Source organism: Lactuca virosa, chromosome 1 (genome assembly GCF_052849685.1).
Source record: "Lactuca virosa cultivar CGN04683 chromosome 1, Lactuca_virosa_CGN04683_v6, whole genome shotgun sequence".
NCBI lineage: Eukaryota > Viridiplantae > Streptophyta > Magnoliopsida > Asterales > Asteraceae > Lactuca > Lactuca virosa.
Genome location: NC_136426.1, coordinates 182,030,422 through 182,102,510, shown reverse-complemented (window position 1 = coordinate 182,102,510; position 72,089 = coordinate 182,030,422). Strand labels below are relative to the sequence as shown.

The following is a 72,089-nucleotide window of genomic DNA, read 5'->3' as shown; positions in this document are numbered from 1 at the left end:
AGATGAAAACTTGAAGAATCTTGAGGGGATTTCGAGTTCTAGAGTGTAGAGAGTGAGAAAAGAGTGTAAGGTTGGCCTTCGGTTCTTTATATAGGCTGGAGTGTGAGGCTGGAGGGTGTGTACGGCTGGATGTGCGGCTAGCTGGCCGCACACACGGGTGTGCGGCCGCACACACCTCATTTGGTGTGTTTGGCCCGATTACTTGATGCTACACACTTATATACCCTTCCTAAGACTCATTCCTAGGTTATACTAGGCTTTAGGCACTCCTATAGACCCAAAAACTTCGTTAAAAGATGGCAAAACGAGGCTAACCTTGATAAAAATGATGAATGTACAAGTTTGAAATATCGGGTTGTCACATCATCCCCCCGTTAGAGGGAATTTCGTCCCGAAATTCGAGTTTAAGCGACTAAGTTATTACAAATAACTAAATGAAAAGATGAGGATATTTAAGTTTCATTTGATCCTCGCGCTCCCAAGTGAATTCGGGTCCTCGCTTGGCATTCCAGCGAACCTTCACTATAGGAATACGGCTTTGCTTTGTTCGCTTGACCTCTCGGTCCATGATCTCTACGGGTTCTTCCACGAATTTGAGGCTCTCGTTGATCTCGATCTCGTCAAGAGGGATTACAAGAGTCTCATCGGATAGGCACTTTTTCAAGTTTGAGACGTGGAAAGTAGGATGCACGTTGCTAAGTTCAAGAGGTAGGTTGAGCTTGTAAGCTACAGGGCCGATTCTAGCAATGATCTCGAAAGGCCCTATGTACCTTGGGTTTAGCTTTCCCCGCTTTCCGAAGCGTATCAAGCCCTTCCAGGGTGAGACTTTCAATAATACTCGGTCTCCCACCTGGAATTCCAAAGGTTTTCTTCTTTTGTCTGCGTAGCTTTTCTGCTGGTCTCTAGAGGCTTTCAATCGCTCACGAATCTGAACGATCTTCTCTGTCGTTTCCCGAATAATTTCTGGACCGGTGAGAGTGCTGTCAGGAATTCGTCCTTTAGCTAACTGCGTATCGCCGACTTCTGTCCAGCACAATGGTGATCTGCACTTTCGGCCATAGAGGGCTTCAAATGGAGCAGCCTTTATGCTCGTGTGATAACTGTTATTGTAGGAAAACTCGACTAGGGGTAGGTGAGCATCCCATGCTTTTCCAAAGTTGATCACACAGCCTCGCAGCATATCCCCTAAGGTTTGGATAGTTCTCTGACTCTGTCCGTCGATCTGTGGATGGTAGACGGTACTCATGTCCAGCCTAGTTCCTAGGGAACTTTGTAGCGACTGCCAGAATCTTGAAGTGAATCTACTATCTCTATCGGAGATAATAGATATAGGAATACCATGCAGTCGTACGATTTCTCTGATGTATGTTCTGGTTTGCTTCTCCATCTTGTCTGTCTCTTTGATGGGCAGGAAGTGTGCGGACTTGGTCAACCTATCAATTATCACCCATATGGTATCGAGACCACCCGTTGTCTTGGGTAATTTGGTTATGAAGTCCATCGTGATCCACTCCCACTTCCATTCTGGGATCTCTGGTTGTTGTAGTAAGCCTGAGGGCTTCTGGTATTCGACCTTAACCTTTGCGCAAGTAAGACATTTACCCACGAAGGTAGCAATCTCAGTTTTCATGTTAGGCCACCAATACAGTTTCTTTAAGTCAAGATACATCTTATCCGAACCTGGGTGAACGGAATATCGAGTGTTGTGCGCCTCGGTCATGACCAAGTCTCTGTAGCCCCCGAGTTTTGGGGTCCAGATTCGGTCTATGAGGTATAAGGCTCCGTCACCCTTAACTTCCAAGTTTTTATCCATTCCTCTTAGGGATTCACCCGCCACATTTTCAGGTTTCAAGGCTTCAAGCTGAACCTCCTTAATTTGACTGGACAGGTGCGAATGGATAGTCATAGTCAATGACTTGGCTCTGCGACCTGTGTATTCTTTCCGACTTAGGGCGTCAGCTACTACATTGGCTTTATCGGGATGATAATGAATTTCGCATTCGTAGTCATTGAGTAGCTCGACCCACCGTCTTTGTCGCATGTTGAGTTCTTTCTGATTGAATATATGTTGCAGGCTTTTGTGGTCGGTGTAGATAGTTCTCTTTGTGCCATACAGGTAGTGTCTCCAGATTTTCAGGGCAAACACAACTGCTCCCAACTTAAGATCGTGTGTGGTGTAGTTGACCTCGTGCGTCTTCAACTACAAAGTCTTCTATCCCTTCTGGGAGGGATAGTATCGGTGCGCTGCATAAGGCTCGCTTCAAGGTGTGAAAGGCCTTCTCTTGTTTCTCTTCCCAGTCAAAGGCCACACCTTTCTGGGTCAGCGTTGTAATCGGCTTCACAATCTTAGAGAAATTCTGAATGAACCTACGATAGTAGCCAGTGAGACCTAGAAATTGACGAATTTCAGTAGGCGTCTTCGGAGCTGACCAATTCTCAATGGCTTTGATTTTGGAAGGGTCAACGTAGATTCCCTCTTTACTGACCACGTGACCTAAGAATTCAACTCTGCGGATCCAAAATTCACATTTAGAGAACTTCGCATATAATTTCTCTGATCGTAACATTTCCAAGACCTGACGCAGGTGCTGACTATGTACTTCCTCACTACGAGAGTAGATAAGTATGTCATCAATGAAGACAATGACGAACTGGTCCAAGTAAGGACAACATACTCTATTCATTAAGTCCATGAACACTGCGGGTGCATTGGTCAATCCGAACAGCATCACTACAAACTCGTAGTGTCCATAACGAGTTCGAAAGGCTATTTTCGGAACATCCTCCTCTAACACTCGTAATTGGTGATACCCGAATCTCAGGTCTATCTTTGAAAAGTAACTCGCTCCTTGTAGTTGATCGAACAAATCGTCGATGCGAGGAAGAGGGTATCGATTCTTGATGGTTAGCTTGTTGAGTTCCCTATAGTCGATGCACATACGGAACGATCCGTCTTTCTTCTTCACGAATAAGACCGGTGCTCCCCAGGGCGAGAAGCTTGGTCTAATAAAGCCCTTGCTGAGCAGTTCGTTTAGTTGACCGGACAGTTCCTGCATCTCAGCTGGAGCTAGACGATAAGGTGATTTGGCTACGGGGGTTGCTCCAGGAATTAAGTCGATTCTGAACTCGACCTGGCGTTGCGGTGGTAATCCTGGGAGTTCTTCTGGAAAGATGTCAGGAAAATCGCACACTACTGGGAGGTTATTCAGGTTCTTGGTTTCTTGGGTCGTATCGACGATATGAGCAAGGAAAGCATGACATTCCTTGCGTAAGCACTTCTGGGCTTGAATACTCGAGATGATACGAAGATTCGTACCGGGTTTGTCGCCATAGATGATCAGGGTTTCGCTACTCGGTAGATTTAGGCGAACGGATTTCTTGAAGCACAGAATATCGGCACGATGAAGACTTAACCAGTCCATGCCAACGATGACGTCGAAACTTTTGATTGAGACGGGAATGAGATCGATCGGAAATGAATAGTTGCCTAACGACAATGTGCAACCTACGAAAATCTCCTTAGAGCTCTCGGTTTTCCCGTTAGCCATTTCAACGTCGAAGGTTTCTTTTAGTGCTTGCGGTGTTTGAGTTAATAAGTGTTTAAAACTTTGGTTCACGAAGCTCCTCTCCGCTCCACTATCAAATAGGATGCATGCATAAGAGTTATCGATGAGAAACGTACCCGTGACTACTATTGGATCTGCCACGGCTTCGTTATGACCGATAGCAAGCAACCTTCCTGCTCCGCCCGCATTTGCAGCTTTCGGGCAATCTCGCTTGTAGGGTCCCGTCTCGCCACAGCCATAACAGGCTTGGCTCACACCAGTACCCGGGACTTAACGGATTGGCTTTGGCAGAGATCTGCAGAATCGGATCGTGTGACCCTTCTTATCACAGTTAGTGCAGTGCATTTCCCGACAGAGGCCGTTGTGATGGAAATTACACTTGTTGCACTTGGGCAAACTTCCAGCATATTGTTTTGCTAGCACTGGGACGGTAGGGTCAGTCACAGCATGAGCAACTACGACTCGTGGTTTCTTCCCCTTCTTCTTCTCCCAAGTCTTCCTCTTGTTGCCGCTTGTTCTGGGAGGTAGTGATGAGGTGGTGATGGTGGTTATTGCAGGAGGGGTTTCATGGTCCATCAGCCTCTGTGCCAGCTCCTTGGCATTGTCGAACGTTGTGGGTTTCGAGGCCATAACGTTTCCTTGAACTGGAGGCACCAACCCCCAGATGTATATCTCTATCTTCTTTTCTTTGGACGGAACCATGCTTGGGCACATAGTAACCAAGTCGCTGAACCTGGTCGTATACGCCACAATATCGGAACCCTTCATCTTTAGGCTCCAAAGTTCTTCTTCCAGTTTCTGTACTTCACCTCTTGGGCAGTACTCCCAGGTCATAAGATCCTTGAGTGCGTCCCAACCCATAACATTAGCCACCACAAGGGTAAGTGACTTGACATGGCCGTTCCACCACGTCAGGGCTCTTTCGGTGAAGGTGCAAGCAGCGAATTTGACTCTGCTCTCCTCCGGGCACGAACAGACTTCAAAGATTGATTCTGTTCGCTCGAACCATTGCGAGAGGGCAATGATTCCTCCGGTTCCATTGAAGAATCCCGGTTTGCAGTTCATAAAGTCTTTGTAAGTGCAATCCTTTGCACGCGACTGACTGATGTCGCCTTGAGCAGAATTTGCACCAGTCCCGGCTCCACTAGAACCACCGGAGTTAATCTGAGACATTGCTGCGTTAACAGCTGCCGTTACTGCCGCTTGGAACATTGCGGCATCAAATTGCGGAGGAGGTGGTGCTGGAGTTTGGACTACTGGGGGATTAGTTGAAGGACGAGGACGAGGATTCTTGCGGGGCGGCATCTTTGACTAAAAGTTTACAAACACAAGATGATGATAAGAATTTAAATGAAGAGAACAATGACAAACAGTTGAGAGAAATTGAAAAAGAAATTCGCTACTAGATTGAATGTCTGTCGAAAATTGGCATTAATGATGTAAATATTTTTACGGAAAATTAGCCTTTTGAGAGGCCTTACATCAACCATAAAAGAAAATTTCGACAGGACATAGAACTTACTAACCTAACGAGTTCAAGGTCTTAACTTAGATAGGAAATTAAACTACAGCTTTTACAATACTCCTAATAATCAAAAGAGGAAGTAGAGAAGACTCTACTAACGACGGGAATGGTGCGGATGGGATCTGGTTCCAGCCAGGCGACGCTCCAGATCGCGCAGACGTCTTTCAGAGATGGTCTGGCGAGGTCGAAGTTCTCCGACTTCAGCTCGGGTTACATTTAGCTCCTCACGTAGAGCCGTGTTCTGGTTCTGAGTTATCCCATAAGCACTTTCTAGTTGACGAATGCGGACAGTGTTGACTCCTGCATTAGCATCAACCTCCATCACTCGGTTGATGGCTGCTCGACCCTGCTCGTCATTTCGAGCCACTCTTCGAACCAAGACAGGCAAAGGCCTGTCTGCTGAGCCCCCTTCGCTCAGGTTGTAGTAGCTCCTGTCTCCGTGGTAGGGTAGGGGTTGACCCTATTCGTGACTCCATCGATTCAAGTTTGTGGCCCATAAGGGAGTGGGTCCTTGAAATCCGGGACGAGCATTGGGACTCGGAATCGCAACTACCAGGGGTAGGTTGTTGACTTCCGGCTCGGAGTCAGAATCTTCCGAGAAGTCTTCAGCAGCTTCATCTTCCAAGGGAATCATTTGATTCTCTTCTGGGTCCTCTTCGAGCCATCCGACATTCCCTTGATTAGGAAAGTACGGGTCGCCGGGGAGATGAAATACAGCCATGTGATCTACGCGAGAAAGGGGAATAAAAGGATTAGGTAACGGGAGATCTATCTAAGGAAAATATTTTAATATGATCTTTATCAGTTACTTCAATAGTTGCATAGTGCATACCAGTCACATGTAACCAAGACAGGATAGTCCTTCGAATAAATGACCCTAACTCCAAATCCACAACCAAACAAGGAACAGGAAATGAAGCAAAGATTCATAAATTCTGAGACTATAACATCTCAGTCACATATAACCTTAGCGTATCCACTTAGCAGCCATTGACCTACTAATAAAGACCTATTTAGTTCTCAGATAAGTTGTTATAGTTACACAAAATACTCCTATAGTATTTTAAGTTGTTGATTGTTCTCATGTTCCCATTGTAGTAGTGTTGGTAAGTTTTTAGACTTGCTGCAACCTCACAACCATTCTCAAGCACATGCTAAGCAATCCTCGGAAAGATACAGTTGATCAGGCTCTATCAGTCCCAGCTTTGATTATATGTACTCAAGCCTACTTGTGATGTCCAACAATCATAATACTTCTGTTCTGTTCTTGTATTAGTTCTAGTATGCTTGTATGTATACTTCGTTAAATAATTTAATATTTAAAAGTATAAACTCTTTTTCAAAGTGTTTTATCCCATTGTGTTTATAGTTTGTATATCTTTTATGGGTTGATATACTCGATTCACTATAAACAATGCTCTGATACCAATCTGTCATACCCCCAAACCGAATTGACGGAAACATTCGGGGGCGTAGGACGTCATGTATAGTATCACAACAATGTAAAGTAGTAAACAAGCAACAACATCATCCATTGCATTAATATAATAATTTATACATGTGTTCTGTAGTATAAACAAGACACCAAAAGAATCAAAATAATGACGAGTCTTGGCTGTACTCCGTCTTCTCAAAAGTCTGGTCATCGGTACCTATCTACTATCGACCTGAGAATACAAGTTATTTTGAAAGAGGATCAGCATTTAAGCTGGTGAGTTCATAGGTTTTTAGTGTCATTGATGTTGAAAAATGTAAGTTAAAAGTGTTCAACCAAATGTTTATAGAAAAATGTTCATTTGCAAGTGTTCGCATCTCTTTGTTAAAATGTTCATATCTCTTTGTAAAATGTCTGTATCTCTTTGAAAGTACAATGTTGAAATCAAGATGTGAAAGTAGGAAGAAACTGAAAGTATAATTTTATAATAAACAAATAAATAGCCCTAAAAACTTTGTAACAAATATGACCCTAGGCAATACAACTGGAAGCATATGACTACAATTTCTCAAGGGAGTATTGTGAAGTGGTTTAACATATATGACATGGACCACTAGCAATCTCAAACTCATAACAATCAAAATGACTGAGATGCCCTCCACCATTTTGCATAGGTAGCCAACAATAGTGATAGAGAATATGATAAAGAAGGGTCTTATATAAAACAGGGGAAAAGTGGAGGGACCAAATTGTAATATTTATATTTTATGTTTTGCACCCAAACCCTAGGCTAGTATAAATAACTACAGTCTTAGGGCGTGTTTGTTGTGATGTAATTGGTTGCATTCCTTTGTAATTGGAATTGAATTCCAATTACAAAGTGTGTTTGGCTAGGTTTTTATAAGGAATTGAATTACTAAATGAAAAAAACATGCCCTTTTCTAGTGTAATCAGATTCCTTGGCTATGAGAGAAGATTTCAAATACAACGCGTGTTCCATATTTTATTGAGACAAAAATACCCCTTTCCTTTCAACAAAAAAGAACGCAACCCTAATTCCAGTTTATTGCTTGCTTTCTTTCCTTCCTTTCGTGTACGAGGACCTCCAATCCAGCGAACCAACTGCAGCGACCGAACTGATCCTTGCCATCTTCGTTCATCATACAGGTATGTTAATCTGATTTCTTCACCATTCTTTCTATTAATTTCTTTGTCATCTTCGTTCAATCTGATTCGCTAATTAGTTCCTTCCAATCGGTTCCTTCAAATCGTTCCAGTCTCTATCCGGTTGTAATAAAGAATAGAATCATAATGGCATGTTGTCTTCTTCATAATTATATAAGGCAAGAAATGGCAATTGATCCTTTTGAAGACAATGCTGTCACACCCCTAAACCGAATTGGCGGAAACATTCAGGGGCGTAGGACGTCATGTATAGTATCACAACAATGTAAAGTAGTAAACAAGCAACAACATCATCCATTGCATCAATATAATAATTTATACATGTGTTCTGTAGTATAAACAAGACACCAAAAGAATCAAAATAATGACGAGTCTTGGCTGTACTCCGTCTTCTCAAAAGTCTGGTCATCGGTACCTGTCTACTATCGACCTGAGAATACAAGTTATTTTGAAAGAGGATCAGCATTTAAGCTGGTGAGTTCATAGGTTTTTAGTGTCATTGATGTTGTAAAATGTAAGTTAAAAGTGTTCAACCAAATGCTTATAGAAAAATGTTCATTTGCAAGTGTTCGCATCTATTTGTTAAAATGTTTGTATCTCTTTGTAAAATGTCCGTATCTCTTTGTAAAATGTCCGTATCTCTTTGTAAAATGTTCGTATCTCCCTAGAAAATCCCATATTTTCTACTAAACTGTAGCCTTCTACCAAGACCCAAATGTTCTATGTGTTTGTTTGAGACAAAAGTACCCCTTTCCTTTCAACAAAAAAGAACGCAACCCTAATTCCAGTTTATTGCTTGCTTTCTTTCCTTCTTTTCGTGTACGAGGACCTCCAATCCAGCGAACCAACTGCAGCGACTAAACCGATCCTTGCCATCTTCGTTCATCATACAGGTATGTTAATCTGTTTTCTTCACCATTCTTTCTATTAATTGCTTTGTCATCTTCGTTCAATCTGATTCGCTAATTAGTTCCTTCCAATCGGTTCCTTCAAATCGTTCCAGTCTCTATCCGGTTGTAATAAAGAATAGAATCATAATGGCATGTTGTCTTCTTCATAATTATATAAGGCAAGAAATGGCAATTGATCCTTTTGAAGACAATGCTGTCACACCCCTAAACCGAATTGGCGGAAACATTCAGGGGCGTAGGACGTCATGTATAGTATCACAATAATGTAAAGTAGTAAACAAGCAACAACATCATCCATTGCATTAATATAATAATTTATACATGTGTTATGTAGTATAAACAAGACACCAAAAGAATCAAAATAATGACGAGTCTTGGCTGTACTCCGTCTTCTCAAAAGTCTGGTCATCGGTACCTGTCTACTATCGACCTGAGAATACAAGTTATTTTGAAAGAGGATCAACATTTAAGCTGGTGAGTTCATAGGTTTTTAGTGTCATTGATGTTGTAAAATGTAAGTTAAAAGTGTTCAACCAAATGTTTATAGAAAAATGTTCATTTGCAAGTGTTCGCATCTCTTTGTTAAAATGTTCGTATCTCTTTGTAAAATGTTCGTATCTCTTTGTAAAATGTCCGTATCTCTTTGTAAAATGTTCGTATCTCCCTAGAAAATCCCATATTTTCTACTAAACTGTAGCCTTCTACCAAGACCCAGATGTTCTATGTGTTTGTTTGTAAGAGTATGCATTTTCCCAAGTTTCACTATCATTATCAAAATATAGTTTGTACATTATCGTTCAATATCAAAAACGTTTCCAGTTAAATGTGTTAGGGAAAATATTATAATACCGTAGTTTTGTATGTATTAACTACCGTGGTACTAATTACCTTAAAGCCACGAATTATAAGGTAAATATGAAGATACTCGTAACCATACTGATTGACGGATGTAACACGACGATCTGTTGGCGTCGAAATAAATGTGACATTTGTCACCCCTTGGCTTGGTCGGCCGAGACTGTAGCTAGCAGTTAGGATGTGGGATGGTCTGTCCCGTATAGATCTATACACACAATGTCCGCTCTCCCTCTAGGAGACTCTGGTTACCAACGTGACAACGGTGAAATCCGCGTCATGTGGATGTATCTCATACTCTAAATGTAAGTTCGTATATGTTCCTTTTGTTTACTTGTAAATGTATATGTATAGGTAATTGTTCTCTTCTCTTTACTTGTATATGTATATGTATATGTTCCACATCATAGTATACCCTTGTAATAGTAAATTGTAATCTCCTAAACTATACCTATTATAGTTTACTTGAACTGTTATTTGTATGATTTAACGTGTTTGCATACCTTTGCTACCCTAAAGGCATGGAAATGAAATAAAAGCCTTTATATCTATACACATATACATAATATATAACTAAGATTTCAACGACCTTCGGACAAATAACCTGGTACTCTAAGTCTACAACCAAACAAGGAACAGGAAATAAAGTGAGCTATCAGTCCTAAGTCCTTCAAACCCTACTTATATAACTATATCTGTATAGATATGAGTTTAACAAAATATAAGTTAAAAGAAAGAGTTTGATAAAGATTTCAGTATTTTAAAAAGGTTTTGAAAAGAGTTTAAATATTTGCAAGTACGAAAACATGTTTGGAAAAATAGTTGTTATACAGTTTGAAAAGCATGAAAGTCTGTTTGATTTACAGTTAATAATCACATGCGATTGATCTAATAACTTAGTTATTCAACTTGTATTCTCCCCCTATAAAGCATTTAAAATCATTTCAAAGGTTGATTAAGGGGTATGAACTCACCTGAAGTGAGTAATTTGAACGAAAGGTAGATATCGGATCGCAGGGTGTCAAATGCAGTCGTGAGCATAATCGGATCCTAGTTAACAAGTAGTAACACATATATGAATATCTTTAGGGTATACAACCACTAAAAGACATAGGGACACACCTTAGGGACATAACATCACTTAGATTAAGTGCTTCAAACACCTATTGAAGTCCCTAAATGAGTGTAGGGCCTTAGATTTGGGTGTAAGGCCACTAAAACTCGGTTTATGTGTGTGTGCGGCCCTGTGTGCGGCTGTGTGTGCAGTCATGACTTGTGTGCGCCCAGGATTGTGCGGCCAGGCCTGTGTGCGGCCGTACACTCCCAAGAAATGTGTCCAAATTCGATTTCCAAGGCTTTGGGGTGATTCCAAGAAGGTGGTTTGGCCATTTCTAAGCTTAGATGAGGGTTTAAGTCCGTTTTAAGACCAATAATAGGTGTGTGCGGCTGGCTGGCCGTACACACATGAACATCATCAAGAATGATGATTTCATGGATCATAATCAAGAAGGATGTTTGCTATGAAGTTGCATCAAGGATCTAGGGTAGGATACTTACTTGTTTGGATGATTGAAGATGAAAACTTGAAGAATCTTGAGGGGATTTCGAGTTCTAGAGTGTAGAGAGTGAGAAAAGAGTGTAAGGTTGTCCTAGGGTCCTTTATATAGGCTGGAGTGTGAGGCTGGAGGGTGTGTGCGGCTGGGTGTGCGGCTGGCTGGCCGCACACACCTCATTTGGTGTGTTTGGCCCGATTACTTGATGCTACACACTTATATACCCTTCCTAAGACTCATTCCTAGGTTATACTAGGCTTTAGGCACTCCTATAGACCCAAAAACTTCGTTAAAAGATGGCAAAACGAGGCTAACCTTGATAAAAATGATGAATGTACAAGTTTGAAATATCGGGTTGTCACAAATGCTTCACCAGATGAGGGAACCGGTGACAATGGGGGTGGAAATGATGATAATGTCACAACCATCGGGACTTCAGACGAATGGACTATGTTTAGAGATAATTTAGCACAAACAATGTTTGATTCTTGGAATACAACAAACTGATGTTATTTGTAGTTTATTTGCACCTTATTACTCTGTTATTTGTATTTTATTTGTACGTTATTACTATTATATAGTTTATTTGAACCTTATCAATCTATTATTTGTATTGTATTTAGTTTACTCTGATGATGGTTTTTTTTTTGTATGGGACAAAAGTCTCATGATACTTGTTTTAGTAAGTTCGTGTTTTTTTTGGTTTTTTGTATATTATAATTGTAGTTTATTTGTAGATATGGCAGAAAAAAGTCGAAATTATAGGACGTGGACAACACATGAAGATGCTAAGCTTGTGGAGGCGATGTTAAATATGGTAAATGCGGGTGGGTTTAAAGCCGATGACGGTTTTAAATCTGGTTATTTACAACATTTGGGACAAGCATTGAAAGAATCACTCCCAAATGCGGGTATTTTGGCGAAACCTCATATTGAGTCACGAATCAGAACTATGAAGAAAGAGTGGCAGGTTGTTTATGACATGATCACCGGTAATAACACAAGTGGGTTTGGTTATGATAGTGTTAATCGATGTGGAACAGTTGAATCACCTGAGGTTTGGGATTCTTATGTAAAGGTATATTTAATATATATCTTTGATCTATTTTTATTCTTGTTCAAAATAGTAATTTGTTGTTGCATGTGATAGGTGCATAAAGGAGCTGAAAAATGGAGAAATAAATCACTTCCTCATTATGATGACTTGTGCATCATTTTTGGAAAAGATAGGGCTCAAGGGAATAGAGCCGAAGATTGTGAGGATATGTCACATAATGAAAATGTGGAAGAAGAATTATTGCAAATGGAAGATGATTTCAATGAACAAAGTGAGGAAATTTCACCCACAACAAATGGGCAAAGTGAGGAAACTTCAAGTGCTAGTACTAAGAAAAGGAAACGTAAATTTGATCCTTTCATTGAGGGAATATCTAAAGCCGCTACGCGTTACTTGGAAAAGATCTTCGGGAAGCATCAGCCACCATGTCTCAATCTTTAAATGCTGAAATGGAGTTACAAAAGAAAACTTCTATGGTGACTTCTGAAATTTTGAAGATTCCATCAATGGATCAAAGGGATAAGTTTAAAGCAAGTCGAAAGATAATGCGCGAGCCGGAAGCAGTGTTGACCTTTTGGAACTTGGAAGGTGAAGAACGTGAAACTTTTGTGAAGCTCATGTTGGAAGAATGATATGTACCACATAGTATGTCGGTGTATCATTTTGAGATACTTTGCTCATTTTTTGTAAGTTGTGATATCATGGATATCATCTGTGTTCCAAACTTATCTAACATGTATTTATTTTGGTTTATCATTTTGGAAGATATATGAAAAATGCTCTAGAATGGAAGTTATATTTGATTGTTAGGTAATATATGTTTATAATCAGTATTAAATTTGATTGTTGGTTTATTTAGAAGTATTTTTTTTATGTAAATTATAAAGCAATTTAAAAAAAAAAAATACAAGTAAAGGGTATTATTGTCATTTGACAGAATTCCATTCCAATTCCTTAAACAAATCATCAATCCAAACATAAATAGACATGGGAATGGATTTCTTAAAATTTGGCAGCCAAACGCGCAACAGAATTCAATTCTAGCAGAATTCAATTCCTTCATAATTCAATTACAACCTTCATTCAATTATATTCCTCAACATTACACCAATCCAAACAGCCCCTTAGGGTTATTGCACCCAAACCCTTTGCTTTTTAAGAATCACAATCACATGAAACTATTGAGTAATATCCTATTTTTTCCAGAATAATTAAGATGGTTTGCTTGTTGTCATCTCTAGTAACGATTTATCTTTTCGGTTTTTGTTTTAATAGTTGTATCTTTTATTGCCAAAAACAGGGGAAGAGAATATGAATGGTTTTTGAATTAATTAATACACATATAAGGAATATGGGAATATGATGTACGTCATAATGTTGTTTTAAATTACTTTATATATTTTGTTGATTTGGTTCATGTGATTGAGAGAAAAGACTGAAATATGATTGCTGAGTTGCCATGATTCTCACAGTTGAATATTTTGCTGCTACTTAATTCAATAAGTTGAAGTTCTAAGTGATAAAACTGAGAAAGTCAATTCTGTAGCCACAACTTTGTCCATTTCCTTACTGCTCTTTTGTATAATTACTCAATTTTAAAAAGTAATGTCATTCATCAGATAAACACCTAGAAAAGGTCTAAATTTGTAGTCAGCACAGCAACCAATTTGGATTGTGTCATTGTGGTATACAACTGATAGCCCTTTCTCTATATCTTAGCAATTAGCATAGCAATGTCATACATCCTTTGAACCCTTAGACGCTCTGTCTGTTAGCATTATCAATCCCTATCAGATGCGCCAAATCATATCAGTTAATGGTGGCAATTTATTCTTCAGATGTAAGATTGGAGAGTCTCCACTGAACAAATCTTGTATCCACTCATGTCTGATTCCGATTACACATCCTACTAGTCTCTGGCAAAAGAAGCCCTACAGAACTAGTAAGACAGATATTCCCAAAAAGCAAAGAGAGGAAGAACCAGGGAGAGAAGGAAAAGATCAAGAGGGGAGAGAAAATCGATGATGTGTATGATTTGTTTTCCAACTTCCCTCCAGCGATCTCCGGCGGTGTTGGTTGAATTAACAAAGTACTGGTTTCTCTTCCCCGGTAAGAATTCTGACGTCAACTACATATCCAGGTCTAAAAGAGTTTGATTTTTCTGTTTAAATTATTGGTAATCACAATAGAGTTCGCAACAGATCGGAATCAATGAGAATAAGTAAATAATTATTAATTAACCGATGAAGTTTCCGGCGGTTTACGGACGATTAATATCAAGGGATGTAAAGTTGATTTATGGATTAGTTTCGATGAGTATTTAGTTGTGTATGATTCACCTGAACTCCGGCGAGATGAGAAGGAATGAATGTTTGGAGGAGTTTCGGAATAGGCATTCTGACCAATTTCCGGCATAGACTTCGTTGACTTATTCCGATGAGTTTTGTTTACGTTTTCCTCCGGCGAACTATATGAGTCAAGTGACAGAGTTCGATCCAAATTTCAGTAGAAACCTGTGGTGGTTTATGAGAATGTGGTAAGACTCCGACGAGAGAGGCATGGTTTGGAAAGAAGAGATCATTTTTTTTTCAGGTAAACCACATAATAACCGGTGGTCGATTTCTTGCAGCCGCCGGAGCAGTGTACCTGAAAAGGGAGGAGGTGTGGGGTAGAGCGACATCTGGTAAATGAGGTAATGGGCTCACATTTTCATTTTTCGAAGGTTAGAAAACGTATTGAAACTCTTCTTGGGCTTAAGTTATTGGATTAAATAAAGAGGTTCTCAAACTAAATAATAGGTATGTTGGAGTCAATACAACTCAATGTAGGCTTAAAACTTTGGGTATTTATAAGTTTATAAGATTTTCTAAATTTTTTAACTAAAAAATATGAAGTCTATGTACTTTTAATTTAACTGATAAATGTTAAGTTTCCTAAATATATTCATACATAATTGAGTTGATGTCTAAGTAAGGTACCATTATCTATGTTCCATGTATAAGTTATATAATGAATCTAATTTAACCAATTTTTAATTACCATAATGAGAATATATAAAACAATAATATTTATATGGGATTATTAGCTTGATCATTTATTTAGTTGGCCGGTAGTTTTAAATAGATGGTAATTGTTAGTTGGAGCATATTTAGGTGGACCAATAGTTTAATTATTTAATAGACGTAAGTATTATTGAGCTAAATAACTAATTTAAGGTATAATAGAAATAATATTTATAATATGTATTTAAATCTATATGTTTGGTCTCATAGGAGGAATTGATGAAAAATGAGATAATGTATAGGTTTTGACATTTCAAGTCACCACGATGTAACAAGAAAGTAGTGTTGACTTTTCAGTTGACATCAGGTAGGTTTCTACCTATGGGTACACGTCTCTGAATATAATTTTGTGCTTGTAGTGAAAATTGTTTGCTTTCTATAAAACCTTGTGTGATATTTGTTATATTATATGTACTCCTTTATGCATTCATGAAAAAAAAAAAATGGTTTTTAAAAGTTTTTTGAGTTAATCTCGTAACTAGCTACACTTTCCTTTTGTTTTTGTGTGATGGTCTCATTTATCCCGTAGAGAGGAAGGGGCTATTAAAAATAGAGACTTGGGATTGAGAGATTATTACAACTACACTGGAAATGATTTGCTTCACTCAATGAAATCTATAGTCATTACTTCTATTTGCTCTATACCAATCTCGTTTCTCAACCACTATAAATGACAAGTAAGTCCTTTTGTTGTCAAGCATGAAGAGAAAGTTGTTGGAATTTGAAGAATAAATGCACAAAATTGCTAGCAGTTTTGACAAGTGGGTTCTTTTTTACTATTTATTAATTTTTTTTTACATTTTCATATAATTTTCAAAGAACTTTTTTAAGCGTTTATTAAGCGATTTTTAAACAAAAGTAACTTTTTAAACTTGTAACATCTAAATGTTTAAAAATAAAAGTGTTCTAAAGGTTTTATACTCGTAACATTTAGAAATATTTTCGTTTAAAAAAGTTGTATGAAAATATAAAAAGATTAAAAAGTATATAAAACAAGTTTAAAGACTTTTCTAATACAAAAGTATTTCTAAATGGTTAAAATTTATAACATTTGGAAATAATTTGGTTTTAAATAGTTGTATAAAAGTTTAAATATTTGTTAAATAAATTTATAACGTTGTATTGAAAAATTATAAAACAAATTTATATTTTTTTTAGAGAGAAAGTAATTATTTTTTTAAAAATGTTGTGAAACCTTTTATAAGAAGTAAGAAAAAAGCTTTAAAAACTTTTAAAATATTATAAAATAAGTCTAAATAATGTTATAAAAAATAAATTTGTAAAATAAAACTATATTAGATTTGGAGTGAATTTGTAAAATGAAAAAATATGAACAATATTAGTAATAGAATTTAAAATCTTAAAATAAATTTGTAATAAATTTTAAAACCTACCTGAAAGTGTAAAATATTTTTTGATATTGCATGTGGAAAAAACAAAAACATACAAATATAATTTGTTAGCTTTTTATAATATTTTTTTTGAGTTTATTAGCTATTTAAAAATAATTTTAACGAGTGGAATGGCTAGGTTTATTAATCATACATTTTCAACATCATTTATGTATTGGTTTCTTACATAATGTCAAATTTCGCAAACTTGTTGTTTTATATACAATTGTTTAGATTTAGTTACCAATTGTAACGCCCGTAAGTAAAGGCTAGATGTTTTAAGAGAATTTAGTTATAAGTTATTCATTTGATTGAATAATTAAATTATTCAATAGTATAATCATAGATGAACAAGAATGCTCTATACGCGATACAAGTTATATAAATGATATTTATATATTGCGTACATGTTTTATGAGCAAAGTATTATTAGATTGTAATATTTGTATAAGACATTATTATGAATTTAACAAATTATGGTAAATAAGTGTTTAAAAATAAAATAAAAAAAGTTATTTAGGATAATAGTTTTGATGAAAGTTGTAGCGGTTGTGATGACGATTTCGTGAGTGTAAAGAACGCCAAAATCTGACTTTGTATAAGGAAGTTATGATTTTTCTAAGTATCGCGTTCAGCCCGACACCACTATGTGTGTCATAAAAAGTGAAATAGAGATCGGTTGCTTTTTAGCTAAATCAACGTAAAGAATAATCGAAGTACTTGTAAATACGAATCTGTAGATATGGAGAACGTCGAGAACGTAGTTCATATGAAGAAGTTATGAATTTCTTAAAACCTTTTACAGTGTAACCCTCGTATACTGTAAAATTAAAAAAAAAAAAAAAAGGAATTAGCTAACGATGTCTAAAGGAAATTTGTAATACTCATCCATACGAAACTAGGTATATTTTATGCCAGTAGCCATCTATTAACAAAAGTAGGTAGGTCGTAAAATAATATCTATTATGTATGTATGATAAGATTTTATTATAAAGGGTATGTTGATTTTATTAGAAAATAGTTAACGGACAGTGTAATATGAAGGGTATATTGTGTTGAAGAAGAAAAAGACGAGGGACCATAATTGTAACTATAATTTAAATGAAATGGATAAGAACGAGAATTCTAACCATTTCAATTAATATAACAATTATTTTAGTGAATACGTGTTGTGTAAATATGTAATCGTACAACTTCATTTAATAAAGAGGTATGTGTTAGTTTTAGAAGATGACTAAGCGTTAAAATAGTACGACCACATTAAATATGTGATTCAAAACTTGATAATAAATAAAAGTGTTTTGTTCATTTTCAATCATACATTTCAATAGTAAATTTTATAAACTTTAGAGTTATTTGATAAGTTGGAAATCACTGTTAAGTTTGAAGCCACGACAATAGTTAGAGGGTCTTTGTTTTTTCTCTGCAGATCTGTGCGAGGTCTTCTGTCTGCGCGGCGCAGACCACGCGCAGACTTAGAGGTCTGTTGTGCATTTGTTTTTCTGAAGTGCGCAGACATAAAAACGTCTGTGCGAGGTCTTCACCACACAGACTTGGGCCAGCCTCTTCTAAGGTCTGCAAAGTAATTTTACCCTAAAAAAAACGTGTCTCTTTCTTTTTTGCGCCTCCATCGTCAAAAACATCCCACACTTCCCACCGATAGAACCTTCACCACTCCATCTTCAATCCAAAGTCCGACCAACCTCCGATTAGCACCGCCGGTCGCCGCCATCCTCAGGCGACACCTCCGACCAGGCCATCAGCGACCAGCAGCGATTTGCGACGAACAGGTTTGTTTCCTTCGTTTTTTGTTTTTTTCAATTCCAACATGAAATTGAGGATTACTATTGCTGGAAAACTCACTAATGCACTGATTTGTTGTTAATTGTTGATAAATTGTTGTTATTTGAGGATTACTCTTGCTTCAAATTAGTTCTTCAAATTGTTGGATTGTTGTTAATTGTTGATAAAGTTTGCTGAAAATTTTAGTGCTTCTATTTGTTGTTAATTGTTGTTAAATGTTGCTGAAATTTGTTTCAAATTGTTCAAATTGCTTCAATATGTTGTATGAAAATTGTTATTTGCTAAAATTGTTGTTTGATTGTTTTTTTTTTTTGCTGAAATGGTTATAAATGTTGCTGATATTGCTGTTAAAATGTGTTGAATATGCTAAAAATTGTTTCAAATTGTTGAAATAGGAGGCTGATTTTGTTTTGATGAAATAGGATGCTGAAAATACTTTAATATTGTTTCAAATTGTTGTTGAATGTGCTAAAAATTGTTGTTGAATTATGAAATAATGATGTGAATGTTGATTGGTTTTAGAAATATGAAATAATGATGTTAGTTGTTGACTGTTTATTGTGAATGCTATATTGGTTATTAGAAATGGGAGATAAACATCAATGGACCAATGAACAATTAAAATGCTTAATGGATACTTGTATTGAAGAAATAGAGAGTGTTGGTAGAAAAGGATTGAGTTTGCAGAAAGATTCATGGATAAGGCTTGGAAGAGTTCTTAAGGAAAAATTTGGCGTTGACTTGAGTCAAAAACAAATGAAAAATGCATATGACAATCTGAAAGCCAAATACACAGGATGGGTGTATTTAAAAAACAAAACTGGTAATATATACAATTCCCAAACAAACACTTTTAACTTAACAGTCGAGGAGTGGGATGATTTTAAGAAGGTACAATTCTCAAACAAAACACTTTTAAACATTTATGTTTGAAATTGACAAATATTCTTATATTATTTTTTGTTATATTTGGGTTTAGGGGCATCCGAAGGCTGCTTCGTTGAAAACAATGCCACTGCCTTTCCCAGATCTTTGTGCTCGTCTTTTTGATGGAAATAATGCCACTAGTAATTTTAGGAGTTACTCAACCCAATCATCTTCAGTATCTGGAGCATCCTCTTGTCGTCTTCCACCACTTCAGATTACCGCCACCCCTTTTCTTGCAATAGATGATGATGGTGATGACACTTCCCATCATGCTAGTGAGCCTTTTCATGAGCCACCACCTTCTGCTGCTTCACCTTCTGATGCATCACCTTCTGCTGCTTCACCATATACTGCTTCACCATCCGGTAACCCCAACAAAAGGGCTAAACCCTCAACTCCTAAAGCTCCTAGTACCTCACCGTCTGCTTCTTCACCCGATGGAACTTCTATTACTGCTGACGATTTAGCATTTGAAATGAAAAAAACTCTACAAAGTTTGACTAAAGGGTATACAATTCCTCAATGTTTAGAGAAATTAGAAGTGCTTCAGTTAGGCCCTACAGATCCTTTACGCTTTGTTGCATATCATATTTTTGGAGGGACCATGAACATGAGAGAGATGTGGATGCATTTGCCCGATGTTCCCGAGATATTACGAGGATGGCTTGAGATGACGGGTACAAGCTTAGGAGTTTTGAAGGATGGAAAGATTGTCCGATGATTTTTATTGTGTTGAAACTATTTATTAGGTCCTTTTGCCTCTGTTTGAACTATTTTGTTAGGTCTTTTTACCTTTGTTGAAACTATTTTTTGTTATTTTGCTACTTGGAATATGTTTTATCTAATGTGTTTTTGCTACTTGAAATATGATTTATGTAATGTTTTATTTTGCTACTTGGAATATGTTTTATCTAATGTGTTTTTGCTACTTGAAATATGATTTATGTAATGTTTTTTTGCTACTTGAAATATGATTAATGTGTTTTTGTTACTTCAAATATGATTTATGTAAAGTTCTACTTTGTTGATTTTAGGTTCATAATGGATCACGATCAAAAGTTACTTCTCGTAATTCTTATGTACCTTTACATCCGTTATTTTTGGAAGAGGGGTGTGAAACGATTGCAGGATAATGATTCGGAAATGACGGGTCATGAATACACATTGGAGTTATTACACCGTAATCGTTTACAATGTGTTGAAGTATTACGCATGTCCCGTGACTCATTTGTACGACTATGTGCTCATTTTAGAGCACATTACTCATTAAAGGACAACAAACATGTATCGGTTGAGGAAAAGATGGCTATGTTTTTTATGATGATCGGCCATAATCAACGTTACGTGATTATCAAGCGGAGATTTCAACACTCGAAGCAAACAGTTCATAAATTTTTTTATGAAGTGTTGGAAAAAATGATGCTTTTCGCACAAGATGTTATAGTACCAACTTCTTTTAATTCGAATCCAAACATTCCAGGGCATAATAGGAGGCTACGACGGGTTTTCAAAGGGGCGGTTGGTGCACTTGATGGCACTTTGATACATGTTGTTGTCCCTGCTAAGAAACAAGACTTATATAGAAGTAGGGGAAAGGGAGATTGCTACCAAAACGTATTGGCAATTTGTGACTTCAATATGATGTTTACATTTTTTGTGGCCGGGTGGGAAGGGGTGCGCATGACTCTAGAATATTATCAGAAGCAATAGCCGATCCACAAGCATCATTCCCGTTTCCACCACCAGGTAAGTTTTTGTTTTTTTAAATATTTTTATCTTACTTTGAAAATTGATTAGTGTTTTTCATTTTTTACACACAGATATTATCTTTGTGATGCCGCGTATGCACACACTCGAGGATTTATGGCCCCTTATCGTAATGTGAGGTATTGGCTTGGAGATTTTCGTCAACGACGTGCATTGACCAATAAAGAAAAATTTAACCACGGACATGCAAAACTTCGGAATGTCATTGAGCGTGCTTTTGGTGTTTTGAAAGCACGCTTCCCTATATTGAAGAGGATGGCACCATTTCCGTTTGTGACACAAAGAAACATTGCCATGGCATGTTTCGCGCTTCATATTTTTATAAGGAGAGAAGGACTGAGTGATGAGTATTTCGCACGATACGATCAACCCAATGTCTCGTTTCGAAATAACAATGTGTCCGTTGAGGATGATGAAGACGATATTCCAAGACATGGTACTGCAGCAGACCGTGAATATATGACTCAGTTAAGGGATGAAATTGCTGTGTTTTAAATGAAATTGTTATTGTAAAACCTAAATTTTATTATTGTATGACTAATTTAGTTGCATGAATTTTATTTTCAATGTTATAAGACTATTATTATTAAAATTTTGGTGTTGAAAAATCATTTTAAGTTTGTAAAATCATTTTATTTAAAATTCAGTTTATTTCAGCAGCCTGCAGACGTTAAAAAACAAACAGTCTTCTTATTGCAGACTGCAGACGTTTGGTCCACCTCTTCTGCTGCAGAGGCTTGCAGATGTGGTCCGCAGACTGCAGACATTTTGGCTTCAGAAAAACAAACAACACCTTAGTCTCCACTAACTAACCAAGTGAGTGTATATTTACTTTCTGCTAATACATAAATACAAGTATTTTAAATGCCTAAATGTTATGTGTGTTGTTTATGATGGGTTTAGGTAAAACAAATAAACTAGAAAACAATTCTAAGTTCACATGCAACCTACTTCGGATCTATGTTTTTACTATTGAATATATAACTTTGAATTGAAAAACAAGAACCCCAAGGGAAGATGCTATTTTCGAAAAATAACAAATTAGGGTTTTTTTAGAATCACACCTTTCAATTGTTAAAGTAAGAAATTGAAAATCCCTTTGCATCTTGATCTTCGTGGAAGCCTAGCACTACACTTGTCGTGCCTCTGATAGAATCACACCCAAGAGCTGGCAAGAAGGAAAATATATATATATATATATATATATATATATATATATATATATATATATAGAGAGAGAGAGAGAGATGGGGGGGTATGCAATTTCGGCTTAGGGTTTCTTCAGGAATAGTGGTGGCCGAAATTTGGAGCTAAGAGGCTCCTTAAATAGTTGTGGTAGTTAGGGTTTAAGGGATAACCCTAATGTTCCTTTACTTTAGGCCCGAGCTAATACAGAAGCCTTATCCAAGGCCCTTGGACGAAATCATTAGGGTTACCCCTAAGAATTTCGTCCAACTCCTCCAAGGAGGTTCTGGAATGTTCCTTCCAACTTTTTATGTTCCTTCCAACTTTTTAATAATTGCAAACCAGTCCCTATACTTTATAGTTAATACAATTAACCCCAGAATTAATTCCAATTAATTTCTGGTTAACTATTAATCAAATAATAGGATTTCTAATTAATAAATTATTTTCATAACATATTGATGAATCATTTATATTAATTTATTAATCTTATAATAAATTAATTTCTCTCCTTTCATAATTTCCTTGTCCAATTGCTAGGTTTGAGGGCAACCCAAAAGGATTGTGCTGCTATCAGTTCAAGTATATACCAATTATAGTTATGGACTTAGACACATAATCCAATAGTTTCCCACTTGGATAAGTCTATAACTATAACTGCTAGTATGACTTCCAAACTGACCAACAAATTTTAGCTTCCAAAAGTTGTTGCTGAAATCTGACCCAGTCAGTTACATGTCCTAAGATAAGTGATCATATAATCCTTCGTTCTGCCTGATATCTCCGGACATAAGACATGGAATGCAATCAATCTCCTTGTCCAGAATCTATGTTTCCCGATTTATGATTTGTGATGATGTAGGACTTCTAATTGAACACATCAATTCAGTCCTGGCTGGGCCCATGACATAAGCCAACACCAAATCATCAAAGGGCGTACAAATATCGCTTTTCCCGTTAGGCAGAAGGAACGAATAAACTTTGAATCATATGCTTGTATGTTTTACTTATCCAACCATACATGATAATACGTTTTATAATACCAAGTTACTGATGCGTTTTCGCATTACCAATGCATAACCGACTTGTAAATTACTGATGTGTGTGAAATGCACTAGTTTTAATCCTACTAATTTAAACACAAAATAAACACACGAAAGGCAGTGTACCTATCGATTAGCAATATAGTTCAAGCAAGTAGGGTATCGAACACAGGGAATGGTAACAATAAGATTAACTACTAACTAGCCAAGTGAGTGCATATTTACTTTCTGCTAATACATAAACTCTTTTAAACTATTTTAGACTTCTGTTTTAATATCAAAAAAAATCGTATTCATTTATATATTTATGTATAAGTATGCTTTAATGGACTTAGGACTATTGTTAAATACCTTGACTAATGTTCCTTGTTTAGTTATGGGCTTAGGGTAGGATTCTGATAGGAATCGATAACACAATAATGAAGAACAGAAACTGAATGCTTGATTACTATGAAATTCAAGTGGAAATAACAGAATAACAATTCAGAAAAGTTAATCAAATGTTTGTCCTTCCTGACCTAAATCAGAGAGGATATCAAAGAGATGACCTCATGCCCAAGCTAATGCCGAAGACTCAAAATACAAATGCAAAATACTGAATGCCTCACTACTCCTATCACTACTCTATTTATACTATTCTTGAGATAATTCTAGATAGGGTGCAAAATAGATAATAATAGATATTACAATTAAGTCCCCCATGTAAACCCATATATTTATATAAGACCCATAACACATTCTCTATCAATACCACCGTCTTGAAGAAGAGGCTTGTCCTCAAGCCGGGAGTTACGAAATTGACTTTTTGTTTGCAAGGCACTTTTGCTTCTTTGATTGGAACTTGCTTCCATGGAATCAGCCATTGCTTTCCTTGTCCTGACTCAAGGGCGTTTTTTTCATTTTGACACAAAACAGAAAGTGGGAAAAGGATTGAACTTTTTGAGAAAGGGGGAGTGCATGAGGCTGGTACTCTAAGATGGATAGGCTTAGAACGCATAAGACCTGATTTGGATGGTAGTAATGTAGGAACAAGTTCAAAGAAAAGAGATCCAATAGGCTCACTCTTGAATGTAGAAACCTCGTTCTTCCCAAATTCAAACTTGATATTAACTTTCTTTTTATCCTCAAAGATTCCATCAGGTTGTGCCTAACTCAAAAAGATCCTAACTTTTTTCTTATAAGCCCCTTCTAAGTTTTTGATTTCAATTATCTCCAATACAAATTTAATGACATTTATTTCAGGAAGATTGATTAATTTTTGAAATCTAGTACCCGAATCAACTTTTTGGGTCATGACTTGAGTGGTAGTGACACGAGAAAGTGGAGTACCTCTACAAAATGCTCCTGCTCTCCAATAACTTGAACCAAAAATCTCCTCCCCTTGTTGTGTAGTTAGAGAAAATTCAACACTTAGTTTCTGACCTTTGCACCATTGCAAAAATTGACAACCATAAAAGCAATTGTTCCTATCTTCATCAATAAATTGGAGTTGATGCATAGCAGCAGATACAAGATCTTCATGTATCAGAATATTTAGTGATACAATCCACTCTGATTCTTGTTCCATATCTATTTTGATTCTCAGCTTTTTAATAGTTATAATTAATCCAAAAAGAGCTTTATAATTATGGAATTGGGCGGTTGGACCAAACTGATTGCAGTGAAAATCCAAAACAAAACCACTATACTTTTGACTTGATGATATAAATACTTGTTTTTCTAAGCGCTTGGGTACCCAACCTGTGTCATAAATCATGATGTTTTTCTGTGGGCTCTGTTCTTGTGAGAAACTTGAAACTAAGCCGGAAGTGATCTTAGCCAGGAGTAACATTCTTGACTCCCCTTCAACACTTTTGAATTTTGGGTAATAACTTTGAGCACTAAAACTAAACCTTTTCAGATGTCGATCTTCCCCTTCTTGTTGAATTAGGTGGGAAGTGACGATAAGATTAGATACGACACTCGGTTTTGGCGCTTCGTAGGGTTTTAATAGTGATTGAATTAGTGTAATATTGAATTGGGTCGATTAACTGGTCTGTGAATCGGGCCCAATGGAGTGAACGGACTGATAGGGCAAACTACGCAAACCACATGGACCAAACCGAAAAAATAAATTGGATCTAGCAACAGAGTTAGATGTATTACCCTTCACGCTTGGATTTTCTTCCGGAGTGGCGATGACGATGGCGATGGAAGTGGCGGTGGCTGCAGGATAGGCAAGCGCTATTTGTGATCGTTGTGTAACGATCTCCACAACATCGTGTTCTTCCTCCTTGAAGTCCGGCGACGAGAATGGTGCCCTAGGGTTCCCGAAGTTAACTTTATCAACCTGATCAGAGAACTTTGTATGTTTCTCCCTTAGATCTGCCAAAACCCTTGATTGAGTGACGAATGGAGTATACTGTTGGGGTTGATCACCAGAGGAAACGTTGACATCTGTAGTAGACCAGTGGCACAACTCCGATTCAACCTCCTGTTGGTGTTTCTTTCCTTGAGATTCTTGGGATTGTTGGATCATCTTCTCAATTGATTGAGGCATTTCATTGAGTAGCTCTTTCATGGCTCTCGAGTGGTCCTTCATCTGTTTAGATAGCGTCTCAATCTTCTTATCTTGTGAATCCATCCGGTTTTCAAGCTCGATGCATATTTGTGCTTCAGTGGGTTGTACCATGGTTTCACACAGGAAGAAGAGGATTGAAGGGCAATGGAAACAATTGATAGGAATCTATAACACAATAATGAAGAACAAAAATTGAATGCTTGATTAGTATGAACTTCAAGTGGAAATAACAGAATAACAATTCAGAAAAGTTAATCAAATGATTGTCCTTCCTGACCTAAATCAGAGAGGATCTCAAAGAGATGACCTCCTGCCCAAGCTAATGTCGAAGACTCAAAATACAAATGCAAAATACTAAATGCCTCACTACTCCTATCACTACTCTATTTATACTATTCTTGAGATAATTCTAGATAGGGTGCAAAATAGATAATAATAAATATTACAATTAAGTCCCCCATGTTTTCCCATATATTTATATAAGACCCATAGCACATTCTCTATTAGATTCACTTGTCCGACTGTCGGTTGATCCATAATTATACATGATAAATATATGCATGAATATTAAATCTCATTTTAAAGGACATACTTAACTCATTTGTATATGCTGAGCAAATGAATCTTTTCTCCAAATCAATGACAATTCAAACAAACATACTAGTAAACTATAATAGGTATTGTTTAGAGATCAGTCACACTATTTTCTAGAATCAGAGAAACAATACATGAATCAATACATACATACTAATACTTTTCATTACAAAGCATACTATTCATTTACAAGAACAAGAAGGAACTTTCATACTATACGTGCACAAGTTAACTACAATGTGAAACACTATTTCATGTGCTTGGCAATATTCTTGCCAAGACATGTTTTGTAACTAGAGTCTCCTGGAGGGAGAGTGTGAGTTTGTGTATAGATCTATAGGGGACTGACAATCCCACACCTTGCTGCTAGCTACAGTGTGACCTATAGGTCTATGGGTGACAAATGTCATATCATTTTCGATGTCTGAAGAACGTCGTGTTTTATACTAGTCAATCAAGTATGGTTATAACTTAAATCACATTAAAACCTTAATTAACCAATTCGGTTACAAGGCAATAAATTCATTCAGTAGTGTATTTTAAAACAATACTATTGTACATCTTCATTTTCTATTACATACATATAGTGATATTCTCACTTGAGTTCTGCATACTACTTTTCTAGTAAAGATAGTTACTACTATGGAAAACATACATTTCATACTATTTTAAATACAAACATACATTTTACACTATTACAAGAGAACAAACATTACAAAACAGTCGGGTCTTGGGTAGAAGACTACTTTACATTTTAAGTAGAAAATATGGGATTTTCTGGGAAGTATACTAACATTTTCAATGAAACAAATAAAAACATTTGAAACTAAAATACTTATGAACTCACCAACTTAAATGTTGATACTCTCTTTCAAAATAACTTGTATTCTCAGGAACCAGTAGACAGGTACATTTGCACAGGTTTTGGGAAGACAGAGCATGTTCAAGACTCGTCTTTTTATTTTGATATATATACATTTTTGGTGTCATTCAACTTTACAAAGAACACACATGTATTAACTATATTATTAATGCAATGGATGTTGTTGGTTGTTTTACTATTGTGCATTGTTATGATACTATACATAACGTCCTCCACCCCCGAATGTTTCCACCATCTCGGTTTGAGGGTGTGACAAAAAAACATCCTAGGGTCTGGGTTTTGAACATTACAACATTCCTATGGTGCACATGCAACCCTAATTGGTATGGATCTAATTTTTTTCTCTATTGAACATACAAATATGAACACCAAAACAATAATCCTATATACTAGCATACAATTTCGAAATTCACATAAGAAATAGGATTAGATGATTACCTTACTTGTTATATTGTAATAACAAGAACAGTCATTGCTTGATCTTGACTCTTGAAAGCCTAGTCAACAATTATATTAATTTTACGTCCGGCTAGCGAGTGATGTAGCATTGACTTAGAATTAGAGCTAGTGAAGGTCAAACCTTTTGTGGGTTAAAGTGTTGTATTGAATCACACAAGGAATGCATACATCATGTAATCGTTGCCCCTCACTAGCTATTTCCTAAACAAAAACTATATTGTTGTTAAAAAAACTAAAATCTTATTAGATTCCTTTAAGACTCATTTTTCCTGATATACAGACATGTCGATAAGAGCATAATCAACAAATTCCTTAGACGTTGCATTATTATTCATTTTCAAATTAACTAAGAAACCTTCCGTTAGCAAAAGAAGAAGTTGTAGTCTCTAAATTTGTAGATGAAAGCCTTTGGTCTTGAAACTAACATGTATAAAAGCATTTGTGATCAGATTCCACCCAATTTAATAGACATACAACCTTCAATCTTCAAACAGTAGCGGATCCAAGATCAAAGTAAAAGTAAAGGGGTATCCCGACAAAAAAAAATCGTATAGTAAACATTAAGAAAATAAATCCGGAAAAAATGACACTACTAATTTTTTTTTAAGGGGTATCCTGGGCTACCCCGGGATATATATTAGCTCCGCCAATGCTTCAAAGTAGTAGATGTGAAAACAGTTATACAATTTCAGTCAAGTTAGCAAATATAAAACATTTCAGTTTTTAAACAAAGAAACATAGATACAACCAAACATCCACTATTTCTACATTAAAAACCTCTATCTTTCTACATTAATAAGATCACCTTAAACAATGCTGAGAACAAGAACAAAATGAATTATAGCCAAAACGAAAAAGTTAACCAAATATAAGAGGTTTTTTTTAAATAAAAAAAGTTCGGTTTTTTTTTTTTTTGACAAATGCAAAAGATCCATAAACATGCGAAAATGATTGGAGCGAAAAATTGAAAAAGTATAAAGCTTATTTAATCAAGATAAAATTGTATTATAATATTAACCCCACTCTACTTTCTGAACATTAATTTTAGACAAAATTACAAAAGCCGTTAGGGTAAGGGTATTTTCATCTTTTCAGGTATAAAAAGATTAAATTCGTGATATGGTAAACCACAGGGACCATTTTTGAAATTTGCTTCAAAAAGACAATTAAAAGCTGTAGGAGGGATCGAACTCAAGACCTCCAGCCACTTAATGTACCAAAGCCTTGACCAATTGAGCTGCTATTCTTTTGGTTTTTTCTTTCCTAAAACTAACTTTTATATATATATATATATATATATATATATATATATATATATATATATATATATATATATATATATATATATATATATATATATATATCACTATGTCTTTTCATTTTCATTTTAACCATACGATTTAGAACTTGCGATTAAGATGAAATACGTATTTTAAATAAGATATATAACCGAATAAGTTTTTTATATTTTTTAAAATACATATAACCAAATACGTATTTAAAAAAAACGTTTTCAAAAAACCGGTTGGACCAAACCAAAACATATCCGGCCGATTTTGCCTTCCAATACAGCATAATAACATTTTTTAATACATATAACCGAAAAGATGGTTTTAATACTAGCAACCCAAAAGAATTTATATATTTTTTTATATCATTAGTAGTGTTAATTATTATTATTATTTCAAAGACATAAAAAAAATATTTTACAAAAACGTATATTTTATACGAAAACGTATTTTTTAAAAACAAAAAAATATATTTTATGTAAAATAAATACATAAAAATACATATAAATTGTTTGTAAAAAATATTTTTTTTTTATATAATACAACTAAACTAAGGTACATTTTGTTTTATTTAAAAAAAATTAGGAAAAAAAAGTTTTTTTATTTATATATTGTTTATATTTTAACGATTTGTTATTCTATGAGTTAGTTTTAGGAAAGAAAAAACCAAAAGAGTAAGCAGCTAAATTGGTGAAGGCTTTGGTACATTAAGTGGTTGGAGGTCTCAAGTTCGAGCCTAGCCTTTAGTTGTCTTTTTGAAGCAAATTTCAAAAATGGTCCCTGAGTTAGTAAAAATGGCCATCTATGCAAGTTTTACAAACCACAAGGACCATTTGCATCAAAAAAATTAACAGATAAGTTTTACAAACCACAAGGACCATTTGCATCAAAAAAATTAACAGATACTGACTTTATGACTTTTGACAAACCACAAGGTCCATTTTTGTAATTTTGTCTTAATTTTAAGAAATTGTCACTATGCACGTGCCTATTTAACTATTTAAGCATTTTCTTCTGTACTAAATAAATATGTTTATTTTGAAAGATTTTTGCACTTTCTTGGAATTTACGTTGTCCTACTAAATATGTTTACTTAAAGAATAAAAAGAAAACTAACACCCCCTGAAATCTCTCGATCATAAGCCAAAAGGAAAACCCATCATCCTCGTTGACCTCCTCTCTGCGATCTCCCTTCATTGCTGACTCACAATTTCCCTGCCGACTTACCGCCATTCGGTCTGTAGCTTTCAGTCATCTTTCACAGCCTCGTCACTGTTGACTCATCCTCTATCATCGCTGCTTCAGATCTCCTTGTGTTTCTGTAGGCAGCTAACTATGAAGCCACGTTCTTACAAGTTAGTTTCAGATACTGTTTGACAATTTCATCTTATTACACATAAATCAACAACAACATCATTTGTTTATTTCGTGAACATGTGATTGAATTTCTTTTTCTATTTCGATTATTTCTGTTTTATTTTATATATCATTTAGTATAGTACACACTCCTTTTAGAGTAAAGTCCACTAGTCCAGAATGATGAACAGAAATTCGTGCACAGTGGGAAATTCTTCAACCCTCCAAAATTACTTCCTTAATTCCTTTATATCTTCAAGGAATTTTGGGGATCTGTACGCCAAGAAGCTTATTATTATTTTTTTCTGTTTGGATCTTCAAATTACTCTTTGTTGATATCTAGAGAAAGCATGAAATTTCCTTTCATTGAAGGTAATAGTGGATCTTGTACTTGTATCCAGAATGGTATTTGGTGTTGATTTGTAGGTTAAATGAATAAAACGGTTTGATATTTTTTTGCACCCAAACTTAGTTGGGAAAATAGGTTAACCAATTCAATTAGTTGAGTACCTGTTTTCTAAATAATTTCCATGGCAATGTAATTGTTACTCTCTTTGCTTGTTTCACATACTTAGCTATACCTTTTTCCATTTGTAATAAGAGCAATCTCTCTTTGCTTGATTCACATACGTCCCTTGCACACAAAAGAGAACCACCGGTTAAAACACACATATACATATTATGCAATATATAGCTCCAATATCAACTCTAAGCTCAAAGTTAGGGGGTAAATATTGCCATTTTAACACAATTAGAGTTTATATAATGAGATTTAAACATTTTCTAGGCATATTAGCTCACATGGCAATGTTTGGAAATTGGAGATGCATATGTATTGTATTTTAATTACTTAAAAGATTTATTTCTGAGGAATTCAAAGGTATTTTTAATATTATTATTGAGGTTTAAATTGTTTGACTAGATTTACTTTGCATATTGTTAATACTAATAATTTGAATTTTTGTAGAGGCATTATATACTGGATCCTAACATTGAAGCAGAAGTGAGGAAAGCTTATGAAGCCAACTTACATTATCCATAACCTGTGAAGAAGTTTGAAAGCTTACTTGGATACACACTTAAGTTCAAATTAATAAATACTCAAAATCGTGAGAAGGGTGAAGAGTCATCAACACATAACTCATAATGGTTGTTCTGTCTGAACTTCCAGAAGTATCTTCATCTTCTTCATCAACTCATGGCCATAATTTAATAACTCATGGTCATAATTCATCAACTCATGGCCATAGTTTAATAACTCATGGTCATAATTCATCAACTCAGGATCATAGATATGATGTATTTTTAAGTTTTAGAGGTGTTGACGTTCGTCATAGTTTCACTGATCACCTTCATAAGGCCCTCATTGATGCCAATATCAATACCTTCTTGGATGATGAAGAGATTGAAACAGGAGAAGATCTGAAACCAGAATTGGAGAGTGCAATTAAGGCATCCCGGGCTTCTATTATTGTATTGTCGAAGAATTATGCTTCTTCAACATGGTGTCTGGATGAATTGGGGCTGATCCTTGAGCAGCGTATCACATCCAACCACATTGTCATCCCCATATTTTATCATGTGGAGCCCACCCATGTCAGAAAGCAACAAAGTAGCTTTGGAGATGCAATGGCTAAGCATAAACAGAAAATGGATGAAGAGACCGATGAAAATAAAAGAAGTCAATGGGGTCAAAAGATAGAGAGATGGAATAAAGCACTTATCGAAGTTGCTAATTTGAAAGGAAATGACGTAAATGGCAGGTAACCACATATTCACCCATATGAAAATGTCAATATCATCTTTACTCTATGCATTTCAGTAAGTTTCTTTTTATATCATCGAATAGACATATATTTGATATAGTAGGATAACTAAGATGCACAAAGTTGTATCCATGTTATCTGATCTCATTAATCAATTTATATAGATAGATTAATTATTCTGATAATTTTTACATTTTTGTTATGCATTTATTTATTTTAAACAACTACTAATCTAATCCTAAACCTCACCAATGTCTCGAGCGAGACTTGAACCCTCAATCCCTTGGAGGAGGAGCACCTTTTCCAACTCCTGATACCGCTAGGCGATAAGCTCTTTGGTTTATGCATATATTATTTAAAACAGGAAGACACAACAATTAGAAAGGAAGAGATCATGCCACATCATACATAACGGTTTTAGCATGGTTAACTAGCTGCATTATTTGGTACTTATTTAAAATGTTGTTGTATATTAAATATAGAATTGTCGCATATACCGGGAAAAAGACGAAACGTTGTTGCATGACTAACTAACTAACCGTTTTATTAAAAACCAGACTTCGAATACGTTGCTATACATCTACTATTACTTATACCATACTACATTCAAATCATAGCGTCTTTTATGATAAATAACTTATGTTGTAAGTAGTAAAGGATAACCACATTGATAGTTAAGTTTGACAGTCTTGTAGAAACATAGTGAAGTTACAAGCCCCATTAGGGAAAACTTCTAATACATTGTTAGTTTTGGTCTTATTATACGTAAATATTTATGACCTTACACATTAGATATGTATATGGTTAGAATGAAAAGACAATATGGTTTGATGCGAAGAGCTTAACTAAAAGTTTAAAACTAATAGTTGTTTTGAAGAAATCAGATTTCTGGAATATTATCTTGTCATTGATAAAGGGGTTAAACCCTCATTTATACACAAACTAATACATAAAACAGGAAAATAGAAATAAAGTATCCTAAAAGCAAATAAACCATATCCTAAATATATCTAACACTAACACTTGTCATATAATATTGATTTAGATCTTTATATAAAAGAAATCTCCAAATTTGGTTTGTTAGTTTTGTGGATTGTTTTTTGTAATTCTTATTAAATTAAGTTTCAGGTTTGAGACAGAGTTTATTGAAGAAATCATGAAGGACATCTACCGTAGATTACATATACCATTACGGAGTGTTCGGCCACTACTTCTCGGGATGGACTATTCCATTAACTTCATCGCTTCATGGTTGAAAGATGGATCCTCACATACGACTGACATACTCACTATTTCGGGTATAGGCGGAATCGGGAAGACATCTTTAGCCGAACATGTCTATGGGCTATATTGGCGTGAATTCCACAAAAGCAGCTATATTGAAGATATCACTAGGAGATGTGATGGAAAGTATATTGGGCTGCTTGATATACAAAAACAACTGTGTGGTGATATTTCAAAAACAAGTTCAATTCAAATTTATGATGTTTCAAAATACACATCAATGATAGAGAATGCAGTAGCTCGTAAAAGGGTGTTTATTGTTCTTGATGATATCAATAGTATTGATCAGTTGGATGCATTACTTGGAAGCAAAGGTTTTCATCCTGGAAGCAAGGTTATAATAACCACAAAGGACAGATGCTTGACAGAGAGTTGTGCACTATTCAAAACAAACATTAAACCCAAACATGTAGAACACTTACTTGAAGGCTTAGATGAGACTGAATCACAAAAACTTTTGTGTTCCCATGCATTCATGTGCAACCACCCCAAGGAAGGTTATGAAGAGGTGTCAGATAAGCTTGTGGAGTATTGTCAAGGACATCCATTGGCTCTTGAAGTTTTGGGCAAACTTCTTCATAATCGAGGTGTGGCGTATTGGGAAGGGTGCATGAAAGGGCTAAAGAAAGAAACAAATGATCGTATAAATAATGTCTTGAGAATGAGCTTTGACTCTTTGCCATCCAAAAACGATAAGGACTTGTTTAAGCATATTGCTTGTTTTTTTGTTGGAATAGATAGAGATCTTAGCGAAACAATATTAGAGGCATGTGACATAAACACGAGATCCGGAATCACGAATCTCATTGACAGATGTCTTCTTAGTATTGGATCGAATAATGAATTGAAGATGCATCAGTTGGTTCAAGAGATGGGAAGATTCGAAGTACATCAAGAATCACCTGATAAGCCATGGAAGCGAAGTCGATTATGGTGTCATAAGGAGTCACTCAGAGTGTTGAAACGAAAAAAGGTAAGAAGTCATTATGCTTTTAGTAGTGTGCACGTCCAAAATACTTTGTATTGCCTAATTTGTTTATTTGCATTCTGTTTCTTCTTAGGGTAAGGGAAATCTTCTAGGCCTTGCCCTTGACATGCGCATGCTTGAGAAAGAGAAGTTGGGAGCATCGTATGAGCTGAAAACAGATGCATTAAGTAACATGGATAATTTGATGCTACTACAACTCAATTATGTGTACATGCATGGGTCTTATGAGAACTTTCCAGAAGAAATAAAATGGTTGTGTATGCATGGGTTTCGTTTAAAGTCTATACCTTTAGAGTTACCTATGCGGAATCTGGTTGCCCTTGACATGTCATATAGCAATATTGAATCATTTTTCGGTTGTTATAGCAATCCACAACGACTTGAGAAGAGGCAAAAGGTAAAGTTATCTTTCATGTATTAGTCATGCATGTGAGTTGATGAAATTCAATACAATACTAACTTATTTCCATTTTGTAGTTGGTTGGCTCGTGCTTAAAAGAGAAAAGGTTGTTTGGTTCACTGAAGATTCTTAATTTAAGTTTCTGCAAACAACTTCATAGTGTTGGTGACTTTGACCAACTCCCTGCACTTGAGAGGTTAATACTTAGGAATTGCATTGGTTTGGTTGATGTTTGTGAATCAATTGGGCAATGTGTTGAACTTATCTTCATCGATCTGAGTTACTGCAAGAAGCTTGAAAAACTTCCAAGAAATATAGGCATGTTAGAAAAGGTTAAAACAATGTTGCTAGATGGTTGTAATCTTGGTGAATCTCGAATCAAGAATATGGATATGGATTCACTGGAAATGTGCACGGTTGCCAACATTGGCATAAACAAAGCCTTTGTGGGTGCTATACCACGTGATTTGAAGTCCTCTGAAATGTCTTTACCGTGGTCTTTAGTAACGTTGTCTCTTACAAAGAACAAGTTGTCCAATGAATTCTTTCCCTTGGACTTCAGTTGTCTATCCATGTTAAAGGAATTATATTTAGATGGCAATCTTTTCAATTCCATGCCTAGTTGTGTGAGAACCCTTCCTAGACTTGAGATACTTAGTATGAATAAGTGTAAAAATTTGAAGTCAGTCGAGTATCCTCCACGTACACTAAAAGAGTTGTTTCTTAATGCTAGTGATGATTATCATACAGACAAAGTTGTATTTGTTCCAGAAATGTCCCCACTCCGGTTATCAATAGGCTGGTTAGACCGGATGTGTTCGTCACTTGGGTTGAACGATTACGAAATTGAAGGTGTGGTCAAAATCCAACCAATGGCGAATGTTGAAGAAAAGGTATTACGTAGCTTGGGCTGGACTAATTGAAGGTTTGTCTAGTTAACTTAACTGTATGTGTTTATTTGAAGACATATAATTTACTTATTATGGTGGTTTGTATTTGGCAGATGATGACTTATGAATTTGGAATATTCAGCACGGTTTATGAGGCAGAGGAGATGCCAAGTTGGTTTAGTTATAGAAGCGTGGGGCCGTCAATATCATTTACCATCCCATCGTCATCATCTCCAAACAACCTCCTTACAGGGCTCAACTTCTGCTCTCTGCACACATTAAACCTTCTTGATGAACCTTTTATAGATTATGATTTTTTCCCTTGGAAGCCAATGATGACAATTACTAATATAACAAAAAACCATATGTGGATATATGAACGTTTAGATGACAAATTTAGTGAATCTCTGAATTGTTGGGTGATGTTAAGTCATTGGATGTTTGGGAAGAATGAAATGGAGGCTGGTGACCACATTACTATCACTGTTACACCGCAGAGGCGTGAACTTGATCCATATTATGAACTTGTAAAGGAGTGTGGGGTGAGTCTTGTGTATGATGAAGGAGAGATGAAGGATGAAGAAGAAGATGTGTTGGGTTATTACAAGTCATGGAATCACATAATTGGTGGAGATCTCTCTCCTTTTCAAACAACTACAGGACAATACATCTTAGACAACGGACGGTTTTTTCATCGTGCTGTTAGAGTTTATTCATATCATCGTAAATTCGTTCCAGACGGCCCCAGATGGCAAGGTAGATGTCATTTATTAAAATATTTTATTGTCATGACCCAACTTCTTTAGAAAGATGGATAATGACCCATTTATTTTTAGTACATAAATAAATGTTTCATATAACCCAAATCCACCCACCCATTTATCATTCATTTTATTGAACTCAACTATAAGAGTTTGTTCTTGTAAAATATGACAAATCAAATTTTTACAACAGATTTTTTTCTTCCTGACATTAGAGTGTTTCCCTATCTTCGTAAATTAGTTGCACATAGCCCTGCCCTCACTGTCAAGATAGATGTGATTTTAGATAAATATTCTTTGAATAGATGGATAATGACCCATTTTTTTAGTAGATAAATAAATGTTTCATATAACCCAAATCCACCCACCCATTTATCATTCATTTTATTGACCTCTACTATAAGAATTTGTTCTTGTAAAATATGACAAATCAAATTTCCCTATCTTCGTAAATTCATTGCACACGCCCTGACTGTCAAGGTAGATGTGATTTTTGATAGATAATGACCCATTTTTTCGGAGATAAATAATTTTTTCACGCCCAAATCCACCCATTTATCGTTGACGTTATTGATCTCCACTATAAGAGTTTGTTTTTATAAAATATGAATAATAAAGTATCTACCTTCTGCCTTTTAAATAAATCGACCCAAGTAGTGATCCGTTTGAATGAGTTTATGTTAACCGATTAAGTCTTGATATGTTGGATCACATAAATATATCAGGACGCAATACAAACTACTTTGTCCAAGTTGATGTTTGTGAATAATAATTAACACATAACTTATTATCTGTGTTCAGTACAAAAGGAAAAGTATTGGTTCAAAGCTTTATCCCCAACGAAGGAAGGCTGACATAGTTGGTCGAGCATGTAAGGTATACTTTTTGACACCCAAACCTTTCTCTCATTACATGAATAAAGGGCATACAGATCCAAGAATGTTATATATCATATCTTTGATTGGTTTAGGATGTAAAATGATAAAAGGAGTCATAATCTTGCAATCGATGCTTGGAAATGACAATATCAAAATGTGGTTGGCCTGATATGATATGAATTTGTCTAATTTTCTCTACCTATTTAATCTTAGAGTCGGGAATTACGGATCCCTATTTCCTCCATTTAGGGCTCTAAATTCAGGGTTTTTAGTTGTTATCAAGTTCTTTTGGTTTATTTATTTATGTTTGTTTTTATGTCAAATACATGATATCTTAAGCTATTCTTGTCAATTATTGTCAAATACATGATAACTTCTTTGTAAGAAAATCCAAAATTTCATCACATTTTTTGGAACCGAACTTTCCTCAGCCCTTATTTCTGGTTAAGATACAACAAATGCACAGGGGTTCAGTTCATAGTTTGTATTTCCTCCAATAAACTTTATATAACCTTGAACTATTATTTGACTACCAGAGGTCATTAAATTCCCTTAATCATTGGCAATGGTCCACCACATTGTATTGGACTTTAACCAATAAGTTTTTAGTGTTATGTTACTTCTCCATGAACATCATGTATTTATTCCTAAGATCTTTAGATTACAATTATCACTGTTTACATTTGACCTCCAAGAATAGACATAAATTTAATATTTATCTTTTTTCACTTGAAGCCTTTTCAACTTGCTATAACAAGCAAGGGTTTCTGTTACATGTCTCCACAGCTGATGCTTTAAAATTGTTTTATTGTAGTCTTCTATTTTTATAGACATGTTTTAAAATTGTTTTATTGCTTTAAAATTTTTAGTGTTATAACAATTTATCTTTTCAGTTTTTGTTTTTGATAGCTGTCTATTTGATTGCCAAAAACAGAGGAAAAGAGTATAAATGGTTTTTTAGTTGATTAAAACACGTGTAAAGTCGTAATGTTGTTTTTATTACTTTATATGTTTGTTATTTTGTTGATTTGGTTCATGTGATTGAAAGAAAAGACTAAAATGTGATCGCTAATCACAAATCCTATAACCCACAAAAAAACAAAATGTTCTCATAAAGACTCGTTAAATATTCGTAACGGTGAAAAAACAGAGGAAGAGAGAGAGAGAGAGAGAGAGAGAGAGAGAGAGAGAGAGAGAGAGAGAGAGAGAATGTTGAAGATTAGAGGAGGGATGGTGGGGTGTTGGGTTTATTTGGCTTTTTTTAAACTAAAGTTAGTTAGAAAAAAGTGAATGAAATTAAAAAGTGTATAAATGTAATTTTATATGAGTCAAGGATCAAGGATGCAATAAAATTGAAACCACAAGGACCATTCGCGTAAAAAAGTCTAGGGACTAAATCTGTGATTTTTGTAAACCACAGGGACCATTTAATCAATCCTTTCTTCTTTTTCGTGCAACATTGTACTTCAATTTTTCTTATTAAGACATTGTACTTTGAAAGATCTACCTAATTATAGCATTGTACTTCCAGTTTATCTTTTCTTATTAGGGCGACATAATATTAAAAAAAAATCTCCAATAACAACATTGAAAATTAATTTTTATTCGAATGACAATACTTTGATAAATTTTCAATGTACATTGTTGCAATAGGAAGAACCTAGAAGCATAATGCTAGAATAAACATATAAATAGCCCTAAAATGTTTGTAACAAACGGTCAAACATGACCTGAGGCACTACAATTACAACTGGAACCCAAAACAACAAAGCTACTCCAATTTCTCAAGGGAGTATCATGAAGTGGTTTACTACTCTACTCATGTATATAACATATACAACGCTGACCATTTGTAATGTCAATCTCATAACAATCAAAATGACCCATACACCCATGTTGACTGTGGGACCTGTTAGCGGTTGAGTGCTCAGGGGTGATATATATACCATTAGCAATCTCATACTCATAACAATCAAAATGACCTACATGCCCATGTTGACTGTGGGACCCGTTAGTGGGTGAGGGCTCACGGGTGATCTATACCACAATTATAAATACTCACCCAAAAACCAACTAAATCCATGATACAAAAAGCATCCATAGCCCACAATCAAAGACCTCAAAACGATCTAAATTTGCACTCAGCAACCAATTTAGATTGTGGTATTCAATTTTCTCAAGCACACATACAAATAGCAAACGATTTTTTTTTCCTTTTTAGTCAAGATAGTCCATTCCCTATATCTTAGCATAGCAATATCATACATCCTTTGAACCCTAGGAAGCTAATATGTTATAACTATGAATCCCAGATCATTTAGTCGCCCCAAAAGTTGGAGAATGTTTTTTAATCACTCATTTAAACCCTTGATTGATGGAAGCAAAGTTTATACTAATTACTTCTTTGCTCTGTGGTGATCCTCTTAATTTCTAAAAAAAATTGGTTTTTTTTGTTTTTTTTTTCGAATATAGGAAAAGGAATTGGATTTCGAAAACCAGATGGCGAATAACACTAGCAGTTGCCAGAACTTACACAGACAAGCAATTTATTGTTGAGATGTAGATTGTAGAGTCTCCGACATGAATTACATATCCAGATCTATAAGAGCCACTTGAGGATGTCAAGTTGACTTCTGGAGCATAGTTTTCGGCCAAGGTTGTGGTGTTACAATTACAAGGAGCATGAAACGATGAGTATATAGTTTTGTGTTATTCACTTGACCTCCAGCGACATGAGAGGGAATAGGTATTCTGATCCGTTTTCCGGCATAGACTTCGTTGACTTATAAGAATTTTCTAATGAGCTTTGTTTACGTTTGCCTCCGGCCAAGAGTAAAGTGACAAGTTCAATCCTATTTCTAACAGAGACTATGAACTGCGGTGGTTTATGAGAATATCGTAAGACTCTGACGAGAGAGGCATGGTTTGGAAAGGAGAGATCATGTTTTTTCCGGTAAACCACATAATAACGGTAGTCGGTTTATTGTTGCCACCGGAGCAGTGTACCCGAACAAGAGGAGATCGTGTGGTTGAGCGACATCTGGTAACTTAGGTGATGGGCTCAAATTTTCTTTTTATTGAAAGATCTGTTATTGGGCTTAAGTTATTGGATTAAATAAAGTAGTTGTTAAACTAAATAATACCTATATCGGGCTAACTACAACTGAATTGGCTTTGGGCTTTTATAAGTTTATAAGATTTTCTAAATGTTTGAACTGAAATCTATATAGCTTTAAATAACTACTAAATGTTAATTTTTCTAATTGATGTCCAAGTCGATACCATTATATATATATATATATATATATATATATATATATATATATATATATATATATATATATATATATTCCATGTACAAATTATAAAATGAATCTAATTATCAGAATTTAGGTGTGAAATGTATTATGAACATCTTCCGAAGTATTATCATTAACATGATCTATTGTTTTAAACTTCTAATATTTAAAAACATCTGTGTATAAAAAACTTGTATGAAAATTGTGTAAAGTGTAAAAAGAAGTTTTTGAAAAAAGTTATAAAACAAGTTTAACGACTTTTTAAACCAAAGTATTTATAAATGTTTTGAATTTGTATTTAAAAAAAATATTTTTAAAAAGTTATTTGGAAGTTGTATGAAAGGGGAAAAAAATAATTAGGAGGGAATTTATAACATAAAAATGTTTGGACTATATTCGTAAAAAAAATTCAAAGTTTTGACGATTCCTAATAAAATTTAAAACCTAAGGTAAAAATGTAAAATTGAGATGTGAGGTGTGATAGTAGGTAGAGAAACAAAAAGTCAAAAACACATTTCGCTACATCTTCATAATATTTTTTAAATTTGTTAGTAAGTAGATGTGGGGGGGGGGGGGGGGGGGATTTGAAATACACCTGATTTTAAAGTAAAAAAACCATTTTAAAGGTCAAAAAAACCACTTTGACTTTAAGTAACCCAATTTGATGGGATTTTAGATAATGATTACTTATTAAATTGAGATATTCAATTCTCTTTATATAATCGAGACATAGTGAGTAATCGGTGTTGTTATACCAATTTATTAAAACTTTCATTATAACCCTCTAACATATACTAAATTTATAATTATGTGGGATTTTAGATAATGATTGTGGGACCCATTAGTGGGTGAGTGCGCAGAGGTGATATATACCACATCTAAGAATACTCACCCAAAAACTAACTAACTCCATGATACAAAAAGCATGCACATCCCACAATCAAAGACCTCGAAACGATCTAAATTTGCACTCAACAACCAATTTGGATTGTGTATTTCAGTTTCTCAAGCACATATACAAACAACAAACGACTTTTTTCCTTTTTTAATCAAGATAGTCCTTTCCCTGTGTCTTAGCATAGCAATGCCATACATCCTTAGAACCCTAAGAAGCTAATCTGTTATAATTAACTATGAATCCCAGATCATTCAATTGCCTCAAAAGTTGAGAATGTTTTTTAAATCACTCATTTAAACCCAAACCCAACCCTTGATTGATTGAACGAAGTTTATACTAATTACTTCTTTGCTCAATGGCGATCCTATTAATTTCTAAACAAAAATTGGGTTTTTTTGTTTTTGAACATAGGAAAAGGAATTGGATTTCGAAAAACAGATGGCGAATAACGCTAGCAATTGCCAGAACTTACAAAGACAAAAGCAATTTATTGTTCAGATGTAGATTGTAGAGTCTCCGGCCAAGAGTAAAGTGACAAGTTCAATCCTAATTCCAACAGAGACCATGAACTGTGGTGCTTTATGAGAATAGAGGCATGGTTTGGAAAGGAGAGATCATGTTTTTTTTTCCTGGTAAACCACATAATCACCGTGGTGGATTTATTGCCGCCGCCGGAGCAGTGTAGCTGAACATGAGGAGATCTTGTGGTGAAGCGACATCTCGTAAATTAGGAATGGGCTCAAATTTTCTTTTTTCAAAAGATTAGGAAACGTATTGAAAGATCTCTTATTGGCCTTAAGTTATTGGACTAAATAAAGTGGTTGTTAAACTAAATACTACGTATATTGGGCTAACTACAACTAAATTCCAGACTTTGGGTTTTTATAAATTTATAAGATATTCTAAATGTTTGAAGTGAAATCTATGTAGTTTATAATAATTGCTAAATGTTAATTTTTCTAAATATATCCCTCGGGTAGATTGTCTAAGTCATACCATTATATATGTTACATGCACAAATAATAAATTGAATCTAATTTAACTTATTTTTAATTACCATAGTGAGAATATATAAAACATATCATAAGAATATTCATCATTCGGGATTATTAGCTTGATCATTTATTTAGTTGACCAATAGTTTTAAATGAATGGTAACCATTAAGTTTGTTCTTATTTAGATGGACCATATAATTAAATTAATTAAACAAAGATAAGTATTATTGAGACCAATAACTAAATTAAGGTAGACAAAATTGTAAAAATGGTCGGTTTTTCATTTTATGTGGCTAAGGTCCAAACTTTTAAAAAGTTGTTGATTTGGTTCTTTCCAACATGTTTTGTTGTGGTTTTAGTCCCTTGTCTGTTAACTTTAATAGTTTTGCTGTTAAATTTTTTAAAATGACTATTTTACTCGCAGGATTTATTTCTGCAACCAAACTACAATGATCATTTCTACATATCTTCTTTTTATTTTTTCTAAATTTTTATATATTAATAAATGTTGTTTTAATATATATTATTTATATATTAATAAGTATTGTTTTATTAGATTATTAATTTCTTTAAATTAATTTTTTAAAATTTCTTTGTTATCGAATATTTTAATTGGATTATTATATATGAATCAATATTACTTTTAATATATACTATTTATATATTAATAAATATTATTATATTGTATTATTAATTTATTTTAGTTAATTTTCTTTATTGGAGTAATTCTTTTTTATTGGATTATTATATATTAATAAATATTATTTTTAATTTATAATATTGATATCCTAATAAATAATACATTATCAAATTATTAATTTCTTTTAATTAAAATTTTTAATTCCTTTTTTTGAATTAACTCCTTTTTATTTGAATATTACTTTTAATTTATTATTTTCTTTATATAATAAATAATATCTACTATATTATTAAATTATTTTTATTGTATGATATTAATTCTTTTTACTTTTGTTAGTTCCACCACAAAGTTGTTAGAATACACAAAAGCACCGACTCTCATCAACGAAAATCGTCGGGATCACCGCCAAACACCTTAATCGGAGGTTCGACGTAAACCCTATTAACTTTTTTCCACTAGTAACCACCTACGACAACCTCTTCACAACCAATTGGAATCCTCCATATCCCACACAATGTGCAACAAACTCTTATAAACATTAAAAATGGTGGTGGTGATCAAGTGATGGTAGTGGTGTTATCGCAAATGACTATCATCCTCGTTGGTTGGAAAAGGTTGGTGAGTTTCTGTCCGACCTCCGGTAAAGATGTATTGTGGTGATCTCGACGATTTTCGATGACGAGAGACAACGCTTTTGCATATTCTGACGACTTTGTAGTGGAACTAATAAAATGAAAAAGAATTAATAGTATACATTAAAAATAAACTAATAATCTAATAATCCAACAAAATAGTATTTATTATATAAAGAAAATAATAAATTAAAAGTAATATTCAAATAAAAAAATTATTCGAAAAAAGAAATTTAAAAAACTTAACAAAAGAAATTAATAATCCAATAATATAATATTTATTAGGATATAAATATTATATATTAAAAATAATACTTTTTAATATATAATAATCTAATATAAAAGAATTACTCCAATAAAAAATTATTTAAAATAAATTAATAATCCAAAAAGTACTTATTAATATATAAATAGTATACATTAAAATTAACATTTATTAATATATAATAATCCAGTTAAAATTCCAATAATAAAAAAATTAAAAAAGTTTAATTAAAAGAAATTAATAATCTTATAAAATAATATTTATTAATTTATAAATGTTATATATTAAAAATAACATTTATTAATATATAATAATTCAAGAAAAATAAAAAAGAAGATACGTGGAAATGGTCCTTGTAGCTTCGTTATAAAAATGGTCCGAACATTTATTCATATATAATAATCCAATTAAAATTCCAATAATAAAAAAATTTAAAAAGTTTAATTAAAAGAAATTAATAATCTTATAAAATAATATTTATTAATATATAAATGTTATATATTAAAAATAACATTTGTTAATATATAATAATTCAAGAAAAGTAAAAAAGAAGATACGTGGAAATGGTCGTTCTAGCTTCGTTATAAAAATGGTCTGTGAAGGTAAAACAATCAATTTAAAAAGACAAAACTGCACAAATGGTCTCTGTGGTATATCGAAAATTGCCACTTTGGTCCAAAAATGTTTGGACTAGCACCAAAGGTCTAAAGTTTTCATTTTGGTGCGAGTTTGGTCCAAAAATTTTGAAACTTTTTATAATGACGGATTTGCCCCTGCTAATATGATTTTATCTTTTTTTTCTTAATTATTTTTCTAATTTTCAGCTTTAAAAAAAACAAGAAAATAAAAATGAAAACAAAACCCACCCCTACTACCACACCCACCCACTATCTCTTTAACATATATATATATATATATATATATATATATATATATATATATATATATATATATATATATATATATATATATATATATATATATATATATAAAAGTTCAAATGAAGACAGTAAATAAAGTGAGGACGTGAAGACACTACTTTTATGTTATTATTCTGCCATGAATCTTCTATATACTGTCTTATGTCTTTATTCGGTAATGAATATATGAATAATCATACGCCAAATATTCACATTAGAATTACAAAATGGAACATATATGTAAAATTACTAGCAGAATAATAACATAAAAGTAGTGTCTTCACGTCCTCACTTTATTTACTGTCTTTATTTGAACCATGCCCTATATATATATATATATATATATATATATATATATATATATATATATATATATATATATATATATATATATATATATATATATATATATATATACTAGGGGAAATGACACAAATGTCCAACGATGTTTCTAGGGTTAGTCCATTTAGTCCCTAAGCTTTTTTTGTTGCTTTATAGGGACATAAGGTGGATCTTAACCGGTTTGATTTGTAAAGTCTCTATTCCTTGGTAATCAAAGCCCAAAGATCTACGAATTAGCCCATGCTTAACTAGCCAAGCTTCTTATTTAATCCCTTGAACCTAGAATAGCCAGTTTTATATGTCACGTAATCAATTCAATATGATGTGGCTCTTGTAGTCTTGCTACAGTAACATTAACATATTTACTCCTTCCCCTTTTATCTACTTCACCTTAAAGAAGCCCTTCAGAACCTGGACTTGGTGGTCTTTGGTAATTAGAGAACTCGATTTCAAGGGGAACATTGTTGACAAATGTCAATAACTCCTTTGAAATTCCAGATTAAACCAACTTAGTATTTGCGATTTTAGAGTTTTCTCCATTGATGACTTCTTAGTGTTCTTGTTTCATATTTCAGATTTCACTCAAATCTAAGCTTATGAAATCGGTTTTATGCACTAAAATTGGTTTCGATTGTTACAGTTGAATTAATTTTTGTATTTCCTATTAATTTTTTTGATAACCAAAATCTCTGGATCGATGATACATTTTGTTCTTCCTGTGATTGCTTTTCAAAAAACAAGTTCATACGTTTGTTTTGATAACGGAAGCAGACTCCTTTCAATTTATCGATTTTTAGGTTGTATGGATTGAGGTTCGAAATTCATATAACAACTTCATTAGCATCTCGATGGTTAATTGATGAAATTATTTATGGGTTCTTTCAATGGTTCTTGAACGGTGTTGTAATAATTCAGAATTGGGGACAAAATAGCTTGAGGGGCATCTTAGGAAAGTTACCTTTTTATGCCGTTTTTGTGTTTATTTAGGATTCTGTTAGTATAAATAGGGATAATGTTTATGTTAATTTCATTCAGTTTTCATACGTTAAAGCTAATATACTTGCAGTTGAAGTAAATTCCCAAAATTTCATTTTTCTTCTCTTGTTCTTGTTCTTGCACTGTTCCTCTTTCATTCGATTTTATCCGTTTTGTGATTCCTTTGTTCTGGTGCTTTGTTTGTATGATATTCTCATAGAATCAAGAGAATTGATTCTCAAATAACACTTCTGTCCGGTTAAAGCTTTTTCATTCTTTAGAATCAAGTGAATTAATTATGCATAATATCATTCTTAAAGAATCAAGCAAGTTTGATTACAACAGAGGGACTTTCGAATTCTGTTGACCGGTTTTTCCTTGGTTTTGAGTTTCGTTCGATTTGATGGAAAATGAAGATACGTCAAAATTATTTTTTGTAAAAGCTAAGATCCCAGTAACAAGAAAGTAGAAATTAGCGACAATGATTTTGGGAGAAATGCTATTGGTGTGTACTTTGTTAATCTCACATAATTATCGGTGTAATCAGAACATGACAACATGATTTTGATGTTTACTAATGTGTATCAGGTAACATGTAACATGATTGAGGAATATGAGATGGGGAAGAAGATGAATAGTACTAGGTTAAGGAATAATTGGTCAACAAACATCTGATGTGGCAAAGGGGTAACCGGATGACCCCTTCATTTTGCCCAAAAGGACCTAATCGACCCGACAAAATGTAATTCATTCCCTTATAAAGCCATAAAATAAGTTAAGTGGCTAAATGGATAAATCCTAGAAAGTTTATAGAGCATATATGTAATTTTCCCTATATACTACCCATCTCTTGTCACTGAAAACCACCGCCTCCTGCCAAAAACCACTGTCACCCGCATTCCGGTGCCACCCTCTCTCTCTCTCTCTCTCTCTCTCTCTCTCTCTCTCTCTTTCTTTTATGTTGTTTTTATCACCTTCTTTATATCTTTGTGTCTCTTTTGCTGCTATAATTGTCAGAGCACTCAAAATGCTTGTTGAAAGGAGGGTTCAGATCTACTGTTTGAAAACCCTAATCGGCCGGTGGTGGTGGTGGTGGTATTTACAGATATGGAAAATAGAGAAGACGGAGGGACGTCTCCGATGGTGGACAAACCGAGAAAGGTATCGAACGAACTACGACCGTCGGAGTAGGACCAAAAGATCGTGGTGGAATCTAAATTTGTTCATCGGACGAAGACGATGGCGTTGTCCTCCTTCCCAAACGACGAAGACGATGTCGATATCCACCATTAGAGATGTGCAACTGTCTTCCCCGACGAAGTGTTGGTCGATGAAAGGTTTTCTGACAGTGCCAGATATGTTCATTACCAGCGAGAAGGGCCTGGCTAGGGCCGTTGCAGCGTCGTTGACTTATGTGTCTCAATTTTCTAGCTCCGATCTGTGTTTGTGAAGGATTGAGCAACCCGTTGCTAGGTGGCGAAGATGTGGATCCGAGTGTTTCTTTTTCGTTGGATCTGTGTCTCTTCATCTCCAACCTATGTCACTCTTCATCTCCTTAGTTTCAGTTATGTCTTTTCATCTCCTTCCTACCGGCGACAACTTCAACTTCAACTTCAGGTGGTGGTGGTTGTGCTACCGGTGGTGGCTTCTGGTGGTAGTGGTAGTGATTGTGCTTCACCAGTGATGTTGTGTTAAGTGATTGATGTTCACAAAAATAAAAAAGGCAAATAAAGGGGATGGTGTTTACATTTTCTTTTTTTAATAAATAAAATTAATAAAAAACTAAAAAAGAAAATACCAAGGGAAAAGAAGTCTAAACAAAGTTGTAAAATGGTAACCGTAAAAAAGGAAATAAAGAATTATGAGCGAATTTATAACATAAAAAGCGTTTGGATTATATTTGTAAAAAAATTCCAAGTTTTGAGGATTCCTAATAAAATTTAAAACCTAAGCTAAAAATGTAAAATTGAGATATGAGCTGTGATAGTAGGTAGAAAAACAAAACTCAAAAACATAGTTGGCTATATTTTCATATTATTTTTTATATTTGTTAGTACAGATGGATAATCGCAGGGTTCTGCAACGTCCTCCAACTCGCTGTCTGGTCATTTTGACTTTCTATGCGGGACAAGCTGAAGACTTCATCAATTGACCTTTTCTCCAAAAAAAAAACAATTTAAGCCCTTTAATATTAACCCTATTATAAAATTTGCACTGCCTTTTTCAATTGACTTCTTCTCCTAATATGTTTACTTGAAAGAATAAAAGGAAAAGCAACACCTCTGATTCCTGAAACCATTTGATCTGTAGATTTCAGTCATCTTCTTTCTCAGCTTCGTCACTGTTGGTTCATCCTCTATATATCATCGCTGCTTCAGGTCTCCTTTTCTTCCTGTAGGCAGGTAACTATATATGAAGCCACATTCTTACAAGTTAGTTTCAGATATTGTTTGACAATTTCCACTAGTGCAGAATGATGAACAGAAGTTCTTGCACAATGGGAAATTCTTCAACCCTTCAAAATTGCCTCTTAAATTCCTTTATATTTTCTAATCTATAAACACGATTTTTTTTTTTTCGTTTAATTCTTTTTAAAGGATGTTATCTGATCCATAATTGTAAGCTAGACCTTCGTAATGAACAAGCTTCAATATTTGATTTTTCAAAATGGGTGTTTAACTTTGAACTTTCATCTAGTATAGAGTTTGAAATTGAACCCTTTTGTTAGTTTCATAAACATATCATATTAACAAACCTACGAATTTTAGTTGATGAAATCCTTCAAATATGATGATACTAGATCTAGTAATAGAAAATTTAAAATTTAAAAAGGTTGTTGCTAATTTTGGGGACCTGTATGTCTAAAAACTTTTTTTGCCGTTTGGATCTTCAAATTACTTGGTTGTTGATATTTAGTGAAAGCTTGAAATTGCCTATATCTTATGCAACGCCTTTCATGGGAGGCAATTGTGGATCTTGTAGTTTTATGGAGAATGGTATTTGGTGTAGATTTGTTGATATTTAGTTAATTAAATCAAAATAGGAACGTGCACTCAAAACAACCGAGTTTAGCACTAATTAAACTATGAATGGCCTCTGAACACAAAATATTAAATCGACGTTTAAAACACACATATAAAAATTATGCAATATATAGCTCCAACATCAACTCTAAACTCAAGGTTTGGGGATAAATATTGGCATATTAACACAATTAGAGTTCATATAATGAGATTTAAACATTTTCTAGGCGTATTAGTTCACAAGGAAAAGTTTGGAGATGCATATGTATTGTATTTTAACACTACTAGAAACATGAGTTTTAGAGACGGACGAATCCGTCTCAAATCCGTCGCTAAATATCATTTGCGACGGATCAACCACAAACATACTCCATAGCGAATTAAAGGGTGGCTAATAACATAGCGAGGGATTTAGCGATGGATTAGTTTTCTCTTGCGACAACCTTAGCGACAGAATATCCATAGCAAAATGGCACTTAATACTGTTGTTTAGGACATTGGCGACAAAACCTAATAACAACATTCTGTTGCTAATCCCTTGCAAACCTCTATATCTGTTTTTTTTTAATCCGTCGCTAATCCCTCTCAAACTTTAGATGTGATTTTTTTTTTCTTTCCTTCGATGATCTCTCGCAAATTTAAGATGTCATTTTTTTTTCTTTCCGTAACTATTCCCTTGCAAATAGATAATATCATAGTTTTGTTTGTTTTGAATCTAAAACAAAATAATACCAAAAAATCAAATAATTATATAATCCCAAAACAAATATTAACATTTAAATACCAAAAACATCCAATGATTATGCAATCCAAAACCAAACTTTAACATTAAAATACAAAAAGAATCTAACCATCAAAGTTTACCAAAACATCCATAAACATCAAATATCAAAGTTCAACATTGATTGATATTTGATTTCAAAGTATAATGTACGATAATTCTAAATTTCCTCTCATATTTTGCATTTCCGCTTACACCTTCTCCATTGTTTGATATCTTGCGTCCAAAAGAAAGATCAGAATGGAATTGGATTCCAATTCCCATTCAATCCCATGGAATTGGGAGAACCAATTTCCACTTAGTTTTTCCTGCAATGGAAGGAGACTTGGTTGCTTGATGTCTTCATGCTTTTTGCTAGATTCAGGGTCTTTGTTGGAAGCAATGCTTTTCTGTTGATGAAAAAGAGATTAGTGTCTACTCATTTGAAACCAAATGCGAGACTGGAATGGAATTAAATTCCGATTCCAACCAAAAAGCAAATACACATAAACATAAACATCAAATTTGTAATCTCTTAAACATAAACATGAAATTTGTCTTGCCATGGGCCCTTCTTTGATTGCATGCAACCGCCTTTATCAACTAAAATTTGAGTTACAAATACACGTAACAAGATGTATGTTCTAAGGGTCATTGCTTAGATGGAATGGAATGGACAAAGGAATGGAATGAACAAGGTAATATAAGGCAAATAATAAATTTGAGGTTTGATCCGGAAAAAAACACAAAATATAAGGACTTTTATGAGATTAACCCTAAAAAGAATTTCATTGAGCATAGTATTAAAACCCAAATAACTTTACAATAAAAACAACAGTTTTTTAGTTATATTCATACCAAAATTTGTAATTTAATGAAAATATAAAATATAAAAATACCTGGCCTTTGATGATTCTTCCAGCACGATCATATTCAACTTCTCTTTCACTTTGGCCCAATAAAAGCTCTCTTGGAAGAGCCTCGTCAGCAGCTACATTCCCATATTTCTCAACAATTCTTATACAACAATTCAGCTTGTGAAGGAGCAGCTTGCATATGGACATCATTGCCCTTCTCAAATGCTTCCCATGGATGTATGTTCAGTTCCTTGAACTCCAATGCTTGTCCACTTACTCTATTCTGGTTATCCCCCTGCAATTCAACAACATATAATAATATTAATTTTTGAGAAAATATTTATAATAAATAAATAAAGATAAATCAATAAAGATTATTACTCACAGCATAGAACTTCTCATTTGGATCCATATCCGGAAGCGGATCCTCACGCATGGATCGAGTTTTCAGATCATAATGTGCAGAGTTTACATCAAGATTCAGAAGGTATTTTGTTGTATCTTCTCGAATTCGCAGATTCCTGAACATAGGGGTAAAAAAGGAATTACAAATGTAAAATCTTGGATGACAAAAAGTTTCTAAATATTTTTATTGACTCACCTAATAGTACCCGTGCTACCACCACCTGTAGTCCTGACACGTTTTTCCACATTTGCAAAATCCATCTGCTTACTCTCATCAACTTTGGCTTCATCAACTTTCAATGCATCTTCATTATCTTCATCATCACTAACAGCTTCTTCCACATTTTGAGTGTTACCCTTTTCCTCTAACTTCTTAAGTTGTTGATCTTTCAAGAATTTCTTTCTAGCTTCATCACGAGCTTCATATCGTTCAATCACATGAGCATAATATGTTGCATCATACCCATTCCACCTGTCTCTTTTTCCATCATAATCAAGCTCAAAAGTCACTATTTTCTCATCAGGTGCTATGTTTTTACTTGTCCATTTTGCCCCTAGCTTACGTGGCCTCTCCATGCATGTCTTGGTTGTGTGTTTCATAGCTCCACAAATTAAAACAATTAACAAATTTAGCAATCAAGTTATAAAAACTAGAAAAGTAAAATAAAATTTGCTTACTTTTCGCATGCACCCTTTCTGTACTTATCAGCTTGGTATATTTTTGCTCCTCTGTCATACCATGACTTTGTGTAATTGGGATCTGAATTCCATTTCCTTTGATGTTTTAAACTCTTCAGGACACAAAAAAGATGGTTTTACTTTTAGTTATATGGTTACATGATTAATGAGAATGCAAGAAAAAGAAAATGGAAAAAGGCGTACAGGTCTCTCTGCATTGAGATACCAAGGAGCAGATGACATATACTGAGGAATATGTGGATTAATTTCTTTTCCATCTTCATCAACTTCTACAGGAGCAAGCCCAGCTTTTCGGGCTTCTTCAAGTTCCATCTGTTTCCTGTGATCCTCCCTGGATTTGAAAGCCACTGCAATCAAAATGAAGATGGTGTGATTGGTGAGAAACTTATTTTCAAGTTAAAACAGACTCTTAATTTAGATTACATAATGGTAACAGTTTTAGGAGTTTTACATGATGAAGTTCTGATTTTCTTGTGAACCAATGAACATTAATCGTGTTCCCACTTCTATCCGAAGTGAATCCTACATGTAGCCGCTATAACAGGGGCAATTTAGTCTTTTAACTTGTTAGATAATAAAGTCAAATTGGTTACTATCACATACCTGATGAATATCTCCCATGAAATGAGAAAGAAAGAGCAGCGCTTCTGTGAGATTATCTGCAAATATATATATATATATATATATATATATATATATATATATATATATATATATATATAATGTTTTTCATCTTCAAAATTGATAAAATCTAGAAGCAAAGAATCAGATGAAGAAATTTGTGAAATTAATTACACTGAGATGTTTATTTGCCATAGTCGAGTAGCTGAGTGGTGTAGTTGTTAATTGCTCCGGCAACACATCTTCTGGCCACTCCATATATTCTTGTCGTTTTGACATTAAGCCCCTTGTCAAATGCCTACACCCGGTACCAAATTCATATCATACAAATTCATCCTGTGAGATTATTAAATTGTAATAGGAAAAACAAAATGTACGTCAACAACAAGAAAACCCTAGGAATACCAAAATTAAGGAGTTATGGAAGGCAGAGCTTAGAAAAACGATTTCTGATTTGATCTAAAATGAAAGAGAAGAAAGAAAGCTACATGAAAATAGAACTTATAGACAACCAGAAACCAGACTAGGAAGGTGATGAAGGCTAGAGTTTACGATAAATGATGAACCAATAGACCAATTGTTGTTGCAGGGAAACGGCGAGTCAACGAGGAAAGCATATGGACCGAGAGGAAAGCAAGAGATGATGTGATTTATGAGGTTTTCCTATACTTTTCAAGTATACTTCAAAGAGGGACGACGCAGGTGGACGGTGGTGGAGGTGATTTTCCGGGCGGAGGAGGAATTTGAGTCGACAGAGGTCGATTAGGGCTTTTGGAGAAAATTGTTTAGAGTTTGGGAATGAAAATAAAACGAGGGAAAGAAAAAAGAAAGAAAAGCGGGGAATGAAAAAAAAGGAGGCGTCCATTTCTGTGAGCGATTGGCGAGGGATGGGAAAAAAAGGCGTGTGATTTTTAGTAGTCCGTCGTTGTTCCCTCACTAAAATGTTTTAATTTGCAACGGATTAGCGAGAGACCGATTTTGTCGATAAATTCTTGCAATTCAGTTGTTGATCCCTCGGTAATACCTCTCTAAAAGTCTATAAGTATTTTGGTTGAAATATTTGTGCGTTCCGTCGCTGATCCCTCGGTAATTCGTCACTAATTAGCTACGGATAGAATCCGTAGCTAATTCCGTCGCTGAAGGTTATGTTTCTAGTAGTGTAATTAGCTAAAAGTTTAATTTTGAAGAATTCAAAGGTATTAATATTATTATTATTATTCCTATTAGCATTATTGAGGTTTAAATTCTTTGATGAGAGTTACGTTGCATATTGTAAATACTAATAATTTGGATTTTTTTTGTAGAGGCATTATGTACTGAGATCCTGACATTGAAGCACAAGTGAGGAAAGCCGGTGAAACCGACTTACATTATCAATAATCTGTGGGGGAGTTTCAAAGCTTACTTAGATATACCCTTAAGTTCAAATAAATACTCAAAATCGTGGGAAGGGTAAAGAGTCATCAACACATAACTCATAATGGTTGTTCTCTCTGAACTTCCAGAAGGATCTTCGTCTTTTTCATCAACTCATGGCCATAGTTCACTAACTCATGGTCATGATTCATCAACTCAGGATCATAGATATGATGTATTTTTAAGTTTTAGAGGTGTTGACACTCGTCTTCGTTTTACTAATTATCTTTATGAGGCCCTTATTGATGCAAACATCACTACCTTCTTGGATGATGAAGAGATTGATACAGGGGAAGATCTGAAACCAGAATTGGAAAGTGCAATTAAGGCATCTCGGGCTTCTATTATCATCTTGTCTAAGAATTACGCTTCTTCAACATGGTGCCTTGATGAATTGGTGCTGATCCTTGAGCAGCGTAGATTACATGTATCCTTACAGACGAAGTTTATTGAAGAAATTATAAAGGACATCTACCGTAGATTACATGTATCCTTACAGAGTGTTCGACTAGTACTTATTGGTATGGACTATTCCATTAACTTCATCACCTCATGGTTGAAAGATGGATACTCACTATTTATGGTATAGGAGGGATCGGTAAGACATCTTTAGCCAAACACGTCTATGAGATATATTCTTGTGAATTCCACAAATGCAGTTGTATTGAAGATATCAGTAGGATATGTGATGGAAAGTTTAATGGGTTGCTTGATTTACAAGAACAACTATGCAATGGCATTTCAAAAACAAGTTCAATTAAAGTTCATGATGTTTCAATATATACCTCAAAGATAGAGAATGCATTGGCCCGTAAAAGGGTGTTTCTTGTTCTTGATGATATTAGTAATCTTGTTCAGTTGGATGCATTACTTGGAAGCAAGGGTTTTCATCCTGGAAGCAAAGTTATAATAACAACAAAGGACAGATGGTTGACAGAGAGTTGTGCACTATTCAAAACAAACATTAAACCCAAGCATGTAGAACACTTCCTTGAAGGATTACATGAGAATGAATCACGACAACTTATGTTTTCACATGCATTCACTTGTAACCATCCCAAGGCAGGTTATGAAGAGGTTTTCGATGAGCTTGTGAAGTATTGTCAGGGACATCCATTGGCTCTTGAAGTTTTGGGCAAGTCTCTGCATAATCGGGATATGGCTTACTGGGAAGGGTTCATGGAAGGGCTAAAGAAAGAAGTTAGTTCCCCTGTAAATAATGTCTTGAGAATGAGTTTCGATTCTTTGCCATCTAAAAATGATAAGGACTTGTTTAAGCATATTGCTTGTTTTTTTGTTGGAATAGATAGATATGTTAGCGAAACAATATTAGAGGCATGTGATATAAACACAAGATCCGGAATTACGAATCTCATTGATAAATGTCTTCTTAGTATTGGATGGAATAATGAATTGAAGATGCATCAATTGGTTCAAGAGATGGGAAGATTTGAAGTAGGTCAAGAGTCACCTAACAAGCCATGGAAGAGAAGTCGATTATGGTGTCATAAGGAGTCATTCAGAGTGTTGAAACAAAAAAAGGTAAGAAGCCATTATGCTTTTAGTAGCGTGCATGTCCAAAATACTTTGTATTGCCTAATTTGTTTATTTGCATTCTGTTTCTGTTTCTTCTTAGGGTAAGGGAAATCTTCTAGGCCTTTCCCTTGACATGCGCATGCTTGAGAAAGAGAAGTTGGGAGCATCATATGAGCTGAAAACAGATGCATTGAGTAACATGGATAGTCTTATGCTACTACAACTCAATTATGTGCACATGCATGGGTCTTATGAGAACTTTCCAGGGGAATTAAGATGCCTGTGTATGCATGGGTTTCCTTTAAAGTCTATACCTTTAAACTTACCTATAGAGAATGTTGTTGCTCTTGACATGTCATATAGCAATATTGAATCATTTGTCAGTTGTTATAGTAATCCACAACAACTTGAGAAGAGGAAAAAGGTAAACTTATCTTCATTTGTTATTCATGCATGTGAGTGGATAGATAAAATTCAATACTATACTAACTTATCTCCGTTTTGAAGTTGGATGGATTCTTCTTCGAAGAGAAAATGTTGTTTGGTTCACTGAAGATTCTTAATTTAAGTTACTGCAAACAACTTCATAGTGTTGGTGATTTTGATCAATTCCCTGCGCTTGAGATGTTGATCCTTAGAAATTGCATTGGTTTGCTTGATGTTTGTGAATCAATTGGGCAATGTGTTAAACTTGTTCTAGTTGATCTGAGCTACTGCAAGAAGCTTGAAAAACTTCCAAGAATTATAGGCATGTTAAAGAAGGTTAAAACAATGTTGTTAGATGGTTGTAATCTTGGTGAATCTCGAATCAAGAATATGGATATGGATTTATTGGATACTTGCACTGTTAACAACATTGGTATAAACAGAAGAACCTCTTTCTATGCCTTTATGGGTGCTATACCACATGATTTGAAGTCCATTGCAATGTCTTTACCGAGGTCTTTAGTAAGTTTGTCACTTGCAAAGAACAAGTTGTCTAATGAATCCTTTCCCATGGACTTTAGTTGCCTATCCATGTTAAAGGAGTTATATTTAGATGGCAATCCTATCAATTCCATGCCCAATTGTGTGAGATCTCTTCCTAGACTTGAGATACTCAGTATGGGGAAGTGTAAAAAATTGAAGTCAGTCGAGTATCCTCCACGTACACTAAGAGAGTTGTTTATTAATCCTGATCATGTTTTGTATCGTACAGAAAAAGTTGTATTTGATCCTGAAATGTCCCCACTCCAGTTATCAATAAGATGGATAGGTTACGCATCTTGGATAGTTCACGCACTTGGTTCTTATGAAATTGAAGGCTTGGTGAAAATCCAAGCAATGGTGAGTGTTGAGGAAAAGGTATTACGTAGCTTGGGCTGGAGTAATTTAGACTTCCTTAACGAAAGATGCGTGGGAACTAATTCTTCAGAATCTGAAATCAAGGTTTTGTCTAGTTAACTTAAATGTCTGTCTTTATGTCAGTATAATTGTTATGGTGATTAATTAAGGTGGGTTGTATTTGGCAGGTGATGATTTATGAATTTGGAATATTTAGCACAAGGTATGAGGCAAAGGTGATGCCAAGTTGGTTTAGGCATAGAAGCTTGGGGTCATCAATATCATTTACCATCCCATCATCATCTCCAAACAACCTCCTTATAGGACTCAACTTCTGCTCTGTGCAGACAAGGCAAGTTTTGGATGAGTTGCCTCCATTCAACCTTACACCAATGATCACAATTAGTAATATAACAAAGAACTACATATGGATGTACGAACGTTACAGGGATGAATTTAGTCCAAATCAAAATTGTAGGGTGGTGTTAAGTCATTGGATGTTTGGTATGAATGAGATGGAAGGTGGTGACCTGGTTACCATTACTGTTACAAATCTAGATAATGAAGTTGTAAAGAGTGTGGGGTGAGTCTTGTGTATGAAGATGGAGAGAAGAAGGATGAAGAAGAAGATGTGTTGGGTTATTACAAGTCATGGAATCACATAATTGGTGGAGATCTCTCTCCTTTTCAAACAACAACAGGACAATACCTCCTAAACAACAAGCGGTTTTTTTATTATGGCATTACATTGTATCCATATCATCGTCAATTCGTTCCGGATGGCCCAAACTTTCAAGGTAACCCATGACCTCTACTATAAGAGTTTCATATAACCCAAATCGACCCATTTAACATTGATTTTATTGACCTCTACTATAAGAGTTTGTTTTAATAAAATATGAAAAATAAAATTTCTACTTCTAACTTTTAAATGAATCGACCCAAGTAGTGATCCGTCTCAATGTGTCTATGTTAACTCATTAAGTCTTGATATGTTGGGTCACATAAATATATCAGGACCAGTACAAATTACTTTTTCCAAGTGGATATTTGTGAGTAATAATTAACACATAACTGTTTATCTGTTTTCAGCACAAAAGGAAAAGTGTTGGTTTAGAGCTTTATCCCCCAGGAAAAAGAAACCTGACATACTTGGTCATGGTCATGCATCTGAGGTATACTTTTTTGACACCCAAACCTTTCTCTCATCACATGAATAAAGGCATACACATCTATATTATATATATATATATATATATATATATATATATATATATATATATATATATATATAATATTTTTGACACCCATGCCTACCCATTAACCGGATAACGCATCAGACCATCCATGGATAACTAATTCCTTCATTTAGGGCTCTAAATTCCGTGTTTTTGGTTGTTATAGGTCTTCTGGTTTTTATTTAATTCAGTTCTATCTTCCCTCAAAATCTTATACAATGCCTCTATCGTACTTCATTACTGCAGTCTTAGTCTTTGCCTGAAGGGCCTCTTTATGAATTTGTGGAACTTGTTTTTTTAGAAAATCCAAAATTTCATCGCATGTTTTGGAACTCAACTTTCCTCAGCTTCTATCTCTGGTTAATTTGCCACAAATGCACTGGGGTTTGCTTCATAGTTTGTATTTCCTCCAATAAACTTTATATAATTTTGAACTATTATTTAACTACTGGAGATCTATGAGTTCCCTCTAATCAATGGCAATTATCCACCACATTGTGTTGCACTTTGAACAATCAGTTTTCGTGCTATGCTATGTCTCCATGTATTGATAAATTGATAAAATCTTTAGATGTTTAGATTACAATTCTCACTGTTTGACCTCCTAGACTAGACATATAATTAAATTTTTCTCTCTTTTTATTCACTTGAAGCCTTTTCAACTTGCTAACAAGCATACTACACAAGTCAAGGGTTTCAGTTAGTGACTCTGTAGCTAATGCTTTAAAATTGCTGTATTCGTTTTCATAGCATTTTGTATTATATTGTGCATATACTTTGTGAGATTTTATAATTTTTTTTTCTTTTCCTTTATTCATAGGGTGAGGGGGAATCTTCTAGGTCCCGCGCTTCAAATGAAAATGCTTGAGAAGGAGAGGTTGAATTACTGTCTGAATTCGAAACTCAGTGAGTTATATCCTAATTTTTTCTGGAAGAATTAAGATGGTTTGCTTGTTGTCACCTCTAGTAATGATTTATCTTTTTCTGTTTTTGTTTTGATAGTTGTATCTTTGAATGCCAAAAACAGGGGAAAACAATATGGATGGTTTTTTAGTTAATTAATACCACATGTAAGGAATATGATATAAGTCGTAATGTTGTTTTTATTACTTTTGTTGTTTTGTTGATTTGGTTCATGTGAATGAGAGAAAAGACTTGTTGATTCTGTTTGATTATACAACAGACACACAACGTCATAGTTTTTGTTCTCTTGTTTCCTTTTTCAAATTGATAGTCAACAAGAGATTATCATCGGAACCTTTTGTCATTTCCTTGTATAATTACTCAATTTTATAAGTTCATATAACACACAAGCGTTTCTCATTGGACATTTTGCTGTTTCCTTGTATGATTACTCAGGTTAAACTTTCTAGTAGAACACTTGGATTTCATATAACAATTATCATCCGTTAAAAAGTTCCATATTATAATTTTCATATATAAATGGAACTTAGTAAACATATTTCATTAGCATTTGTAAATACAATGCCATGAAGTCAATATTTCATGACATATGTGACAACTCGGAACTTTTATCCTGTACAATTGGTCAATCATATCGATAATTAAACTCAATTTTATCACCTTTTAACGTCGTTTAAGGGTTTGACAAAGCGTTCTAAGCCTCGTACAATCAAAGTTTGGGTCCTAGGTCGAGTAATGCCAAGTCATAGTTCAACATTCGGGCTATACACTCTCTCGGGAGGAGTGTACGGCCGTACACATGGGTGTGCGGCCGCACACCCACCCCTCAACCGTACACCCACCTCCATATAAAGGAGGAGACCCCTTCATTCACTCTTTTCCTCTTTTGGCTGCACACTACTTTCTCTCTCTAGAAACTTCATCCAAGAACACTCTAAGGGCCTCAAAAACGTGAAGTACTCCATCATTCAGCTTGTTATACTGGTAAGACACCTTGATCTAAGCCTAAAACTCTTCATGTTCTTCGTGTTCTTCATCACTTGAAGGTGTACGGCCGCACACCTTCATAAGGTGGCCGTACACACCTTAAAGACTCTCAAAAGTGAGAGTTTGGCCTCCATCTGCTAGTTGGACTTGGTATTGGCTTTGAAATACCTAAAAATCGACGTTTTGAGCATGAATGAAGAGTGTACGACCGTACACCCCCTCTGTACGGCTGCACACTCCCATGTACGACCGCACACATATCCTAGCTGCACACCCTGGCCGCACACACACTCTTATGGCCGTACATCTCTCTCGTTTGATCATATAGGGTCCCGACACTTAGTTCAAGCATTTCCAAGTCTTTAGGGTGGTTTCCCGTCATGTTTTGTCATGGAATACTTAATCTAATACATATATGTGTACTATATGTTAATAGGATCCGCTTGCGTACGAAACATCAGTTAACACTCAGCACTCGTAACCGATCGTACACCCGAATTCTATGTTAAACTGTGAGTTCATACCCCTACGCTTTTATAAATTTTTATAATGTTTTCAGGGGGGAATACAAGCCAAACATAAAGGTTTTCACAACTTAAAAACTGATGCAATTACAATGGTTTTACGTTAAACATTTAGATACTTTATCCGTTTTGTAAAATGCGGAGCATAAGGGGCGTTTTCTAAACATAATTGCATAGTTTTCAGAACAGTGCATGAACACAACTTACCAGTCAAACTATAATAGGTATAGTTTGGGGATTTCATTACCGGTTTTACAGAATCAAACTCCATGCAAAGTCAAACATATAAACTATGACAGATTTAGTTTATCCATACAGATAACAAGAGTATCTTACTAAATAATTATTTTGTGTCTAATTATTTATACTCTACACCGTTTACAACGATTTCGAACTCGAGAACATCCGAACTATATGTAAACTAGTTAATACAGGATTGTGAGATCTATCTTCGTTATGCCCTTCGGGGTACCAATAAATCCTCCCCGGTAGTATAATCAGAGTCTCCTAGAGGGAGAGCGTGGAATTTGTGAATAGATCTATTCGGGACCGACAATCCCACACCTGAACTGTTAGCTACAGTTAGGCGGGCACGCCTGGGGTGACAAATTTTGTAATCGTTTGACGCCTGAAGAAACGTCAAGGAGGTCACGGGTCATATTAATATGGTTATACGACTCACAATAAGTATAAACTAACCTTTGTTTACGAGATTTCTTTTTTCAATAGTTTTATTTAATTAATAAAACTACTTATCTACTTACTGGAGGATACTCCAAGGATCCAACCCTTGGTTTTATTTGAGTAATAAAACTACTATTCATACTGGAGGTAACCAGGGTTTTCAAACGGAACATACTTTTCATACAGTAATCTGCAAACATGTTAGAAAATATGGGATTTTCTTGGAAAGCATGCATACATATTTCAGAACTTCATATCAAAGGTTTTAGTCATGAATGATACTTACTTATGATAAAAAGAAATCAATTTTACAAATTCAGTGACTAGTTTTCAATAAAAAAACATGCTTATGAACTCACCAGCTTTATGCTAATACGTTTTCAAAACCGCTTGTATTCTCAGGACAACAATAGACAAGTACTTATGTCAGGTTTTGGAGAAGACGGAGCATTTTGGAGTCTCGTCTTTATCTTTTGTTACTTTTGAATATACTGATATGTACAAATTATGTTTTCAAACAAATGTAAATATTCATATTGTAATGTAATGGTTGTGTTTACTTTGATTGCTATGATACGATTGTTGTGATACTACACATGAAGTCAACCGCCCCCGGACGTTTCCACCGTCCGTTCTGACGGTTCGGGGGTGTGACAGATTGGTATCAGAGCTATTGTTTATAGTGAACTAAGTATACCGAACCTTACATGGTATACAACTATAAACACTAAGGGGCTGAAGTGCTCTGAACTAAAAGTATACTTTTAAAATATAAGTATTTTACGAAAAGTATACAAGCATACCTACATACCAGAAACAATATTATGGGTAGAAAAAAACAGAAGTATTTGGATGTTGGACACTGCGGTTAAACCTGGGCAGTTATGTAATCATGTCTTGGGTCAATATAGCCTGATCAACTATATTCATTGAAGACATGACCAATATGTGCTTGGGAGTGACCGTGGGGTTGCAGCAGGCCTAAAACTTACCAAGTATCCCTACAACAAGACGTCGATAGAACAAATCAGACAATCTAAAATACTATAGGAGTATTTTATCAAAGTCAAATTCATTGCAGAGATTCTCTTCCAAGTGTTACTACTCATTCATTTTAGCGATAACTTATTTGCATTGGTAGCTTTTCCTTGTTTATCGCTTAGTAGAACACTCTAGCTATCATAGTGAGATATATATTGCTTCATATCTCCTGATTCGATTCCAGAGGACTTACTATCCTCTTCTTCCTGGTTGTTTCTAGAACAAGATGCCTCCCCGACGAAGACCCATCAGAAGGAACAACAACACGCCACCACCACCGCCACCTCCTCAGTTCGATCCTGCCATGTTCCAGGCAGCTGTTACGGCTGCTATGGCTAGAGGTGCACAAAACCTGAATCCGATCCGATCCGGATACGAATCCGATCCGGTTTCGCTTACATCATCAAAAATCCGATCCGGTCAAAATCCGATCCGAATCCGGTCAAAATCCGATCCGGTTCCAACCAAAATCCAAATCCGATTCTAATCCGATTTGAAACCGGTTTAAACTGATTTTAGTGGGTTTTAATCGGATTTTGGGACGGATTTGGATCCGGTTTTTAGCGAATCCGGTTTACGATCCGGTATCAAATCCGATTTGGAATATAGGATTAGGATCCGATTGAAAATCCGGTTTTAAATCCGATCCGATCCGGTTTGGTCAAAACCGGTTTTGACCCAATCCGGTTTCGGATTGGATCCGGTTTTGAATAGTGAAACCGGTTTTTGTGTGCATCTCTAGCTGTGGCTGCTGCAATGTCACAGATTAATCCTGGCGGAGCTGGCGGGTCGGGAGGTGGTACTCATCCCCAAAATCCGGAAGGGAGTCAAGGGCACCAGAAGGAGTGCTCCTATAAAGACTTCATGACTGCGAAACCCACATCCTTCGACGGCAATGGAGGTGTTATTGCCCTAACTCGATGGTTCGAGAAGATCGAGTCTATCTTTGAAATTTGTTCCTGTTCTGAAGCTAACAAGGTGAAATTTGCCGCTTGCACTTTCACCAACAGAGCATTGACCTGGTGGAATGGTCGGGTCAAATCTTTAACTCTGCCAATAGCAAATGCGATGGGTTGGGAGAGCCTGAAAGAGCTCATGCTAGCTGAGTACTGCCCACGAGGCGAAATGCAGAAATTGGAGCATGAACTCTGGACCCTTAAGATGAAGGGTTCCGATATTGCTGCCTACACTTCTAGGTTTGAAGACCTAGCACTTCTTTGTCCGGGAATGGTCACCCCAGAGACCAAGTTGAAAGATATATCTGGGGATTGACGCCCCTAACTCAAGGGAATGTCTTGGCCGCCAGGCCAAACACTTATGACAGCGCCAAGTGCTTGGCACAGACTCTCATAGATCACGGCGTTGATCTCGATAATCTGACAGCCACTCCTGAACCAGCTAAGGGAAGTGGTGAGAAAAGAAAGTTCTGGAAGCAACGAAAGAGCCAGTCTTCGCAGGAGCCCTCCAAGAAACAACATACAGTGGCAGTTCATGCTGCTACTACTCCTGCCACTGCTCCTGCAACTCAAGCACCTACCAGTAGATATACTGGTACCCTCCCTTGGTGCAGCAAATGCAACTATCATCATCGCATCCCCAGCCCACGTCGTGAAATGCTCTGCAACAACTGTGGCAAGAAGGGTCACATGGCTCGAAGCTGCAGAACACCAGTCCAACCAACCGATCAGGCCTCTAGAGTAGGTGTCGGTAAAGCCTGTTATGGCTGTGGGGAAGTCGGGCATTTCAGGAGAAACTGCCCCAAAGCAGCAACGACCGACAACACATGGAAAGTTCTATCCATGGGGCAAGAGGAGGCAGTTGCTGACCCTACCGTTGTTATGGGTACGTTCCTCCTTGACAACTCTTATGCATGCATTCTTTTCGATTCTGGTGCCGAGAGAAGTTTTGTTAGTCATGCATACAAACATCTTCTTAAACATAAACCTCAACCCTTAACCAAAACATTTACCGTCGAGATGGCTAACGGTGAGAAAGAGAGCACTAAAGATATAATTCGCAGTTGCACCCTTACCTTAAATGATCATTCTTTTCCCATCGACCTTATGCCAATTTCTATAAAAAGCTTCAATGTCATCATCGACATGGATTGGTTGAGCCCCAATCGTGCTGATATCCTTTGTTACGAAAAGGTCATTCGTCTCAATCTTCCCTCTGACGAAGCTCTCATGATCTATGACGATAAACTCAGTTCAAACCTCCGTATCATTTCATGCATCAAAGCCCAGAAACTTCTGCGAAAGGAATGTCATACATTCCTAGCCCATGTCATTAACAAGAAGCAGGAAGTTAAAGACCTCGAGAGCATCCCCGAAGTCTGCAACTTTCCTGATGTCTTTCCCGAAGAGCTTCCGGGAATTCCTCCCGAACGTCAAGTCGAGTTTCGCATCGACTTAATCCCCGGAGCTACCCCCGTGGCTACGTCCCCTTACCGCTTAGCACCGGCAGAAATGCAGGAGCTATCTGGTCAGCTCAATGAACTACTCAGCAAAGGATTCATCAGACCGAGTTCCTCACCCTGGGGAGCCCTGATCTTGTTCATGAAAAAGAAGGATGAATCCTTTCGGATGTGTATCGACTACCGCAAACTGAACAAACTCACCGTCAAAAATCGTTACCCTCTTCCTCGAATCGACGACCTCTTCGATCAACTTCAAGGAGCCAGCTACTTCTCCAAAATAAACCTAAGATCAGGGTATCATCAACTGCGAGTCCACGAGAGTGATGTTCCTAAGACAGCATTTCAGACTCGGTATGGTCACTACGAATTTGTAGTAATGCCCTTCGGTGTAACCAACGCACCGGTAGTATTCATGGACCTGATGAATAGGGTGTCCCGTTCCTTCCTAGACAAGTTCGTAATCGTGTTCATCGACGATATACTTGTCTATTCCCGAAGTGAGGAAGAACACATACATCACTTGAGATTGGTGCTGGAAACTCTATGGGCGGAGAAGCTGTATGCGAAATTCTCCAAGTGCGAATTCTGGATTCGAAAAGTAACCTTCCTAGGTCACATGGTAAGCTAGGAGGGCATACACGTGGACCCTTCCAAAATCGAGGCGATAGAGAACTGGTCAGCACCGAAGACGCCCACAGAAATCCGTCAATTCTTGGGTCTAGCTGGCTATTATCATAGATTTATCCAAAATTTTTCCAGAATTGCCAAACCCTTAACCACTCTGACTCAAAAAGGCGTACCCTTTTGTTGGAGTGAAAAGCAAGACACTGCGTTCTAAACGTTGAAGCAGGCCCTGTGCAGCGCACCTATCTTGTCTCTGCCCGAAGGGACGGAAGACTTCGTTGTCTACTGTAATGCATCCAATCAGGGCCTAGCCTGTGTGCTCATGCAACATGGAAAAGTCATTGCTTATGCCTCCAGACAGCTGAAAGCACACGAAGTCAACTATACAACGCATGAACTAGAATTGGGAGAAGTGGTCTTCGCATTGAAGATATGGAGACATTATCTCTACGGAACCAAGTGCACTATCTTCACTGACCATAAAAGCCTGCAACACATCTTCGACCAGAAGGAGTTGAACATGAGGCAATGACGATGGGTAGAGCTGCTCAGCGACTATGAGTGCGAAATACGCTACCATCCCGGCAAAGCCAATGTGGTGGCAGATGCCCTTAGCCGGAAGGAATGCTCAGGTCGTAGAGTGAAGGCACTGACCATGATCATCCATTCCCATTTGTCCATGCAAATGAAAGACGCTCAGCTGGAAGCCTTAAAACCAGAGAACGTGTCGGGTAAAGCCTTGAGAGGAATGGAAAAGAACCTAGAGATCAAGGGAGACGGAGTCTATTATTTCATGGACCGGATCTGGACCCCAAAGTTCGGTGGTTACAGAGAGATTGTCATGAACGAAGCTCACAGGACCATATACTCCATTCATCCAGGTTCGGATAAAATGTACCTCGATCTCAAGAAGTTGTATTGGTGGCCAAACATGAAATCAGAGATCGCTATCTTCGTGGGCAAGTGCCTGACTTGCGCCAAGGTGAAGATCGAATATCAGAATCCCTCAGGTCTACTCCACCAACCGGACATACCTGAGTGGAAGTGGGAAAGGATTACTATGGATTTTATCACCAAATTACCCAAATCTCCGAGTGGGTATGACACCATTTGGGTAATAGTCGATCGATTGACGAAATCCGCTCACTTCTTACAAATCAAAGAAAATTTCAAAATGGAGAGACTCACGCGAATCTACATCCAAGAGATAGTCCGACTGCACGGTGTGCCTGTGTCCATTATCTTCGATCTAGATAGCAGGTTCACCTCGAGATTTTGGCAGTCCCTGCAGAAAGCTCGTGGAACTAAGCTGGATATGAGCACAACTTGCCATCCTCAAACAGATGGACAAAGTGAGAGAACCATCCAGACTTTGGAAGACATGTTGAGAGCATGTGTCATTGACTTCGGTAAGTCATGGGACACTCATCTTCCTTTGGTTGAATTTTCCTACAACAACAATTACCATACCAGCATCAAGGCTGCGCCTTTCGAAGCCCTCTATGGCCGCAAGTGCAGATCCCCTCTGTGCTGGGCTGAGGTGGGCGACACGTAACTAGCCAAGGGGCGAGTCCCTGACAACTCTCTCACTGGTCCAGAAATCATCCGCGAAACCACAGAAAAGATCATACAAATCCAAGAACGACCGAAGGCCTCACGAGATAGACAAAAGAGCTACGCCGATAAACGACGAAAACCCTTGGAGTTCCAGGTTGGAGACCATGTCCTGCTAAAGGTCTCGCCCTGTAAAGGCATGATACGCTTTGGAAAGCGTGGAAAGCTGAATCCAAGATTTATAGGACCATTCGAGATCCTTGCTAGGATTGGTCCCGTGGCATACAAACTTCGTTTACCTCAAGAGCTTAGTAACATTCATCCTGTCTTCCACGTCTCGAACCTTAAAAAGTGCTTATCCGACGAGACTCTTACTATTCCCCTCGATGAGATTGAAATCAACGAAAAACTCAATTTTGTGGAAGAACCAATCGAAATCATGGATTGGGAGGTCAAACGAACAAAGCAAAGTCACATCCCGATAGTGAAGGTTCGCTGGAATGCCAAGCGGGGACCTGAATTCACTTGGGAGCGCGAAGATCAGATGAAACAGAAATATCCACATCTCTTCCCTAATGCATGATTTGTATTCTATGTTCGAATTTCGGGACGAAATTCCATCTAACGGGGGGATGATGTTACAACCCGGAACTTTTATCCTGTACAATTGGTCAATCATATTGATAATTAAACTCAATTTTATCACCTTTTAACGCCGTTTAAGGGTTTGATAAAGCGTTCTAAGCCTCGTACAATCAAAGTTTGGGTCCTAGGTCGAGTAATGCCAAGTCATAGTTCAACATTCGGGCCATACACTCTCTCGGGAGGAGTGTACGGCCGTACACATGGGTGTGCGGCCGCACACCCACCCCTCAACCGTACACCCACCTCCATATAAAGGAGGAGACCCCTTCATTCACTCTTTTTCCCTTTTGGCTGCACACTACTTTCTCTCTCTAGAAACTTCATCCAAGAACACTCTAAGGGCCTCAAAAACGTGAAGTACTCCATTATTCAGCTTGTTATACTGGTAAGACACCTTGATCTAAGCCTAAAAATCTTCATGTTCTTCGTGTTCTTCATCACTTGAAGGTGCATGGCCGCACACCTTCATAAGGTGGCCGTACACACCTTAAAGACTCTCCAAAGTGAGAGTTTGGCCTCCATCTGCTAGTTGGACTTGGTATTGGCTTTGAAACACCTAAAAATCGACGTTTTGGGCATGAATGAAGAGTGTACGGCCGCACACCCCCTCTGTACGGCCGCACACTCCCATGTACGACCGCACACATATCCTGGCCGCACACCCTGGCCGCACACACACTCTTATAGCCGTACACCTCTCTCGTTTGATCATATAGGGTCCCAACACTTAGTTCAAGCATTTCCAAGTCTTTAGGGTGGTTTCCCGTCATCTTTTGTCATGGAATACTTAATCTAATACATATATGTGTACTATATGTTAATAGGATCCGCTTGCGTACGAAACATCAGTTAACACTCAGCACTCGTAACCGATCGTACACCCGAATCCTACGTTAAACTGTGAGTTCATACCCCTACGCTTTTATAAGTTTTTATAACGTTTTCAGGGGGGAATACAAGCCAAACATAAAGGTTTTCACAACTTAAAAACTGATGCAATTACAATGGTTTTAGGTTAAACATTTAGATACTTTATCCCTTTTGTAAAATGCGGAGCATAAGGGGCGTTTTCTAAACATAATTGCATAGTTTTCAGAACAGTGCATGAACACAACTTACCAGTCAAACTATAATAGGAATAGTTTGGGGATTTCATTACCGGTTTTACAGAATCAAACTCCATGCAAAGTCAAACATATAAACTATGACAGATTTAGTTTATCCATACAGATAACAAGAGTATCTTACTAAATAATTATTTTCTGTATAATTATTTATAATCTACACCGTTTACAACGATTTCGAACTCGATAACATCAGAACTATATGTAAACTAGTTAATACATGATTGTGAGATCTATCTTCGTTATGCCCTTCGGGGTACCAATAAATCCTCCCCGATAGTATAACCAGAGTCTCCTGGAGGGAGAGCGCGAAATTTGTGAATAGATCTATTCGGGACCGACAATCCCACACCTGAACTGTTAGCTACAGTTAAGCGGGCACCCCTTGGGTGACAAATTTTGTAATCGTTCGACGCCTGAAGAAACGTCAAGGAGGTCACGGGTCATATTAGTATGGTTATACGACTCACAATAAGTATAAACTAACCTTTGTTTACGAGATTTCTTTTTTCAATAGTTTTATTTAATTAATAAAACTACTTATCTACTTACTGGAGAATACTCCAAGGATCCAACTCTTGGTTTTATTTGAGTAATAAAACTACTATTCATACTGGAGGTAACCAGGGTTTTCAAACGGAAAATACTTTTCATACAGTAATCTGCAAACATGTTAGAAAATATGGGATTTTCTTGGAAAGCATGCATACATATTTCAGAACTTCATATCAAAGGTTTTAGTCATGAATGATACTTACTTATGATAAAAAGAAATCAATTTTACAAATTCAGTGACTAGTTTTCAATACAAAAACATGCTTATGAACTCACCAACTTTATGCTGATACGTTTTCAAAACCGCTTGTATTCTCGGGACAACAATAGACAGGTACTTGTGTCAGGTTTTGGAGAAGACGGAGCATTTTGGAGTCTCGTCTTTATCTTTTGTTACTTTTGAATATACTGATATGTACAAATTATGTTTTCAAACAAATGTAAATATTCATATTGTAATGTAATGGTTGTGTTTACTTTGATTTCTATGATACGATTGTTGTGATACTACAGATGAAGTCAACTGCCCCCGGACGATTCTGCCGTCCGTTCTGACGGTTCGGCGGTGTGACAACATACCATTCCCATCATATCATCAACAATAGATTGTCACTGGAACTTCTGAAAAGCACGTAGAAGAGGAAGCAAGCTAGCAAAAACAATCTAATTATCTAAATGCTTTGTAAATTTGTGACACGCTGTCAACATATACACCTCATTTGAATCTCTATTTTTTCATGGGTTATTTGGATAATAGCATTTCTTATTTTTCATTCTTGAGAACCAAAATTGAAAAAGATACAAATAATCTTCATGAGTTGTCTTTTCTGAAAGTAAAACTATTGCAGAGTTCATCAAACTTTGTGTTACTTTGTGATCAATACCTTAACTGAGCAAACCCATGACTTGCTTTTCGATCCATGTCCTCTCATGTAATTAGTGGGCCTCGCCCGACATACAGATCTGTCAGTCATAAGCCCCCCCCCCCCCCCCCCCCCCCCCGACATCGAGCCTCGCCCCGTATACATATAAACATATAAGCATATAAACACATAGCACATGCAATAATCACAAAGATAAATAACATACACAATGGTCATCGGATCCCGCCCAGCATCCGACCTTGCCTGGTAAACATATAAACACATATCACATGCAAGAGTCACGCAAACAACTAGCATCCTAACATATCAAACCATGGTCCGACATTGGTGCCTTCGACCCACTAAGAACAGTGAGGAAACTCACCTCTAGCTGCTGAAACACTCAAATGAATCTCGATCTACTGGTTCAGAAGATCTCGCGCTATCATCATCAAAATAATATCCAATTAATAATTGGATCTCGATCCAACCAAGAATCTAAGCTACTTAACCCACAACCAGGATAAAAGACCATTTTACCCTTATTCTCACTTGGCCCAAAACCAAGGCCCAAATCCTAAGTAGCAACCCAAGGCCGAATATGGCCCAATCTTCTAAATCGGGCCCAAACCCATCATGGGCCTAAATCCAAAGGAGCCCAAAATGCTAGCAACAACCTAAAATCAGAAGTCTAATGGCCCAACAAGGCGCAAACTTCACATTCCAAAACATGGACCAATACCAAGAACGTCAAGCCCAAAATCCATCTGTTGAGTACGCGAGGCGTACTCCTTCCGGGGTCAGTACACGCAGCGTACCAGCTGGGTATGCCCAGCGTACTCTCCAGATTGACAACCCACTCCAATTAATAATTGGATCTCGATCCAACCAAGAATCTAAGCTACTTAACCCATAACCAGGGTAAAAGAACATTTTACCCTTTTTCTCACTTGGCCCAAAACCAAGGCCCAAATCCTAAGTTGAAACCCAAGGCCCAATATGGCCCAATCTTCTAAATTGGGCCCAAACCCATCATGGGCCTAAATCCAAAGGAACCCAAAATACTAGCAACAACCTAAAATCAGAAGTCTAATGGCCCAACAAGGCGCAAACTTCAAAGTCTAAAACATGGCCCAATACCGAGAACGTCAAGCCCAAAATCCATCTATTGAGTACGCGAGGCATACTCCTTCCGGGGTCAGTACGCACAGCGTACCAGCTGGGTATGCCCAACATACTCTCCAGATTAGCAACCCACTCCATTAAGCACTTAATCGGTTGAGACCTTAAGCCAAAATCTCAGATCAGGTCCTAAAGGGTGACTTTTCACGTAGAGTTGGAAACTTTACACCCATGCATGGCTTAATGGGACTCAAGGATCAAAAAGAGCTTAATAAAGGTCTTAATACTTGCATGGACCAATAACATCCATAAAGTTTGCATTTTATTAATTATGGGCCTTATTGAAGCTAAGATCTAACATCCATGGCTTCTGGAGTAGATCAAAAGCTCAACTTTAATACAAAAGACTTCAAAACGCATACAAGACTCCATAAAACGGATCTAACACAAATGATCATCAAGGTGTGAGCTTTTTACATCAAAAAGCTTACAAATGAGAAGGTAATTCTAGATCTACAAGGTCAAGCTACTCCTCCAAGTTTCCCTTTTCTTCTTCTTCACCACAAAACACTAACAAATCACTTTCAAGCTCAAATCTTACCAAAAGCTCTTAGGGTTTCGTTTTAAAGGTAAAGGGAGATGGAGGCTGGTCAATAATGTCTAAGAGGTGGGTTTAAGATGTATAAATAGGGTGCAAACCATAAAAATTAGGGTTTGCCTCTGCACCACGTACGCCCCACGTACGTGGATGAGTCCCCCGATCCGGATTAGGCTAGTACGCCAAGCGTACTCCAAAGTACGCCAA

The 72,089-nt window shown here is 35.9% G+C and overlaps 4 protein-coding genes and 1 pseudogene across 13 annotated transcripts; 4 read left to right on the top strand and 1 right to left on the bottom strand.

Moving 5' to 3' along the window:
• Nucleotides 1-13,625: 13,625 nt before the first annotated feature.
• Nucleotides 13,626-20,138, top strand: LOC145162433 (uncharacterized). 3 transcript variants are annotated; one of them, XM_079081593.1, is made up of 5 exons: nt 13,626-14,196; nt 14,717-14,779; nt 17,970-18,330; nt 18,927-19,234; nt 19,323-20,138. In XM_079081593.1, exons 4-5 carry the CDS (start codon nt 18,929-18,931, stop codon nt 19,989-19,991), a joined length of 975 nt encoding a protein of 324 aa, XP_078937719.1. In that variant the 5' UTR covers nt 13,626-14,196; nt 14,717-14,779; nt 17,970-18,330; nt 18,927-18,928; the 3' UTR covers nt 19,992-20,138. The 3 variants fall into 3 exon arrangements, with proteins under 3 accessions (XP_078937719.1, XP_078937712.1, XP_078937707.1); XM_079081586.1 differs by having other exon boundaries at nt 13,626-14,623; XM_079081581.1 differs by having other exon boundaries at nt 13,626-14,779.
• Nucleotides 20,139-20,413: 275 nt separating this feature from the next.
• Nucleotides 20,414-21,532, top strand: LOC145124921 (uncharacterized). Its single transcript, XM_079060405.1, has 2 exons — nt 20,414-20,934; nt 21,091-21,532. Exons 1-2 carry the CDS (start codon nt 20,414-20,416, stop codon nt 21,530-21,532), a joined length of 963 nt encoding a protein of 320 aa, XP_078916531.1.
• An 8,648-nt stretch (nt 21,533-30,180) lies between these two features.
• Nucleotides 30,181-40,546, top strand: LOC145162396 (disease resistance protein RPV1-like). 5 transcript variants are annotated; one of them, XM_079081563.1, is made up of 9 exons: nt 30,181-30,405; nt 31,374-32,169; nt 33,301-34,429; nt 34,518-34,841; nt 34,922-35,769; nt 35,848-36,490; nt 37,297-37,371; nt 39,846-40,119; nt 40,239-40,546. In XM_079081563.1, exons 2-5 carry the CDS (start codon nt 31,553-31,555, stop codon nt 35,765-35,767), a joined length of 2,916 nt encoding a protein of 971 aa, XP_078937689.1. In that variant the 5' UTR covers nt 30,181-30,405; nt 31,374-31,552; the 3' UTR covers nt 35,768-35,769; nt 35,848-36,490; nt 37,297-37,371; nt 39,846-40,119; nt 40,239-40,546. The 5 variants fall into 5 exon arrangements, with proteins under 5 accessions (XP_078937689.1, XP_078937684.1, XP_078937698.1 ...); XM_079081558.1 differs by having other exon boundaries at nt 39,846-40,546; XM_079081572.1 differs by lacking the exons at nt 39,846-40,119; nt 40,239-40,546 and adding an exon at nt 38,109-38,197.
• A 9,546-nt stretch (nt 40,547-50,092) lies between these two features.
• On the bottom strand, nt 50,093-52,406 carry LOC145162385 (pre-mRNA-splicing factor SLU7-like; annotated as a pseudogene). The gene is made up of 6 exons (XR_013739069.1): nt 52,268-52,406; nt 52,064-52,176; nt 51,582-51,987; nt 51,366-51,501; nt 51,023-51,275; nt 50,093-50,511 (listed from the first exon to the last, which is right to left on the bottom strand). The product of XR_013739069.1 is annotated as a pre-mRNA-splicing factor SLU7-like (transcript).
• Nucleotides 52,407-52,417: 11 nt separating this feature from the next.
• On the top strand, nt 52,418-59,365 carry LOC145162360 (disease resistance protein RPV1-like). Of its 3 annotated transcripts, none has more exons than XM_079081535.1 (8): nt 52,418-52,460; nt 54,010-55,663; nt 55,758-56,081; nt 56,165-57,085; nt 57,169-57,777; nt 58,073-58,155; nt 59,039-59,124; nt 59,221-59,365. In XM_079081535.1, exons 2-5 carry the CDS (start codon nt 54,674-54,676, stop codon nt 57,565-57,567), a joined length of 2,634 nt encoding a protein of 877 aa, XP_078937661.1. In that variant the 5' UTR covers nt 52,418-52,460; nt 54,010-54,673; the 3' UTR covers nt 57,568-57,777; nt 58,073-58,155; nt 59,039-59,124; nt 59,221-59,365. The 3 variants fall into 3 exon arrangements, with proteins under 3 accessions (XP_078937661.1, XP_078937664.1, XP_078937669.1); XM_079081538.1 differs by lacking the exon at nt 52,418-52,460 and adding an exon at nt 53,842-53,901; XM_079081543.1 differs by lacking the exon at nt 52,418-52,460 and having other exon boundaries at nt 53,943-55,663.
• Nucleotides 59,366-72,089: the final 12,724 nt, after the last annotated feature.

Coding starts and splice junctions, on each gene's coding strand:
- LOC145162433 (XM_079081593.1), top strand. CDS start 18,929: ATGGGAGATAAACATCAATGGACCAATGAACAATTAAAATGCTTAATG. Junction 19,235..19,322: donor AGTGGGATGATTTTAAGAAG/GTACAATTCTCA, acceptor ATTTGGGTTTAG/GGGCATCCGAAGGCTGCTTC.
- LOC145124921 (XM_079060405.1), top strand. CDS start 20,414: ATGACGGGTCATGAATACACATTGGAGTTATTACACCGTAATCGTTTA. Junction 20,935..21,090: donor TTTACATTTTTTGTGGCCGG/GTGGGAAGGGGT, acceptor TTTTACACACAG/ATATTATCTTTGTGATGCCG.
- LOC145162396 (XM_079081563.1), top strand. CDS start 31,553: ATGGTTGTTCTGTCTGAACTTCCAGAAGTATCTTCATCTTCTTCATCA. Junction 32,170..33,300: donor GGAAATGACGTAAATGGCAG/GTAACCACATAT, acceptor ATTAAGTTTCAG/GTTTGAGACAGAGTTTATTG. Junction 34,842..34,921: donor GACTTGAGAAGAGGCAAAAG/GTAAAGTTATCT, acceptor TCCATTTTGTAG/TTGGTTGGCTCGTGCTTAAA.
- LOC145162360 (XM_079081535.1), top strand. CDS start 54,674: ATGGTTGAAAGATGGATACTCACTATTTATGGTATAGGAGGGATCGGT. Junction 55,664..55,757: donor GAGTGTTGAAACAAAAAAAG/GTAAGAAGCCAT, acceptor GTTTCTTCTTAG/GGTAAGGGAAATCTTCTAGG. Junction 57,086..57,168: donor CTTCAGAATCTGAAATCAAG/GTTTTGTCTAGT, acceptor TGTATTTGGCAG/GTGATGATTTATGAATTTGG.